Source organism: Thermobia domestica, chromosome 5 (genome assembly GCF_964235325.1).
Source record: "Thermobia domestica chromosome 5, izTheDome1.hap1.1, whole genome shotgun sequence".
NCBI classification, from domain to species: domain Eukaryota; kingdom Metazoa; phylum Arthropoda; class Insecta; order Zygentoma; family Lepismatidae; genus Thermobia; species Thermobia domestica.
The window spans coordinates 305,868,846-305,940,934 of NC_137458.1; the positions used below are offsets into that span (position 1 = coordinate 305,868,846).

Consider the following 72,089-nt stretch of genomic DNA (forward strand, 5'->3'; position numbering starts at 1 on the left):
GTGTGAATACATAGTCTCGAAATATTGTATCATTAAGTATTTCAATCAATGTTACTTTTTTCTACACTTAATACCATTTCAACATGTCTTATTATATTTAACAGAAGGAAAAACATATCTCTACATCTTTTCCAGATTACTAAGGTTGGCTTTGGAGGTTCGAACCAGCAGCTTGAGTTTAATGTTTTCCGAAGATACCCGAAGTTGGACTTCGAAAGTGTTCGTCTCAAAACAGCTATCATCATATCGCTCAATCTGTTTGGTATATGGTATATGTTTTTATACGTGTAAAGTCAGTATAACAATTCATTCTTTAAACAGCTTTTCGTATGTATTAATATTCCTTTATAAAAACTGTTTTTAATATTATTATTACGGCGCACCATTTTCAGATTTCCTTCGCGAGTCGTTGACCAAGTCGTTCGCCACCAGCGTTGCCAGACTCACAGCTCGGAATTATTCCAAAACCTGATCGAACTTATGCTAGATTCGGTCAAATTATGCTAGATCCTCATAATTACTAATTCAGGAGTTAAAAAAACGAAGTTGAGATACGATAACGTAACTTAAAATACACAGAGAGCAAGAATGCATGGATAGAACTCAATACTTCACGCACCAAAATTTTAACTCAACTAAATTACTGCAGTCGTTGCCAGACTCAATGGCGTATATATCGTATAAATGAATGCAAAGTTTTTGTTTACATATTTTGAAAGAAAATTACTTCGCAGCATAAGCGGAGTTGGGAATCGTCTGCTGGGGGGGGGGCAGATTTTTGGTCGGTCTCGGAGCTGTCATTTCAGGAATAAATATGATCATGAAGTCAGAAATAAAGATGGAGAAGTTGTCAAAAAGTTGAGGGGAGAATGGACCCCATAGCTCCGCCCATGCCTCGGAGTTAAAGGATTAGAAAACCCTGGGTGGAGCCACAAAAAAAAAAGCCCAAAGCCGTTCCGAACTTACTTCGGAAAATAAGACTGCCTGTATGGTTTACCGAGTGTATGAATCAATGGAAGAGGATACATCTCTGCCGTTCTTTTTCTTCCCATGACCAACTTCTTTCTCATCTCCAGGTTTTACGGCTTTTTGATAACTTGCTGAAATTGTGCTAGATTTGGGCAGGATGCTAAAAGCAAGATGCTAGATGCTAGAGACATGCAAATTATGCTAGATCTAGCATCATTATGCTAGATCTGGCAACGCTGTTCCCCACAATAGGCGTGTCGTGCAAGTAACCAATCACACGTCAGGTACTAGCTTTTACATATTGCTTCCTTCTCACAGCTCAGAACATTGGTAACTATGGATAGACGTACAGCAGTAATTACTTTATGGGAGTTGGAAGGTTATTCTGCAACTGCAGCTAGCAGGCGAGTAGGTGTCCCGGCCTCTACAGGAAGGCGATGGATTCGGAAATATGGTGCTACAGGTCAGACTGGTAATTTACAATCTCCTGGTCGTCCGCATGTGTCAACCGAAGCCCAAGATGCGAAATTAGTAAACAAAGCCCGGTTAGACCCACTAAGGACGTCTAGACAGCTAAGTGAAGCTTCTCTCTTTCCTGGTACTAAGCATACAGCTCTGCGAAGGCTTCGTCATGCTGGGTTACGTGGCCGTGTTGCTGCCGTGAAGGAAAAACTTTCAGACGACCACAAAATTTACCGTCTCGCGTTTGCACAGGCGAATGTGGGTCTCAATTGGGAAAACGTAGTTTTATCAGATGAATCCATATTCACAACATCAAAGGAGGGACGCCGTTTTGTGTTTCGTCCGAGAGGCACCCGATATGACCATGGATATGTGGCTGCTTGCAATCGCAGTGGCCATGTATCTATTTTATGTTGGGGTTGGATTTCCAGTCGCGGAGCAGGACAGCTTCATAGAATTGAAGGACATCTGGACAATGCTCAGTACTTAGACATTATCAGTAATATAATGGTGCCATCTGTACGAGTATTTCAGCCTGATGGTGTAATTCAGTTCCAGCAATACCAGTCGCCAATACATACTTCCCGTGTGGTTCAGGAATTGTTCGCAGAGCACCCTGAGATTGATTTAGTCGACTGGCCGCCTCGTGGAGCAGACCTCAATCTCATGGAAAATATGTGGGCAGAAGTGAAGCGTACTCTAAGGGAAAGTTGGCCTGAGGAAGATCCACCAAGAGCTCAGGATGACCTGTGGCATCTTGTTTCCGAAGCATGGCTGGAGGTAGGGGAAGGAGATAGATTTGTCACCCATGTAATAGATTCCATGCCCAGAAGAATGGAGCGTGTAATAAATACAGAAGGGTCTTGGACACAATATTAATGTCCCCGCCTTAACTCCCGAAAACAGCCCCTTTCAGGGCTACCTAAACGCTTCTGAAAATATTTCTAGAAGTAAACCACTCCTTGTATCCGATTTCTGTGCAATCCTACTAACAAAAGAATGATAATTAGCTGTAGGCTTTGAACTCAAGACCTCTTCAGTGGCAAGTCCGTACTCTACCAGTGAGATAACATGAACACGCAAACCCAACCTGAAGAAACACGACTTTCAATTTCTGGTATTCGATGACAATGATGCTCATATACTTTGCAAATGTTGTATTCAACTTGGGATATTCCGCAACACACACACACACATTAACAAAGCGAAAGAGAGAGAGAGAGAGAGAGAGAGAGAGAGATGAATACACAAAAGCATATTCAACGTATTCGAATGAGACTCTAAGTAACGACATTCCGTTCTAAAGAGAATTTGTATTTCTTCCCGTGACGTTAAGGGGATCGGGAAAAGTTATGTGTCTTGGAGCAGGATGCGACTTTGGATACTCTGTTTATACACTTTCTATATCCGTAAAAATATACTGTATTTCACGAATATAAATAACATACTGTAATGAGAATATTGAGAAGTTAAATCTGTATGATAAATAGCTGCAAATAAATACACTACATAACTTATTTATTGCTATTAAACGATTTTCCTAACTTGTATTTAACATTCTCATATATAATACCGACCTACTGTGAAAATTATCTCAGATGTTATATTTTAAACATAATAATTACTATGTTCTGCAATGATTATGTTATATATAAACAACTTATGTATTTTAATGTAATTATTTTATATAATTTTTCATGCATTGCGGAAAATAGAATTTTATAAAAAGGAAACATTGACCCAGCTGGGAACCGAACTCTCAACCTTATGATTTGAAATCCCACAGCTTACCAATAAGCTAACACAAGGACTTCTAGAACTAAGCTTCTAGCGATGTATAACAGATCTCAAGATAATTATGACATTCATATCCATTACAAACGCTGTTTCTGTTCTACTTTGACTTTTATTTTAGTACTCAGGCGATAATTATGTTCTATTTCTTAATTTTGAGCATTCTTTTACATATGGAAAGATTCTTTAACGTATTTAAATGTTCCATTACGTATAGAGAGCTAAATGACAAACAAGCATGTGCTCACATTAATAAAAGGTTTCGAAATATTATATCATTAAGTATTTCAATCAATGTTGCTTTTTTAAACACTTGGTAACAAGTCTTATTATATTTAAAAGAAGAAAAACACATCTGCAAACTTTTTCCCGATTGCAAAGGCTGGCTTGGAGGTTCGAACCTGGCTTACTTTTTCCCGAAGATACCCGAAGCTGGACTTAGAAAATTTTTGCCTCAAAACACCAATAAAGAATGCGCTCAACCTTTTTGAGACAAGGTGTACATACGTGAGGCCGTTACTTCACACGATAACTTTGGACGAATGCGAATTTTTTAATTCTGCTTTTCGCAATAAATAAGTAGAGTTAGTCCTCTCGAGGGAGTTCGTTAATGGAGGTGATTCGCCAACTGGAAGTGGTAGAAATGGGTCATTTCCGATTGTAACGTTGATCACTATAGAGCGGAAATGGTAATAAATAGTAAGAAGCAGTTTTCGGCAATCGATAAAGGGTATCAACGATAACTTTCAACTACATCCTTAACATCCTGGTAAAACCAGAAGAGATAGAAATTAACTCTGACTTCTGACTTCAAATTAATCTACAGAGTGAGATAGGAAGAAGGAGTTTTAGGAATGAATATAGCGTTGTGGGAATAAATATCGTCTTCTCTCTTAAACTTCTAATCAAGTCGGAAGTAGCAAAACTTAATAACTACTTCCCATTTTAGTGTTGATTACAACAGATTAAAACGATACTAAATAGCGAGAAGAGGTTTTCTCAAATCAATTAAGTGCCCCACGAATATGTTCTATCTCGTCTCTAATCTTTTTACTAAAACTTGAAGTAGTAGAAACCAATTGCTTCCGGTCCCTTTGGGGATCCCTTGGTACAATTTGTACCATACGGGTGTTTCATGGTACATTGCGTTATAACTCTCCTATTTGAGATTTTTCATCCGTTTTTTTTCAAGTCCAGAGGCATTGTAGAAGACATTAAGTATGGTTTCACACCTTTCTGCGTCGAGACGTAGGAAGTGATGACGTCATAATTCTAAAATATATATATTTTCATTTATTAAGCCTATGTTAATTATTTTTTGGCGGGCTTATTTTTGCACATAAAAGATTGAAATTTTGCACAAACATTCAGTCCACCGAGTAGTATTTACCAGATTTTTTTCAGATTTCTGCGTTAAAACAGGGGGGGGGGATCCAGAGGGGCAAATAGTTGAATGGTACCGCCTGAAAGGCAATTCTATTCTAAAGAGAATGATTTGCGGATTATAGTCCTAGGGTAAATAGAGATGTCTCAGGAATTTTTTTTACCTGAGATCATGGTGTTTTGCTGTAATTTTGGTCATTGTGGGAATTCTTGATAAAATTTCTCCCGCCCTTAATATTCAAGATAGAAACTTGAAATTTTGCACACACATTCAGTATACCAAGTACTATTTATCAGATTTTTTAGATCTCTACGTTCACACAGGGCCGTTCCAGAGGGGCCCAAAGTGGGGAAAAATTTCCCTCCAAAAGTTTCCCTTTGGCATCATTTTTCCCGCTTCTGGTATATGGTATGAGCACGCAAGTGGTACCATTTGAAAGTCAGCTCTATTCTAAAGAGAATGAGGTATGAACCATGATTCTAGGATAAATAGTGACGGTGCAGTAGCTGCTTGACTGAAAGTCTAAAAGATAGCCCAAAAACGCCGGATCCCGAAAGGGTTAAGTGTCCCAAGAATATGTTCTATCTCGTCTCTAATCTTTCCACTAAAACTTGAAGTAGTAGAAACCAATTGCTTCCGGTTATAACATTGAGTGTTATAGAATGGATAGCGAGAACGCTTTTTTAGGTAATTCATTAAGTGCTCCAAGAGTATATTCCATCTCGGCAGTAATCCCTCTACTCAAATTGGAAGTGAAATAAATATACTAGAACTTCTGGTTCCAAAACTACTACAGAAAATATAACATGGCCCTCTTTAAGATTTTATTATTATTAGGATCAGGTAGTGGAACTTGTGATATCGTAATGTTAGTACGTACGTACATACATACGTCCGTTACTTCGAACGATAACATTTGAAAGGATGCAAAGTTTCTATTTTTTTATTTATTTTATTTATTATTATTATTATTATTATTATTATTATTATTATTATTATTATTATTATTATTATTATTATTATTTTTGCAACAAGCAGATAGTATGATTTCCTCGAGAGAATTCATTAATAGAGATGATTCGACAAACAAAATGGTAGAAATGAGTTATTTCAGGTCTTAAAGTTGATCAATATTAAAAAAAAAAAAAAAAAAAAAAACGGTAATGGATAGCCAAAAGCGGTTCTCGGCAATCGACTATACGTTTCAAGGGAATCTCTAATCTTATTCTTAACATTCTAGTAGAACTGGAAATGGTAGAAATGAGCCATTTCCGGTTTTACCATTCATTACTATAGAGCAAAAACGATAATAGATAACGAGAAGATGTTTTCCGCAATCAATTAAACTTTTCAAGGATAACCTTCTTCACATTTAACAAGCTAGTAAATTCTGAAAGTAACAGAATACAGCCATTTCCGGTTTCAACGTTGATCACTACTCAGCATAAACGGTATTAGATAGTATGAAGCAGTTTCCAGGAATCTATATAGCGTTTCAAGGACAACCTTCATCTTCACCCTAACACTCTAGTCAAACCGGAAGTGGTAAAAAATGAACCACTACCGGTTTTAACGTTGATCGCTATAGAGCGAAAACGATAATAGATAGTAAGAAGTAGTTTTCGGCAATCGATAAAGCGTTCCAGGAGTAACTTTCATCTTCATGCGTAACACCCTAGTGAAAATGAACTTGTAGAAATCATCTATAATTTTCTGTTTCAATTTAGATTGTTGTAGATTAAAAACAGAGATAATATTCATTCTTAGGAAACTTAATCGATTTTCAGAAACAGTTTCCAGCTTTCTACTAACGTCTTTTGCTCTACAGTGATCAATCTTAAACCGAAAGTCGATGATTTCTGCGACTTCCAATTCAAGAGCCACCTCCATTAATTTTAAAACATTTTTTCTACATAATTATGTAACACTTGGTATAATTCCAACTAAACTTGATACATATATGTCTTACAATCTGGAAAGAAATACTCGGGAGGGTAAGGATCCCCTAGCATCCCAAGGAGTGGGGATGGGAGAGCTTACATTTTAAAAATAATTGGAATGATCGATATTCGTGTTGAATCCATAGCTTTTGTGTCAGTCCCAGATATGGATAATGACTGTTTCCATGCCGTTCAAGTTTATCCCTGAAGAATCGGAAAGAGTGACATTTTAAAAGTAATCGAAAATGACTGATAAGGCGAATCCATATTTCTCATTAGTGCTAAGACGAATAGTGGTACTTTTGATACAATTTAAAAAAGAAGTTAGAATGCAACTTTTGAATTTAATTAATATAAACTTATGCATTAAGAAAAACTAGACTGTTTGCCATCCAGCGTTGTAGGTGTGACTGTAGAGTTTTTCTTTATTATTATTAGTTTTAAAGTATACTTTATAAATAGCACCAGGACTTGGGAAGGAGAGAGTGTGAGAGATCTCTGCCTTTTCAACATATTCTTAAATGTTTATAAAGGATTTTGTTAAGATTTTCTTATAATTTTAATTTATGTTTGTTTCTTATATTGCAAGTACACACAACTTGTAAGATGTAAATACAACTTAATTCTGAAGAGACTCGAAAATGGTGACGCCCTTTCCGTTGTTCTAGTAGCTAGCACGCGCGCCTTTCGTGCACGTAGTCAAACGTTCGATTTCCAGTGGGAGTCCCTTACAAAATTTGGACGATTACTGTGTTTGAATTTCATCATAATCTTTGAGTCCAAGTCTCATATAACCTCGATGCAGAAAGGGAATCCTAAACTTAAATAATTAACTAACTCGAAACCGATTAGAGAACAAAACTCAAGGTTTCGGCAGAAAACTAGCACAAAAATTTGGAATAGAAAAGGTATCAAGTATCCAGTTGGAGTGGGAGGGAAAGGATGGGAACACTTACATAAGACCATAAAACACATTATTGAAATGGCAGTCAGTAATGATTATAGTGGTGGCTCTTGGGCCTAGAGTTTCGAAATTCCCTCTAAGGCATTTCCCGAGCGTGCTCAATCTGAGCCACCAGAATTTTCACAGTACTATATCCACCCATCGTTTATTCAATTCCCCCGTCCTGGAAAATCTAAAATGAACATTGCCTCCTATCATGCTCAATATGAATTACATGCATTTTTGCAGTACTGCTTTTCACCTCTAGTGTAATGAAATTCTTCCACAAGAAAATCTGTAATCAACATTGTCAGTAGCTACGTCCTCGACTAATATACATTTACAAGTACAGCTTTATTTTCGTATTGTTTTCAACAGTAACCAATTTAAAACTGTACTATAATTCAAAGTACTTATCATATTTCTATCGTAAAGAAGAATATGTAGTCAACTTCTTAAACATTTCGCTCCGCAGGAACCCGTTCAGCGCGTGCAACAAGCAAAACAACAGGTTTGGCGTCTCACAAATGACAAAGGAGAAAAAAGAAAAGCAAACGATGCACAGGAGTGCCTTGTCGCAGTCAGTGCAGACAACATAGTTTCGGTCGTCACTTACGCCAATAGACCTACAAGCGGTGTACGAGAGTTATACAGCTACAATATACGTTGTGCCACAGTAGCGCTACAGGCAGAAGTGCACGAACTACAAATGAATGTGTTTCTTACAAGCATCAGTCAGTGTTGCACCCTCTTTACATTCTACACATCCTTTTTTCTCCCACTTTTTGACTTTAACAAGTAGAAGTACCAGACTTTCCGAGTTCACAACCATAAACTGTTTGTGTACAGAGTACTATTCAGTTCTTTGATGATCGGGTGCAAGGGTGATGATCGGGCGATCGTATACAGCAGCCAGAAACACCCGGTTGCAATTTTAAATGTAAAGTATGAATATATAGCCTTGACAATGCCGTGAGGATATATATATATATCTATCTATATATATAAAAGAGAACGCACAAAATCCTTTGTCCGCTCATCACGCTAATACGGCTGAACCGATTTCTTTCATTTTTGGGGGGTTGTTAGGATTTGGACCCTAGATGGTTTTTATCATATCACTTTAATTTTCAATTACCAGTGTCTTGAGATAATTGACCAATCAGGTGTCAATACGTACAAAAAATCCTTTGTCCGCTCATCACGCTAATACGGCTGAACCGATTTCTTTCATTTTTGGGGGGTTGTTAGGATGTGGACCCTAGATGGTTTTTATCATATCACTTTAATTTTCAATTACCAGTGTCTTGAGATAATTGACCATTCAGGTGTCCATACGTACAAATCCTTTGTTATTAGTTCATCATAGGTATAAAAATAAACGTATTTATATGCAACCCGCATGACCCTGTGACTCGGCGGGTTAACATAACTGGCAGGCGCTATAAATCACTTGAAAGCGAAAAAGTAAAAATTATCTAAGTAACAAAGTTTATTGCGTTCCGGGGTGACCGCAGCGAAGCGGGGTGAACGCTGCTAGTATATATATATATATATATATATATATATATATATATATATATATATATATATATATATATATATATATATATATATATGTGTGTGTGTGTGTGTGTGTGTGTAAAAGAGAATAATCGTCGTGATTGGGAAAGGGAAAGTCATACCCTTGAACTTTGATTTGATAATTTAGTACAGAAGATAAAAACGAATTTCGGTATTTTGCTCCATACGTATGTTTGTTACTGGTTAATTAATATCGGACTTCCGAAGCTAAATTCAAATGGATTTATTAACCATGTTTATAGCAACAGCTCCCAGTCACGACCCTCTTCGGTTTTATTTTAAAGTAAGAAAGCGTGAAGAAGAGATATATGAAAGTCAACAGTGAAGATAGAATAAAAGAAGAAAAAGAAAGAAGAAACTAGAAATAAAAAATACTGGATAATTATTGAAATATAGTGAAAGCGCTCAAATGGATATTAATAGGGTGATTCATACCTGAATTTTATTACTTGAGAATCAATTCTGAATTTATCGTGAAGAGACACATGTTCTCTCACAGTACTCTGACCTGGATCCAGGTAACTCCACAAGTGAGAATTACCCTAGTCCAGCACAGATGATGAGAAGTACTCGTTTAATCGTTTGTCTGTTTTTTTCAAATGATAAATAACCTTTATCCAGTAGATGAATTTCCATAGTGGAGATCGAACACACAGTTGAGTAAGCCAAGGAATAAAATCAATGTCGTTTACATATTTTCCACAAATCAGCGTTCCTGAAACTCTTGAAGAGACTGTCGTTATCTCAGCTCATTCGGTTGTTTCGGCTTTCCTTTCAGAGCTGATTTTGAGTAAGTTAGAGTTAATTACTTTTCATGATCTCGGCCATGAACTAATACACTATATACACACATATAGTAAGTATTATTATCGTAAATCAAGATTGAAGATTACCACTTAAAGCTAAAATTGTCATCCATTAACGCACACACGCATACATACAGGACAAGGTATTGGTATAGGTAAATCTGCTTTAAAGTAAACTATAATCTAACTACAGTTGGTCAACATTTGTTAAATCTATTAAAAAAACAACACAAAGAAAACTTTTATGACATGAAATTGAGTAAACACATACCAGGTAGATATATCATTATACATAAAATCTTAAAAAAAAAAAACACCAGTATACAGCTAATGTTAAGAGGAGGATAACAGAAAAAAGTAAATAAAATATAGATTCAAAATTTAGTCGCATCTCATATGAGATTAAAAAAATATAATTATTAAATGAGTCCTTTCTCGTACTTTCAGATGACGTGTTACGTGTCCGTAATGCACCCTTTTGGCGTCCATTCACGTAATTTCACTTTATATAGATACACATGAAATAATATTTGTAAAATTGAGAATAATACGTATTCAGTTTGTAAACTTATTCGTCTAGAGATTTTTCCCAATTCCTATTAGTTACTACGTATATTAGTTACTACATATATAGTCCAAACACATCACTAATATTACTCCATTCTAAAATGGCTCTGATGTTATAAAGGACGGAAGGGAAATAATTCGGGCCAGATGGCCTTGATACTCAAATTAACCAATTCTTTTGGTTACAAATCTAGTATTTATAAGCCTAGACGGACATATCAAAACTAATAAAGGAAGGAAAGATCCCTTTCCTGAGGGGAAAAAGAACCTTTGTGAATTTAGTCAATCCATTATACGTTAGAAGCTTTGATCAATTTAGGAATAAATAGAGAGTTCCTGTGAGAACTTACGTTGACATAATGAAATTTAACCTAACTAGAAAAGAAATTATATACGCCGCCATGTTAAAAAAAATCACATATACTACATATAGAGAATTATGCTTGGACAGGCTATCGTACCCTAAATGAATTAGAAAGGTTAAGGAGGAATATCCTAAACGTTTTTGACACAACAAATCTTAAACTGCAGCTCACACAATATCCGAAAATCGATTGATTTTATGCCTGTCCTTGTAATCAAATACGGCGATCCTGATACTTAGCTTGGAAATCCATATTTTACTGCTTCTAGTCTGATTTCAAAACAGGATTTCAATACTTTGCGACTCTACATGCTTCCAACGGTTTTATTCAACTATTTAGCTTAGCATTACCTGGATTATACAGCTTTTTTCTTGTTAAAATCCACTTTATTGAGGAGCAAAATTTAAACACTCCTTCCTTGACTTCTGCACCCGAAGAACAAAGTGAAAACGCGCTAGAATACTTTGCCGGAAAATATAGTAAAAGCAGAGCAAAGAGTTTTCGCGGCGAAAATACAAAGCGAATGGAAAAACGGGATGAAACCTGATTTTAGCAGGATATGGGCATCTCAGAGGGACGAGGGGGTCTAAATTATTCTAACAAATATCAGTTTGGTGGACAATTTCGGAAAATTCTGACCAATTGCTGACCTATATTTCTATATTGTAATAAGATGTCCAGTAATCATCCATTTGAGGTGCCCATATACAGAAGTTTACGATGAAATAATATATAAATAAAGAAATTATTCCCCGAAATATAATTTCTCCTAGGTTATTCTGAAGCTCCTGCGTTAATTTTGGTTTAAATAAAGAACAAATGGATTTAATAGATAAACCAAAAGTTATGTGCAAAAATTTATAATACACAGTATGTTCGAAAAGTGTTGATCCCAAAAAATTCTATTACCTTGATTGTAATGGCACATTATATATATATAGGTATAGATATATATAGATATGTTAATGTAGTAAATACAGATATAGATATAGATACAGATATAGATATAGATATATATATTTTAATGTCGGGATGTGATACCTGTCCCTGACATAAAACGAAAAGTATAGATTACCCTGGGTGTAGAAATGCCTTCGACCTATGACCACCCGAAACTTTCCGAAGAAATGCAAAAACAGTCATAATAGAGAACACAATGTCGGTTCGCCATCGGGCAAAATGGAATGTACATTAATAGTAGATTCCATTAGTGTACAATCGGACGTAGTACAGTGGCGGTGCAAGGAGGATTTTCAAAGAAACTGGAATATTCTTTCGAGTGTATTATCAAACGTTGAATGAGGAAAATGAACAACAATCAAGTGCTAGATTTCAACTATCAAAAAAAATAGTACATCGTTCAAGTATGAAGAACACTTAGAATTCGAAAAAGAGAGAGAGACACATGTGTGATTGATCTATTTTGCCTCAGCACAGAATAAACTCTCGGAAGGAGAATTTAAATGAAAAGAAGTCTTTAATGCATCACATTTATATATTCTAATCAGTAGTAACGGATGGTAAATGAATGGCTTCCAGTCCAAGTTATGAATGTGTGAAAATGAAAATAATAACTGTTATCCAGATTAGGTTTATAACGACTGTGCTTAAGACAGTCAGGCGGCAAAGATCATGTATGATGAACGAGAGTACAAGGTATTCTTAATATGACAACAGTGATTTCCACAAATTATGTGAATACAATTAGCGCGAAAGTTGCTGCATTAAAAGATTTCCTCCTCATAATATGTAATTCCGTGCAAGATAATTTCGAAAGCAGAAGCAATGAAACTAGTCGAAAAACAAGATGTTGCTCGCGTTGCACAATGATACAAAGAAATACAGTTTCAAACTTCCGATTTATTGTTTCGTACAAAGTAGGATAACTGGATTACTGAAAGGTACCTTGTATAGCATTTGGCAATGCAGTACAGTATGTGTACACGAAACAGTTGTGAAGTATAACAGTTCACTTTCTGATATTGTCGACCGTTGACCGCATTATGACATCCGCGAAGTCAATTTTTCCGCGTGAAGTTAAACACACCTGAAATTTCGGAGATGACTGCCGCAGCTATTTTAACTCGAGCAACAAATGCTTTGCCTGTCATGGTTGGTGTTGCATACAAAAGGCGTTTCATCCCCCCCCCCCCAAAAAAAGAAAAATAAATCAGCTGCCGTGAGGTAGGGTGAACGCGGTGGTCGTATACAGGTCCTTCTCTCCAAATCCAACGATCTGGGAATGTTTCATTTAAGCAGGTCTGCATATTCCTGTCAAAATGTGCAGGTGCATTGTCATGCTGGGATCACATTTGCTGCCTTGTGTTCAAAAGCACATGTTCTAACAGTTTTGGTAGAGCATTACGTAAAAATAAGATACTTATCTCGAACAGGCGACCCGGTAATAAATAAAGTCCTATCCGAAAATTATCCGCTATACCGCACCGCACGCCCTCACTAAATATATGCTGCTGATCTAGAGTTGCACTAGAGTTGTATGTGGATTTTTACGCTTTACACATGGCTACTGCTAGTTTCAGGAGAGCCGGTGCACTTTCAAATTCAACTGTACACATGGTGCGATTTTCTCCGATTTCACGTAGGGTAAATTGAAGAGACCCTATCTCTCGAAGGTGAATATGGAGGTGTGGAAAATATACAGAGAAATTTACCCTCCTTTGAGGACGATGGTCACGATATAAACGCCCTACCTTTCGGCTATTTTCCCTTGCCTCTCCATAAATTATGTGCATATCTGCCAGCTCGTGGACAGGGTAATCTGCCATCACGCAGGCACGTACAGATTACCACTATCAATTTTACTTAAATACCAATGTTTACACTTTTACACGCCCGTGAATACCTGGATACAACCCTCTACCGTTGAATGCAACACTTTCTATCTTACATGTGAATCAACGCATGAAATTTCGAGAAATCGGTAGGAAGAAAGGTCGTGTGTGGCAATATTACGTACAAAATTATAAAGATAGGTCAGTGCCTTGCAAATATTGTGAACATAAATATGTATGCGCAAATGTTGATAAAATGGTGAGACATGTATCTTCTGGCAGCTACCTAACCTAATTTGTTTATAACATTTAAAAATTTAATGTTTATAATGTGGTGTCTGGTTCGGTGTTAATGATTTATAATCGTGGTTAATCATTTGATGCTAATATTACCGTAATTCGGTCGATCTGGGTTCGATGATAGCTCACCAGACAACCAGCTAAATAAATACACTTAACATATATCATCAAATAATTTATTCTTGATTCTCCTAACAATTAGATTAATAAACGGCTTAGGGCTTTGCATGGGCAGTGCCTACTATGACTACTATCTATCTTCCTATTTTATTCATAAAGTATTGGATTTACAGTTTGAACTCAAGTGAATTTAATTGACTTTAGTTGAAGCTAAAGATCGTTTGGTTTTGTTAACAATTGCTTAATTTAGACATCTCAAGAGAAACTACTAACCTGGTTGCTGTTGAAGTACTCCAGTCTTGGTATGGAAGTGTTGAGATTACAATCACTAAAAATATAGAGACTTAGATGTCGAATCGCGGGATCTTTCCGAAACGGGAGTTTAGTCGAGACTGCTCTCCTCGAGCTCTACCTGCAGGTCGAAAACTACCTTCCGTATTTCTTGCAATACTTTAAATTCCTATCGTTACAATTACCTCGTAGGTGACTCAATTGTCTTCCTTGTAGCAAGACTTCCTTATACCTGACTCTGGATTTTTACCAAGTGTTTTACATATTTCCTGATTGCGAAGTCTATAGAGTAATGTGCATATACAGAATTCTTTACACGGAAGTCTGGCTTTAAACAATGCAAGAGATTCTTAAGTCAATGTCTTTATACACTTATACCATCTGACCTGCCAATTATTAATGAATCCACCAAAATAATATCAGTAATAGAATCAAGTTTAAAAAATCCACTTACATATAAATTTAAACTGTTTAGCAGTGTAAAAGTATGTGGACTTACTATACCATTTTTTCCACATATTTACTTGCATAGAACATATTGTGAGTAAATATACATTTATATGTACTCTCTAAATATAATAAAATAATAGTAACATAATACCATTCAGAATATACATTTGAAAGAATCCTCTTTAGAAAACAGTAATAATATACTGTGATAAATAAACAAATTTAACTTTGAAATCATAATATAGTAATAGAATGCAATTTTCTTTGTGATTGTACATAAATTCCCGGAAAATTCCAACTTTGGGAATCTTCCCGGAAACATTCCCTGGGAATATTAGTCAAAAAGTTCTTGCCGGGAATTTGCCCAACACTAGTTTTGGGAGTACTTATTGACAAGCGCTTAAAGGAGAAGGTAGCGCAAATGGAATTTATAAATAGCAGAGATATGATGTTAGGATTAAAGAAAAAATCTAGTACTGTTACAGATATCCGCACTGACCACAACGTGTACATACTTTTACTTAAGACATAGAGGAAAATCATATGAAAATACAAAAAAAAAGAAAAATAGACAGAGAGAAGAAAGATACATGCGAAACTGTAATGGAAGATATTAACGCAGATGCGGAAGAAAGAGAGCAAAGTATTGTCGTAGACATGTACAGTATAGGTTATAGAAAAAGGATTTCTGTAAACAGTAGTCAATAAGACTTGGACGCTTTACGACTACAAAATGTGAAGTGGTAGTAATTGCACTTTTCTTCCCAGAGGCCGAATTTCCGAAAGCGGCGTAGCAAGAGTGACACATTTTAATAATATGCCAAGTTTGATCCAAGTTAATTTATATACCAAGTTTAATCTTCCTATGATGATTAATTGGTGAGATACTGTACTGTTAGGCGTAATTTTAAATCCTTCTTACTCACTTAGAATATACATTCTAATCTAGATAATATGATAAAAAAAAGTTGCTTGAGATAACGAAGAAGTGATTAGCTGACGCCCGCTGACAAACTTGGACACTATTTAACAAATAAGTAAATGTGCGTAAATACAAAATTTAAGGTTTACGTTTGCACGTAGTAAAATTATAGGTCTTGTCATGAAGTTTAGAATTGAATGTCAATAAGAAGCCAATATTGATGCAATTTTAATCGATCAGCAACAAATACAGTGCAAACGTGCAACTTAGACGTACGTAATACATAGACTGTGGCTTTTGGAAGCAATATCTGAGATGTTTATGTGTTGAAACCCGGTAAAAAGTTTTATTTTCGTGCACATCAAATTCTATTCCTCATCGACTTCCAATGATAAATTTCAAATTATCATTGCTTCTGTGTGTTCTGGAACTCATTTCCACCTAAAATGTCATATTTTGGCTCAGTTGACAGCTTCTAAATTGCGTCCAAGTTTAGTCAAATTTTCAAATATGATAGGTGACCATTTGCTAGTGAGTTGCAAACGTGTTCAAAACTTCATTTTGAATTGTTCTCCCGTTTTCCCGAGAACATTAGACATACGTAAACTGAAAATAAAATCAGGGCTAAGTTCTAAAAATGGTAAAGTTCCATTTAATGTAAAGATGTGGCCTATTGTGTCTAACACTATTCAGTGAGAAACGTTCTATCTAGTGTTCACTGCGGAAGTAGTTCAAATAATTGCCAGAAGAATGCACGTGGGTATATGTCCCACCAGTTCTGAAGTAAAATCTGGGCTTCTTACTCAACATTTTCACTTAAGCACTTACCACGGATTTTATAGCAATGTTACACATAACATTGATGTTATTTTTATATTGAACAAATATTTGAATGTTGCCATCTTTCAATCTTAAAAGCAGAATTTCTGCAGGCAATGGAGCTGTACTCACGTTTTCTTAAATACGGTGTATATATAACAAATTTCTCCTTTTTAAAACAATGTGGTCTGAAATATTTGCATACCATATAGTGGACATATACAAGGTGTTTATAAAATAACTCCGGGGTTTTAAAAATTCATATCTTATTAACGATAAAAGAGAGCAAAATTTAGTTAATTTCTCTGAAACGACTAGCTCAAAAAGTTTTAGTCATACTAATTGGAAATGTTTTTATCAACAGGTGGCAGCGCTGCGGAGCGTTGACCTTGAGCGTTGCCGTGTGGATTGTTGCGCTTCGCGCTATGGTGACACCACAACAAAAGGCTCAATGTGTTATTTGGCTCATAGAAACTAAGTCTGTTGTTACCGTACAAAGAAACTTTCGATGTAGCTATGGCGTTGACCCGCCTACGGACGAAACCATTCGTCAATGGTTAACTGCATTCAGGGAAACAGGAAGTGTTTTAAAGCAAAATCTGCGTGAGGCACTGGACGCTCGGCTCGGCAACAGATGGATTGGAAGGGAGGAACCTATTCCATGGCCTCCAAGGAGTCCTGATATGACTCTGTTGGACTTTTTCTTCTGGGGGCATATCAAGAATCTTGTGTATGCGGAGAAAATTCGTAATGTTCGCCATCTCACAGAACGAAGAGTCAATTGCGTGTCAACCGTCCCCCAAGACATGCTAGTCAGGACATGGCAAGAGATAGAGTACCGTTACGATGTGTGCCGTGCCACTCACGGGGCTCATATTGAACTTTATTAAATTGTTAAAAACAAAACTTGAAAATGTAAGCTTTCCAATCATGTATAACACATGTATGTACGTTTTTTTACTTAATTAAAATATTTTGCCTCAAAACCCCGGAATTCTTTTATAGAGACACTGTATTTTAAACCAGTCTACCGCTTTTGGTACTCATATTAATCAATATAACATGATAAGAAAAACAAACTGGAGCAAATTGTTTAACCTGTAAGTACTCATGCTCTCTTTTGTGACAGCAGTTCTTGGACGGGGGTACAATAGATCCCAAATTGATATTTTTTTTACTATAAAAGTATTTTTTTTTAAATTAATTAAGCCAATAATGTAGCACAACCCTAGAAATGTTTTTAAAAGTATTTGGTGCAATTAGATTTTTCTACTCGTTTTGAGACATTTTGTTATATTTTTCCATCAGGACTGTTTTTTTTACAGTAAAACACTCTGTATATATATATATATATATATTTAGGAAAATAGTAATTATATTTATGGGAAAATATTTGTTATTATTGTAAACCTTCAAGAGAAGTATTCACCCAACAAATATAAGTTTACTCCACAGGTTTTTTTTTTCAGTAATTATATTATTATGCTTACCATAAGTTACCGCAGATTCGTGAAACCAATAAACACTTTTTTCAGGTATACAAAATTGTCACTCGCAAAATTTGTTATAAAAACTCATTTATTGACTGAAAACATCATTAGTAACGAAGGTCAGTTCAAAAAGAAGTAACAATAAACATTGCATATTGAAATGTTTTGCAAAATTGACCAACATATAAACAATTTTTTCCGATTCGGATTGCTCAGGATACAAACATTTCTGAGATATACTTTCCATGTGCTTCAGACACATTGGTTTCTTACACTTCACACAGGAAGAGGTTGTTTTTATGTTCTTCTTCCTTGGGCATATCACACATCTAGTGTTCTTTTCTCTCACATTTCCATTAGCGTTCTGAATACACACTGTTACTTGTGCAATTTTCTTTGCAGATTGCCTTTTCGAATACAATCAAGGGCTGATCGATTGAAAGCTTGTGTTTGCACAAGTGCTAATCCAACTTCTTTTACAAATAGTCTTTTCGGTTGATTCATTTCTACATTGTTGAACAGAAATATTAGTTGTAAATTTATTCCTGCAATGTCCAAAAGTTTGTAGAATAACACCAAGGGCCATCTTCTACTTCTTCTAGAAGTTGAATAAGTGCCGCCCTTTTCGGCTATGACTTCAGCTCTAGATTTAGTTGCATTATAGAACGTTACGATTTCAGGTTTTAGCTGGTTTCCAGTGTCAGGGTCGATTGTATCATCAGGGTGCATACTTGAAATGAGTACAACACTCTTATTTATCTTGGGTGCATAAGATACTATGGTTGCACCCTCTTGAAAACCAAATATTCTGCTCTTGGGATCTCTCTTTTGCTACAAATTCAGCTGGGAGTTCGCTCTTATCCTTTTTCATTGTTCTCACTTTAAGAGTTTTTTTTTTTCCTATTCAACTGGAACACCAAAAGATAGCTGGAGAACCCATTGTCGGTCGTTATGTTTCGTCCTGTTCCTTCAATGGTTGTAGCCAAACGCAACACAACATCATACTGTTGCATCACCGTACATAGAGTCGGTATGCACTGAAGGCATCCTAATACAGTAAGAAAATCGTTGCCCAACAGATTGGGGATGTTATCTCCACCACCAGCTTTTATGAAAAGCTGGAAACATGAATAGTTAAATTGTATAATTCTTTCATGTAATGCAAAAGATACTAAATTTTGGATGTAGCTTTAACAGGGTTAATGTTGTAATAATAAATGAAATACACAAAATACATATTTCAAAAGATGCAGCAGAATTTGGGTAGGTAGACTAGAATGTTAGGTCTTGAAGAATTGCAGTGGTTTTAAATGTAAAGTTCCTTCAATATGTCAGCTGCTTACAATACCTTCAAGTATCGAAGTAGCTCCATGACGTGTCGTTTAACGATGTTTTCTCCGTCAAAATCTTACTCCCACTTCCTCGACAAACTCGGTGTTCCTGGTTTCATTCAAAGGCTGGTTTTACAAAACACAACCCCTTTTCTTCTTCTGTCCATAAAAGGTAGCAAAACTTCAAATGTTCGGGAACACCCACAATCACGTTGTCTTGACGTAAAATCGAAAGTTCCAGAAGGTTTAGGACAAAAACCTCCAAAGTTCAGTACCACAAACATTACTCTCAATCAACCTCACAGGAGGTGACATCGTCCAACGTGAACTCACCAATATAGCTGATAACGTAGAAAATAAGTATTTCCACAATAAAATAATGTTTATGTTTGCGGATATAAATCTCTTCACTCAGTAAAAAAAGCATTATCTGGCATGTTAGTCAATATCAGAATATTGACTCAACAAAGTGACAAAACAAAATATAGCTGACATATGACTCGAAGTGAAATGTGAAAAGTAGCAAGTAAGGGGAAAAAAAGGCAGGACAAGGAATAAGGTGTAGACATGTGCAGGGTAGACTTCTGCCATTGCAACTAGTTTAATGAACCAGAAAAGTATTACAAATTGCTTCAAAGAAGCTTGAGGCTACATTTCAAATATTCTTGAAGAAAGAAAAAAAATAAATGTAAGTGACATCCACCAGAATCGAACGACGGACTTCAGGGACCATATCTCTCATCATGTAACATGGCCGCCCCCAAAATAATGTTTTTAGTGCATGAATCGAGAAAATCGCAGAGTCTGGACGAAAAACATGGAATCTGAAAAAAACTAAACGAATTTTTAAATAACTAATATCAAAAATAAACACAAGATGAGGATAGAAAATTAGCGTAATACCAAAAATAACCTGTAGATGGCATCTAAGTACAGGTAATCACGATAAGTGTACAAACCCAGAAATAAACGACCCGCTCGGGAGAGTAATACTCCCGGAAGTACATTTTTCGCGCGCTACTCTAGCCAGCTGTTTTACGCGCTATCCTAGTCAGTTGTTTTAAGTTGGTCACAAAATCTATATCATTTAGTACAAGGGGAACAAAACGAGCCTTATATCATGGAGTACAAGGGGAACAAAACGAGCCCTGCGGGGCTTCTAACCCGTTCCTACTGCTACTACTACTTATCTGCACAAAAGTAAGTAAATCACATTTTTGAGTATTATTTTCGTATTATTTTAATTTAAAAAGTGTTATAAAAATGTAAAAAAATGTTAAAAAAAACTTTCCTCGGGCCGGGTTTGAACTCACGCCAAAAGAAATTTTCGTTACTAGCACATAGCGCTAGCCCACTCGGCCACGAGGACCGACAACAAGAATCGTCTGAATTCTGCTATTTGAATGCAACGTGGCAAGACATAGATAACGCCAACCAATCAGAACTGTGTTTTCCGTTCCTACTTCCGGGAGCATTACTCTCCTGAGCTAGTCCTAGAAATAATGGCGCTGGTATCTTGTAGGCCCGTTACACAGTCAAGCGGAGCTCCGCGCCCCGTCTTCTGCCCTCCGCACTACGCGTGTGTGCTTACACAGTCATCCGTAGCTACGCGTCACGTGATTATATACAGGATTCTTCTCAGTCAGTGTTGCGAGTCAACATGAAATGTTCGAAATGACAATAGTGGCATCTTAATATTTCTGTAAGAAGAGAAAACGAAGAACATAGAAAAATAAATGTCTCAAGATTCATCCCTTAGTTTCTCAAAGAAGTCTGAAGAGAGCTTTTGTGTCTGTATATATAGATTTGCGAGAAGACGAGAAGAAGTACTTCGATAATTTCCGTACGTCAATTCAGTCGTTCGATAACCTAATTGAAAAAAAATCCATCAAAATTATAAAAATGCAGTTTAAATAGGATCCATATGCACGCTCTTAAAATACAGCACTTTTCTTTAAAGAAAAGAAACTTGTTTTTTCAAAAAACAAACAAACAAAAAAAAACAGTGTTAAAAACTTAACAGATACTTTTAACAAATGAAAATAACGCATATTTGTACATTTGGTTAGAACTTCACATCCAATCACTTTTCATCCAATCAACTATTAATAATAGAGATAAATTATTTGCCTCAATTTATCCTTTTTCATTGTCCATATCTTCATTTTTACAAAAAAAAAAAAAAGAAAAAAAAGAAAAAGAAAGAAAAAGAAAAATCTTTTACATATCTCGTTCCATGCCTGTTCACGAATATTACGCTTTTTGTGTTCCTCACAAGAGGAATCCCATTAACATGGTGTTAATTTAACCTCCGTGATAATTGAAACTGAAACTGAAATTTGTTGAAAGAAAGTCGAAAAATTATAATAGTCACGTACTGTTAACAATGGTACATTAGAGGCACCACATGTACAGTACCAATTAAGCAAAGGCATTAATATTGGAAGTTCCAATTAAACGAAGACATTATAGCTAAATTAAAAATAACACTATAAAAATATGAAAATAGTATTATAGAACAGTATAAAATATTATTCAGCAACTCACTATCAAAAATAAGAAGAGAAATCTGGATCAATTTTCATTCTGCTTTTGCTACCATGCACGTTTCTTTATAAATTTTAAAGAGAAGTGGCTGCTCCGCGCGCGGAGTTCCGCTTGACTGTGTAAGCACCCATTTGCTCAATGGCCCTATCTGCCTCGCGGAGCGCGGATAGGGCCACGCGGATGCCTCCGCGTGACTATGTATGCACCCATAAGAATCAATAGAACAACCTTGCCACGCGGGACTCCGCGTGACTGTGTAACGGGTCGTAGAAGGAATCGATCGTTCGATAACGTAATCTTCCGACTCCAAAGGAACTGGTTAGTATGAATCAGTAACGAATCGAAGAATCGCAGAGTCAAGCGTGATGATTCACAACTCCCTGGCAGTAAACTTGGCATAAGCATGGCGGAAGAAAAGAAAGAAATAAAATAATAATAGTGAGTAAAATATTTAGTTATAAATTAAGATATGGTAAGTAAAAAAAACAGTAGTATATATATATATATTAATTTTTTATGGAAATGGTATCAAAAACATGTTTTAACTGAAACATAAAAAAAATAGTTTAAGTGCAAGGAGATGAGAAAGCACATTTTGATAAACAGTAAACACACTATATTATAAGTTGTAATTTAAAAAATATATTTATATTTAAATGCATTGACAAAAGAATAAAGGGAAATAAAGTAACAATCAGCAAAGTAAAACTGAAAACAACAGGGGAAAGGTAAATCTTAAAGTGTAAATAGTCCTAGCACTAAACAGTAGGTAGGGAGTGATGTTATATTATGCAAGGAAGTAAATAGTGCAAAGAGAATGTAAAATATATTAAGCATATTTTTTAAAAAACCTCTAATTGAAGAAAATCACTCTAATTTGGTGTACGGGCTAATTAGCTAACCAAAGAAGATAGAAGATGGGGGAGGGGAATAAAAAAAATTGTGAAAAGGTTTCAACTCTCAATCCTCGAAAAAGAAAAACTTGAGGTGTTTTAAGTCTCAAGTGACCGAAGAATACAGGTTTATAGCGACCTGGGCTCGCTTGTGAGGGTGGAGAGAGTAGAACGAAAGACCATCACCACTGCTATATCTAACTAAACACGGACTAATTCGAAGAACTGTAGCAATATGAGATAATAACTGTAGTTTATAAGCTTGTAGTCCAGGAAATACCAGCGTAGAATAATCAGCAAACTGTCCGTAAAATAAAAAAAATACATCCAATTTTCTACAATATGCTGGCAACAAATTCAAATTCTGCATCCATAATATCACTGTTAACAGAGGGTAGCGTAATGTTCATCAAATTCCACAAAATCGAAGAAAACATATCGTAGTAGTCCAAACACAATGTCCAGTATATCATATCCAAGTAGTAGAATTTATCTCGAGGATGGCGAAATCCAAATAGAAAGGTGATGTTGTATAACACAAATTTTATATTCACATATAAACAGTGCGTAAATAAATTAGTTATTTTGTTCCCCCGAAAAATATACACCAAAACCACCAAAACATATAAATATTTATATATTTCCGTAGATTCACTCAATTTGTAATCGTCCTGTAGAATCATTAATCGTTCACTTACTGTCTGTAGCAAATAGCATAGTCTTAACACGATTGTAAATATTGTCCATGTAAATAACACAACTAACTAACTTCTTCGTCGCAAAATAATATATTCACCCTAATAAGTTTCACATTAACTATAATAAAGGTATTAGTTCCGTAGAATTATTCTTAAGATATTTCTTCACTTTTCTGGTAACAAACTAGTATACACGGAACAAAATCCAAGTTGTCCGTCAACGAAACAATACAATGTCGTCATAGGCCATAAACATAAAACATTTTTGCGTCTTTCATAGTATAGATTTTTAGCCCATACTTGGCCGGCTTGCTTTTCATGTATTGTGTAAATAAACACATCCCTTTAAATGCGACCAGCTGGTTATCGACAGTAGCACAAGAAGCTAAAGAAAACTTCTACTCACAGTTGTGTACAAATACCTCGAAAACTTCCTTGAATGCCGAAAATTTATCAATTTCATGCCTCTGTCTCCTGTCATCAACGTTATTAAATCGAATGGCTTGCAGAAGGAGGGTAAATCTATTCAAACTCATTGTACCATGAAATATTTCAATACCAAAACCATCCTGCCTGAAAAAGTCTTTCAAGTTTTGATGGCCAGAACGAAAATATCCAGCTATTAATTAGCAGTCCTAAAAATGTCTTTATCTGTGTGTTGTCCGTTGGTTTGCAGTCTCTTTTTCGTTTATAGACATCACTTATTTTAGCTATGAAAACAGTTGTATTAGTCGTGATTATATCTACGATTGGATCACTTATAAAAAACTCAAAACACTCTATATTGGTTTCTGCTTGCTTTGCTGTGTTTCCCGGTCCTGGAAGTTGTCTTACAAGATTTACTCTTCTTGTACGAACATTATTTACAGGACGAGTTTCCTTCCACGGTGTAACTTTGTCTTTGCCTAGAAATTCGCTTCTATTTCTGCAACTTAATACTATGTCTCGTCCGCCAAGCAATTCAACAACAGCTCCAATTGTTGCATCTTGTCATAAGCAGTTGCAGGAATTACTGCCTCCGGACCAATATTCACTTCATTCACCATATTTTCAAGCACAATATCGCAAGCATTTAACTACTCCTCCACTTCCACTGGTAATGTCCCTTCATAGTTTGCAGTAGAATTATAATTCTCATTAGTATCTGAGATTTCACTGTTTGTAGTAGATTTATCGTTCTCATTATCTGAAGCTTCACTAGCACTTGGAACATAGTCCGGAACTTTATCCTCGCCATCTAACTCAAAATTAGTGTCATGATCGGAAGCACTTATGAGTACATGGTCCTCTTCACCATCTTCTGAATTAGGTACTTCAACTTCAAATTCTTCATCACACAACTCCTCAAAAAATGCTGCCCGATTCAAGCTGCCTTTTGCTCTTCTGGCTCCATTTTATATCACTTCATTAGATTAAATCACAGTTCTTAATTTCTCATGAAAATTAAACACATGTTAAAAATGTTAAGACATGGTCTGGAAATGACACGCTTGTACTCGCACGGGGGTATAGCCACATCCCAATGCACAACACTCAAAGAAGTCACAATGGAAACTGCCACAAAGTGACGTGACAGCTACCTCACGTGGGCATTTGAAGGTACTAACCCGCGCATCCCAACATTGTTATGGTTTACCCAACATTGTTAGGGTCGTCAAGTCTAGGAGGCTTAGATGGGCGGGTAGAATGGAAGAAAGTAGAGACGCTTTCAAAGTTTTGATTGGAAGACCAATCGGAAAACGACCATTAGGAAGACCTAGGCGCAGATGGGAGGACAATATTAAGATGGATCTCGCAGAGATTGGAATACAAAGTAGAAACTGGAAGCAGTTAGCTAAGGATAGAAGTCAGTGGAGAGCTTTTGTGAACGCGGCATTGAACCTCCGGGTTCCATAGGCCATAGAGTTAGTTAGTTTAGTTAGTTTAACCCGCGCATCAGTGTAGCCAACCTACTCTGACTAGTGGAGTATGAAGAAGAGCATAGACTGGTTTTAGAACTGTTTCAGTCGATAAGAGAAGATGAAGTAGAAGGTGAGAACATAGCTGAACCACCACAACCATCGTTTCCTGTATCAGATCGTGAAGGTGATGCGGATTTCGTGTGTAGTGATATGGATGAACCTACAAACATATAAGTTTTCCAAATTTGTTTACATTGAAATGTTTCATGTGTTTTCATTTAGTATAATCTACTTTTGCATACATAGTTTCAAGCAAGAATAAATTGGAAAACAGTACTAGAAGTTAAGAAAAGAATAAATTACTAAAGTGCGGGCAATCCCCGTCACCACGTGCTTACGTTTCAGAAATTTTAGCTTATTTGTTTGTAATTTCAACATATTTGCAAAAGGTTCTTTTGGCGCTTCCACAAAAACAATTACGAAACTTTTTTTATGGTTTTAAGAAATAGATACGAAAGTTTCTTTAAAAAATATCTTTAAAGTAGAACTCTATGGACAGTTATTTTCAGAGTGAGGGAATCCCCGTACGGCGTGTGGTTATACCTAAAAGTAGAATCCCCGTACCAATAAAGCTTTCAACTTCATTCTTTCCAATCATGGAGGCATTGTTGAACACTTTACGAATGGTTTCACGCCTTTCTGCTTCGAGACGTACGAGGTGATGACCTCATAACTTACAAAAAAAAAAATTAGATCTAATTTTATATATTTTTTAGCGGGATTTGTTTTGCACTTAGAAGATTGAAATTTTGCGCAGATATTCAGTGCACCCCGAAGTATTTCTTAAATTTGCTTCAGATCTCTGTGTTAATAGAGGGGGTACCGAGGGTGAAAAAGTTAGTAAATGGTATATTTTTAAACAAAATCCTTTTTTTGCGATTTGCCTGTATCAGATGCACGATGGAGACATGCGAATGATACCATTTAAATGACTGTTCTATTTTGAAGCGAACGATGTATGAATCATGATTCCAGGAAAGCAGGGATATCTCAGGAAATTTTTACCTGAGATCCTGTTTTATACTGGAGTTTAGGATATTGTTGGGGATATTATATTTTGTGGGCTTATTTTTACACTTAAATGAATGAAATTTTGCAAAAATATTCAGTCTTCTCCTTAGTATTTTAAAGATATTTTTCAGATCTCTGCGTTGAAACAAGAGAGTCCAGAAGAGCAAGAAAATGAGATGTCTTAATAAAAATTATTGTTTCGCGGTTTTCCAGCCTCAAATACATGACAGAGTAGGGTCGTCGCGTGGGCGGGGCGATCGCCAAAGGTGCCGCGACTAAAGGGGCACCGGGACAACAAATAAACAAAATTCAAGGAATTCAGATTATGTTGGTAAATGAATTTAAAAAAATAATGTTAAATCAGATATTTTAATAATGATCAGGCCACGGCTAAATATTTATTTATTCATAATGACAACACAACAGAATTAATGTCCAGTTATAGTGTCGTGTAGATAATTATCATACACTATTATACAAACACTAAATACGTCGTTTAATTATGCAGAATATCAGACATACTAAATACATCTGCCATATGATATCTAATTATTTCGTTAGGAACATATATGAGGCACACATTCTCCACAGAGGAGAATTATGCAATATATTAGTTCTTGCTTTTCTATAATAGAATATCCCAGAGTTTGCTGTTTTAGTCTTACTTATTGGTGCACGTAATAATACTTCTGAAACTAATTTTGGACAGTCAATTTTACCGCTTAATAATTTATGTAAGAAGAACAGATCAAACACCCATCTTCTTTTTTACTAATGTATGAAAACTAAAATTCGTTACTATGTCTTCGTAGGGGACATACTTTGGGTAGAAACCGGTTTTCTTGTATGCAAACATTTTTAAAAAAATTAACTGTATATTTTCTATTGCATCGAGTATTTGGTGACATTTGGTGTCCAAACAATACAATAGTATTCTAATTTTGACCTCACATATTAAAGACAGAGCATTATAAACGTTGATTCTTTGTAGAAATCTTGTCCTATCCTATAAATTAAATCTAGGTTTTTATATGCACTACTCGTTATTTCGTCAACGTGTTGAGCAAAGGTTAATTCGCTATCAAATATAAATCCTAGATCTTTGACAGTATTTGGGGTTTGACAAGAAAGTGCTACTTATTGTATAGGTAAAATTAATTAGATTTTCGTTCTTCGTGAAAGATGCAGATTTACATTTCGACACATTAAGGACTAATTTGTTCTTATTACACCATATTTGAACTCTTTGTAGATCCTATTGAACTTTTGCGCAGTCATCAATTGAATTTACTTGGGAGTATAATTTGAGACTGTCGGCAAAATAACTTAATGCACAGTTTTATAGCTTAATACAAGAAGCTTTAATACACTGAGAAATATCATTAACAACAAGAATAAACAAAAGAGGACCTAGATTAGATCCTTGAGGGACTCCCGATAGAGTATTGAACTTGAAAATTACCGATAATGTAAAACATCGTCTAGGATTATTCAACTGGAACTCTCTCCAGCCCTCTGTGAGAAGATATTTTTTGTCATGGAATTTAATATTTGTATCGATATTTGTATCTATATTTTATGCTGTGACTATGCTGATATCACTCCAAAATAAACAAGAATAGCACTCGATTTCAACAATTCAAAATCATTTTTTCATTAACATTTATGTTTTCACTACAAAAGCTATTCACTTTAAAAAATCGATATAATACTAACTTCTTTTATTTTACATTCCGTATTTAAATCTATGAGACAGAATAAACTCTGGTTATTTTCATAACACACTGGAGAGGAACGCCTTGGAATTCTCGACCCGGGCGCTTACAACCCACGCGACGGCCCTGTGACGGAGACACGTAAAAGGTCATTTCTGAAAGTCTGTTCTATTGTAAAGAGATTGATGCACGAACCATGCCCTAGGATAAATAGGGATGGATGTCTCAGGATATTTTTATATTACATCCGGGTCTTTTGGAGAAATCTAGGGCATTGTGGGCCTCATTCGCAAATAACTTTTCCCGTCCTTACTATTCAAGGTAGAAGCTTGAAATTTTGTACATACATTTAGCACACCCCTTTCAGTTGATTTTGAGATCTCTGCGTTAACACAGGGGGGATTCAGAGGGGTTCAAAATTTGAAAAGAAAAAACCCAGGGAAAATATCGATGTCTTTTAAAATTTTCTGCTTCAGAACCATGATATAGAAATGTGTGTGTACTGTTTGAAAAGTTGGTCTATTTTAAAGAGAATCAGATTTGAACCATAAATAAGTCCTAGGTAAATAGGGATGATGCTGTAGCTGCTTGACCGAAAGTATAATTTACCATAAAATGCCAAAATTGAAAAGGGTTAAGAGCCAAGCTTTAAAAAAAGAAAGAAAAGTAACTCCACTTATGCGCAGTTATATACTATTTAGTAAGGTTTGGTGTATGTTGTTCTAATTTTGTAATACTGATCATTGGAAGTATATGTAATTTTATTTTGTTTCTTGTAATATTCTCTTAGGCAACAGAAAGATAGGATTAGCCTCATGTTATAGCAGAGAACAGCAGAACGTTTTCAAAAGTTTTCGATTTTAACCTAGTGACTTTTATTAGGTTTTTCATAAATCACTCTTTAGTTTTGGATCCAACGAAGATAACTGGACAAACTGTGTATTAGAAGACACTCTAATTGGCAGTGAAACAATTATCAAGTCGCATCGAGTATAGGAGTCATAATCATTGTAGTCTGTTTCTTGTTATGATATATTCTCTACTTCCATAGCTTATTTAATCGTTCAAGATTAAAAATATAAATAATGTATCACATTTGCAACTTAAAATTACAGTAGTTTTCTTTATTGTAGCTGTTTTATTTGTCTTTATCTTATTTATTGTAAGGATCCCCACATCACAACATGAGTACATGTTTATGAACGACACGTGCTAACGTTTACAGACAAGCAGACGATACACAGAACAAGAAGACACGGAGGGGATCGAAGGAAGACTAGCCACCCGAAGAAGACCAACAAAAGAGAAACCACAGAGGAAGGAGGCTTCAGTTGGCCACTGATCGCCAAACGACTTCGGCTCTGGAGGTCGCTTTGGACTAAGGGGCTATACCTATCCTTGCATCCCTGGAGAATGCTATGAAACTAAGGCGATTCCTCAATACAACTACAACTTGCAACGCTACAATAAGCTGAGGTTTCCTAGGACCGTAACCTGGAGCCACCATAAGGGGTCGTCCACATATTAAGTAACGCAGCAAAAGGGGGAAGGTGGTTCGGCGTTGCGTTACGAAGTGTGCCAAGGGGGAGTGGGTTGCATCTTCGTTACGTAACACGCGTTTTTTTGCTGTAATTTTAATTTTTCTTCACAAATTTATATGCAATTTCAAACAAAATAATATTATTCGGTTATTTTCTATTTTTATTTTTATAAATGAATTAGGAAATACCCGTTCTTCCATTAGGAGAATGTGTTTCAGTTTGGACATAAAGGGCTTCAAAACTGTCACCAATCATGTTAGGGACCCCCAAAACTATGAATTCGATACTAATGTCTGTAATTTTCAATTAGTTTTACATGTCACCATCCCCTCTTAGGAGTACTAATGGGGACAATTTGGATTTAAACGATATCGGAAGTGTCACTGTACACCTCAGCGACTTCTCAATCTATGGATTCGACATTAATATCAGTGATTTTTTATCACTTTTATATATCTTCCTCTCCCTTCAAAGTGAAATGATAAGAAACATCCCAGACCCAAACCTCATTTGTGTTGAAAATTTGATCGAGATCGGTCGAGTGGTTCAAGAGTTAAAAATGTAGCCACTTTCATTTTTCTTTAAAAAAATATAGATAAATAAATATTTCTATTGTTTTGGAAAATTGCGAGTTATAGCCTACATAAATTGAATCATACACAAAGGATTCGAAGACGCACTAGACACTAGCATGACTGGTGAGGAACCCTGCGTGTATTACAATACAATAAATCTCCGTTTTGTGGCTATCTCAGAATTGGATTTTCGGCACATGCTTTCCTAGAGTTAGCTTTTAGTGATCGTAACCACTGCTTGAAAATGCCCTTCTGTTCCCACTCGTATCGCTATTTCTGAGAGTATATTTTTAAAATTTTGATCTGAATCATCACCCACTGTTTTCTTCTAAGAGGTTTCACATGTGAAACAGAAGAAACACTTTTTCGTGAAATAATATTTTTCGCGACCGAACGTTCCACGAATTGCAAACCAAAATAAGATATTAAAAACCTAATTCGTCAGATATTATTCTCGTACTATTTTTCTTTCTTAAATTTTTGGATTTGAATATGTCTGAACGAATCGAGTTTATTCGCATTCTCGCACTGATTTAGAACAATAATAATTTCAAAAGTGGTAAACTGAAGTTCAAAGGTCAAAGAAGATGCTCGAAAGCTTGTTCACAAACGAGATGTCCTTTCTCCTTCACGCGTGCAGACACTTCGAATCTGTGGTCGACGGGGAAAAGAAATTTGAATCGTTGTCACTGACGAACTTGAAATGTACGAAATATCCTGGATCCTGGAAGAAAAGGTCGATGTTAGTTCTTTAGATCCTGTTTTAACTGCATCTTCCGGCAGTACTTCCTCCTTGCCAATCACCAGTAGCCTAAAATTATGGGTGTGATCTTCTTGGGGAGAACGACAGTAGTTTTGAACAATTAGGACTGGTTAATTAAACAACCTTATTTGGCTAAAGTATTATTACGGTTCTACCATTTTCTAATACTTTGATTTGTTGGCGAGAAAACATTACAAATATTTTCAGAATACAAGCATTTTGTAATAAAAAGTTCTACCAAGGGTCTAAAGGCCTGGATAGAATAATACCTATAACGGCCAACTGGAAGAAGCACGTTGATGTTTACCAAACTGTTTTCCCACATACGAAGCAAGTAGTATTTCACGCTATTACCGTTTGGCGGCGGTATAAAGCGAAAGCACATATGCTGGAAGTCAGCTTTAGAACAGGAATCCGCTTCTGGTAAAGTTATTCCTCGAAATTATGATTTAAATTCGGTATCTTTAATTGATCCTCAAATAAGAGTAGTCGGGAAAACAAGTTTAAAGGAAACTACACACCTTGCGAGCTCACGTATTAAGTAATCTAAAAAGTTTACAAATTTGTCGTACCGATTGGTTAGAATATAGGCCTAAGTTAAACCCGTATGTTCCTATGACTTTCAGTTTTCATTCTGAATAATTGTTCCACGAAAATAGCCAAAATATCAAATGGTGATTTTGCCAGACCGAAATAAAACGAACTAATTGCAGAAATACATAAAAAAAATGTGACTGTAAGGAATCTAGAAACTACAAGGCAAAAACATATTGCAAGGAATACATTAATTCATTTAATATATATATTGTATCGAATAACTTCGCTTGGTACTTGTGAATATGTCTGAAAATTGATTGCTACTCTGCATTGCAGAAAGAATGGCTATTCTATGTTTAAATTATAATAAATATCCGGAAATCACAGCCTTTTAACTGGGATCACGGCTGGGATCTGCAGCGTGAAAGAAAACCACCATTTTATTTTTCCGTAATTCCTAATACAAGATTAAGAAGGTATGTATAAAAGTCTTTCCCAGATGAAAAAAATACAGAGTTACAATGTAACCCAATTTGCAACTGCAAGAACGAAATGTCTTGGGGAGCACTGTTGGAAGAGAAAGTAACAATGTGGGAAAGATCAACACAGAAAGGAAAACGCACATGAGCAATAAGTTTAGAATAGGTACACTCCACATCAAAAAATTGCGACCGCCAACGACGTGCAGCTACGCCACACAATATACACCTTCTAATCCCATAATCGTGTCTGGTAGAGAGACTCCCTCCCTCTTCTCCTTTCTTCTCTCCCATACTAAAATTAGCTAACAAAATGAACTCAATTCTAATTTCAAACTACACATGTATTAGTATCGATAAAATGAAATAACCAAACCGAGACGAAACAAGATTCATAAGTTAATTTAGGTAGAAACTGAAACACACACAATGAAAAATTGAAACCAATGGATGTTTATTACACAGAGGTTCAGAAATGAGGCAGAGAGAGAGAGAGAGAGAGACAAGGCGAGAGAAGAAGAAAAAGAAAAGGGAAAACAGATAAAAATGTGGAATTTTAAACTTAGCTAGAAAAGAACCTAACATTATAAAATTCCGTTACCAGAAATCCAACAGTAATATAGAAATAACGTTTGTTTTATATATTTTTTCAGGACTATTCGAATATATAGGGGATGCTTGAAACATTCATTAAGTCTTTTCTATAAAGGATAGCATACTCAATTTCCAGTAGAATTGTAGATCTCACAAACACATCTCAGATAATGTCAACATCTTAACACATGCTTTGTTTTCGCGTGGTTCGATTGTAAATTCGGTAGTGTTCATTGGACGTACTGATGCAAACTACATTCTAATAAACCCAGTAGGTAGCGTAGGTCATATCTTCCATTTCAGACTACTAATGCAAAGTGAACAAAGAAAGAAGAAAGAAAGAAAGATAAAATTGAATAAGTGCTATTTTACTGGTAAATTATTATCAGAATAATCCTATATTAAAAGTCCAAACAGAATCATAATGAAAAGTTACGAATATTCAAATGGAAAGTTGGATGTTCCTTATAGATGTAGCAGACCTTGCATGTTTCAAATTTCAACGTGAATAAATCACATTGAATTATAAGATGGAAACAAATTTGTGTCGAACTAGTAGAAATAAAATTTTGTTTTCAAATAACCAAAGAGGTTGCCATTTCCTATTCTTTTCCGAAGATTAATCTGTACCGAAAATCCAGCATCACTTTCATCTCTTGCGAATATAATGTCATTTGCACAGAAAGAATGAAGACGCTAGAGCGCAAACGGATCATGGTGTCAGTTGGGTGATGTTGGTTAGCTTATGGACCACCACTGGATCGAGGATTCAAACCCGTAGTGACCCGGTAATTCGTCTGAGACTCGGTAACCCAAATGATAAAAAAGATATTTTGCTTATTCCCTTGCGTTTAAACAGTATTTCTTTCAGAAAAGGCAAGGACTGGAGATTTTCTGTCCAGAACACGAAAAACTCGACGCTGAAGTTACCAGTTAATTACATTCTCCAACCAGGTCTATTGGTCTGTTGCTCCGTTTTAACTTTGGAACACGCACACGCATATGAAGTGCGTGTGTACGTGATAGAGAGGGGGTAGAAGTGAAAGATGTAACGAAGGGATAGGGAAACGTCAAGGAAGAGAAAGAGAGAGGGGGGGGGACGAATATAATATGAATCATACTTATCATTTCAGTGTATGATGAAGAACGCACACACTGTTTATTCATATTCTCGCCAGTGATGCTTTTTAACCTCTGCAACAGAAGATAAGTCTCTGTTTGCAGCCATTATTTTACGCGAAAAAGTTAAAATACCTGTTGGGGAATCGAACCCTGAATTTCTGCTTGGAAGTCTGGTACTTTACCACTACACGACCGATTGTTTTACCCAAGCTTTGTTCAACAAATGCTGTAATATTTCTTTCTGAGAACGATTACACGAAAAGTGTTTACTGCAGATCAATGAAGTGTTTCGAATATCCTGGTAAATCCTTTGCCCTTTCCCAACCAACATTCGTAAATTTTCTCTATCATGATAAAGGTGTTTGCTTCCACATTCTTAAGCATTGCATGTCGAATATGAAAAATCGATTCTTCACTATCACTTTAAAAAGATGCAAGTTTCGCATGAACAGGATTTGAACCTATGCTGGATAGCTTTATTAATCGTAACTATATTACGGTAGCGCTACACTATCATGCCACCTGAAACTGGAAGCGAAATATTACTTACCTTAGCCTTGATCTTTGGAACGATCAAGCATCTTCCTGTAAGTTTATTTGCACCTAAGTGCACAACGAAATTAATTTATTCGACGACCCAGAGAGAAATTAGTGCCCACTAATAAAGGAAACAACATACAATCCAGGAAAAATTACAGAAATAAAAACATTATGAATTAGTTTCGCCCTTGCACGTTCAAACACGCCTATATTATTATTATTATTATTATTATTATTATTATTATTATTATTATTAATAATAATAATAATAATAATAATAATAATAATAATAATAATAATAATAGTAATAGTAATAACCTATATTGTAAAATTGAAAGGGACTTTGACTTATAGTCTGTTGAGCCACCCGACCGATCTCGATCAAATATTCAACATTGATAATGTTTGTAACTGGGAGTATTTTAATCTATTCTTTTCGACGGTGTTACTTAGGGCAGGGATAGGATGGAAAAATATAAAAAATGAAGGAAACTTAATAAGTCTTGAATCAAACGACCGATCTGGATGAAATTTTCAACATAGATTACGTTCGTGCAGTGGAATCCTTTTAATCATTTCACTTTGATGCTGGAATGTAGGGAAGGGGAGGACGGGGATATATACAAAAATCAATTTGAATTAAAATAAAAGTGACTATGTTAATGATTTAATAAGTCTTGAACCACCGAACAGATCTGCATCAAATTTTCAACATGGATGATGTTCGAGATTGGAGTGGTTTTCATCATATCATTTTGACGGTAAAACGTAGGGGAGTGGAGGGTAGGGGAAAGATATATAAAATAAATAAAACTTAATAAGTCTTGAACCACGCGACCTATCTCGATCAATTTTTTAACATAGGTGAGATTCGGGCCTGGTATGGTTTTTATTATTTCACTTCGAGGCTAGAAATTAGAGAAGGGGAATGCGAAAGGGGGATATACACATAAATAAAATTTAATAACTCTTGAACCACCGTACCAATCTCGATAAAATTTTCAACCTAGATGAAGTATAAACCAGAGATGGTTTTCCTCATATCATTTTGATGATGTAACTAATTCAAGGGGGAAGGATAGCAACATTTGAAAGAGAACGAAAATTTACTGATATTGGTATCGAATCCATAATTTTTGGAGTGACTGAGATGAACAGTGACACATCTGATGCCGTTTAAATCCAAATTCAGCCCGCAACATGGAGGAGGGGAAGACATATGATATGATCAAAATAACCAATATCATTGTGGAATTCATAGTTTTCCGGGTGGCTGAGATGAACAATGGTGCTGAAGATGACGTGCTCCGCAACATGAGAAGGGGACGGGTTATATGAAACTCATCGAAAATGACCGATATCAAAGAGCGCTTTAGCAATAGTAAAAAGTGACTGAATAAAAAGTATTATTATTATTTCTCAATTTAGCCCAGCAAAGCGGCCAATTGATGCTAGTAATATTATTATTATTACTGTTATTATTGACGCATTTGAACTTGCAGGACGAAATTAATTCATAATATGTTTTTATTTCTGCAATTTTTCCTGGATTGTATGTTGTTTCCTTTATTAGTGGGCACTAATTTCTCTCTAGGTCGTCGAATAAATTAATTTCGTTGTGCACTTAGGTGCAAATAAACTTAAAGGAAGAAGCTCGATCGTTCCAAAGATCAAGGCTAAGGTAAGTAATATTTCGCTTCCAGTTTCAGGTGGCATGATAGTGTAGCGCTACCGTAATATAGTTACGATTAATAAAGCTATCCAGCATAGGTTCAAATCCTGTTCATGCGAAACTTGCATTTTTTACAAAGTGATAGTGAAGAATCTATTTTTCATATTCGACATGCAATGCTTATGAATGTGGAAGCAAACACCTTTATCATGATGGAGAAAATTTACGAATGTTGGTTGGGAAAGGGCAAAGGATTTACCAGGATATTCGAAACACTTCATTGATCTGCAGTAATCACTTTTCGTGTTATCGTTCTCCGAAAGAAATTGTAGAGATTTTTATAGTGAGTTTGTATCATTGCCATTATATTTGCATAACGTTTCTCTTTTGTTTAAAAAACAGTTTTGTGTGTGTATGAGTGTCAGCATGTTGAGCATCAAGAGATCCATATAAGACGGTCCTCCGGAATTCGTAAAAAACACAATATAACAGTAAGTTGTAAGTGTTTCACTTGTTGTGTAGTTAGTGCAAATAAACATTTATTCATTTATCAAAATTAAGCTGTTTTGTGAACATTTATTCAGCAAAAGACAGAAACATTGGTCAACTCCGACCGGATTACAGTGAACTAGCGTTTGATATAAACTGTGAATGTGTATGTGAACAATTGTTACATTGCTCTTTGTTTAGTTTTGTTCATGTATGCAGTGACATTTATTAATTCTTCTGGAAACTATGTGTATAGATATAAGTGAGAACACGTTCATCAGTGTGGACTTGTGTGTGGACTTGTGTTTATTAGTTAGTGTGGACTTACAATATTTTTCAAGCTGGAGGACTCAGACAGAAGCAAGTTAGTGAAACAACGTGGTGTGTGCAAAAGTCAACTGACAAGAATTCAAAACTACGTACGTAATATTAATTCAACAACTACAATTAGTCAGGTGAAAGTACGTAAGACCGCAATGATTGAGTTGTATAAAAAATTCGATGAAGTACAATCAGTTAGAAATTAATTACGAACAAGTAGAGGACGATGCATATAGAGAGGAGTTTGAAACCAGTTACTATGATGTATTAGCGCAACTAGAAGATTTTATTATTCAGCGTAGCCAGGAATCTCATTCAAACAATTCCTCAAAAAATGAGAATCAGGTGTCAAATGATCAATTAAAATTGCCTCGTGTAGAATTGCCATCATTTGGAGGACGATACGAAAATTGGTTTTCATTTTCAGACAATTTTAAAGTTATGGTTCATAATAACTATAACGTGTCAGTGTTGCAAAAGTTCCATTACCTTGGGAGTGCACTGAGAGGGGAGGCGTATGATTTAATAGTGAATCTGCAAGTTACAGAAGCTAATTATAAAATTGCATGGCAATTATTGAAAGACAGGTATGAAAATAAGCGTTTGATTGCAGCTACTCATGTCCGTAATTTGTTACATATTAAATGTATCACAAAGGAAACTACATCAGAATTAAGAGAATTTATTAATATAGCTACTAGTAACTTGAATGCATTACGAGCTTTAGATTTGCAGACACCACTAGAAGAGGTTTTGTTAGTTCAACATTTTGTTTCACAATTAGACAGTAACACTAGGCGTGCGTGGGAGTTACAAATCACAGATCATTCTTTCCCTCCCTTATCAGAGTTCTTTGCTTTCTTGGAACGTAGGTGTCAAGCATTTGAAACTATAAAAAATACACCATCGCATTAAGTAGTGTCAAGGTCAAGGGTCGATAAAAATAGACAGAGTGGTGAACCAAAACAAAAGAAAAAAACAACCAAATCATACATGACAACAACTCAGTCTTTCTGTAACTTTTGTAAACAAAACCTAATACATCAGTTGTTTAAATATCCTGCATTTTTAAACGCTGAATCGAAAGAAAGGCAAGAGTATGTTCGAGATAATTTATTGTGTTTCAACTGTCTCAAAAAAGAAATCAGGTGGCTGTAAACGTTGTTTCAAAAGGCATAATACCTTGCTGCATTATGATATAATGTCAAAAGCAGATGAGAAACCCAGTGTTGCTAATTCACAATCAAGAAATTTTTCGAGTCATTCTAATACGAATAGGGAAAATATGACAAGGTTCTTACTGCATTTTCAAGGTAAAACCAAATGTTACTGTTATGTTATCTACTGCTATAGAAAATGTACGAGATGCAAATGGTAAATTACATCCATGTAGAGTATTATTAGATTCTGCCAGTCAAAGTAATTTTGTAACTGAAGATTTGGTTCAAAGGTTGCGTCTACCTAGAAATAAACACCGAGTTCCAATTCAAGGTATTAATAGTGTGATTAGTGAAACAAAGCATTGTGTAGATGTACATATAGAATCAAGAATTCGTGAATTTGCAATTGACGTAAACTGTTTAATTTTGCTCAAAATAACAGATAATATTCCAAGTAGGCCAATAGATCATGCTGATTGGAACTTGCCGACAGACATAGTGTATGCAAATCCTAACTTTCACCAACCAGACACTATTGACATTTTGTTAGGCCTGGAAGTGTTTTTGGACATTTTGCGATCGCATAAACTGACTAGACCAGGGAATTATCCAGTAGTACAAGAGACTGAATTTGGGTACATTTTGGCGGGTAAAGTTCCTACAACAAGAGATTCTAGTATACCACAAGTGTCATTTTTTGTGCAAGAAAGTAACCTTGATAGACAGTTACAAACATTTTGGAAGCTCGAAACTGTACATTCAACAGTCATGACTCAAGAAGAAAAGCAATGTGAGCGACACATTGACGAAAACACTACCAGAGATAGCAGTGGTCGATTCGTTGTACGTTTGCCAATTAAGCCAAGTCATAAATCATTAGGAGAATCATATAATTTAGCTCTTCGTAGATTTTACCAGCTAGAAAGACGGTTGCAGCAGTGTCAAGAAATTAACGAGCAGTACTATAACTTTATGAGGGAATATGAAGAATTAGATCATATGAAACCAGTGAAAGAAGAACATGAAGATAGCGGTATGAAATATTATCTGCCACATCATGCAGTATTGAAACCATCCAGTACCACAACAAAACTAAGAGTGGTTTTCGACGCTTCTGCAAAGACTTCAACGGGGGTTTCATTAAACGACATACTTATGACAGGACCAACAATCCAGCAAGATTTACATTCAATTGTCACGAGATTTCGAACCTTTCCTATTGCCTTTACGGCGGATATTCAGTCAATGTATCGAATGATTAAAGTTCATGAAGATGACATTGGACTTCAAAGAATTCTGTGGAGATATTCATCAGTGGAACCAGTCAAGATTTATGAGATGCAGCGGGTCACATATGGTGCAGCATCATCACCATATTTGGCGACGGCGTGTCTTCGAAAGTTAGCGGAAGAAGCAAGAAGTAAATATCCTCAAGCAGCGACAGTATTGGAACGTGATTTTTATATGGATGATGTAAGCTCAGGATGCCATAACGTTGAACAGGCGTTAAAGCTTTAGAAAGAACTTATTCAATTATTGCAAAGCTGTGGATTTACTTTAAGAAAATGGTTATCGAACGAGCCAGCATTGTTGGAAGCAGTGCCAGAAGAACATAGGGAAATACACTTACCGTTTGAATTTGAATCCGAGTCAGGTGTTTCAACATCGGGTTTATCGTGGAATCCTGCATCAGATAAGCTTCTCATCACCAACAAGTCAGTTAAAGAATGTCTCACGACCAACATACCAACCACACGTCAAGTGATTTCGACCATAGCAAAAATATTTGATCCTTTAGGACTTATAAGCCCTGTAGTTACTCCGTTCAAGATTTTCTTACAACAAATGTGGATCCAAAAGATCAATTGGGATGACCAAATACCATCAGAGCTCTATCAGCAATGGTTAGACATGTGTCATCATCTTCCAAGTGTTAACAAAATACAAATTGATAGATGAGTAGTATTGAAGAATTATGTTCATGTCGAGATACATGGGTTTGCTGACAGCAGTCAACTTGCTTACGGCTGTTGCATATATGTTAAAACTGTGGACATTTCAGGCAAAACTACTGTTAAACTTTTGGGTTCTAAATCGAGAATAGCTCCTATTAAAAAGGTAACTTTACCAAGACTTGTACTTTGTGCGGCAGTACTTTTGAGCAGGTTGTATCACAAAATAATTCCGATATTAAACATTTCAGTGGATAGTACTTACTTCTGGACCGATTCAAAAATAGTGCTTGCATGGATTTCATCTCCAGCTGCCAGATGGAAAGAGTTCGTGGCAAACAGGGTTGCAGAGATACAGGAGAACACATCAGTCAACCAGTGGCATCATGTGTCCTCTATGGACAATCCAGCCGACATTATTACACGGGGAATGGATCCGAAACAGTTGAAGGAAGCAGATATTTGGTGGCATGGACCTGCATGGTTTGAATCATCTGCATGGCCCGAACAATCAGAAGTGGTAAACGAAGATGTTCCAGAAGAAAGGAAAGTAACGACCATATCTTTAGCCAGTTATGAAGGTGACATAAGCTGTTTGGAGAAATTTTCATCATTGTGGAAACTATTGCGAGTTATTTGTTTGTGTCGTCGTTTTATTTACAATTGTAAAAATCACACCGAGAAGAAAGTAGGAACTATTTCCACTACTGAAATTAGTGATACTTTACAACAATGCATTAAGGTAATCCAACAGGTCAGTTATTCGCAAGAATTCAAAGATTTATCTTCGTCAGGCCAAGTTTCATCCCAAAGTGAACTTAAATCTTTGTGTCCATTTATAGATAATGAACAGTTGCTACGAGTGGGAGGACGGCTAAAAACTCTGACTTACCGTATGATAGCAGACATCAGATCATCTTACCATCTAAAGAGCATCTCACCAAATTGATAATTGAAGCGGAACATAGAAGATTGTTACATGCTGGACCGCAGTTATTGATTTCATCATTGAGGCAAAAATATTGGATCCCACGAGCTAAACAAGTCGTTCGATCTATCATTCATCAGTGTCTAGTTTGTTTTAAATTGAAAGCGTCATCCTCAGAACAACTCATGGGTCAATTACCATCAGCACGAGTACAGCCAGCTCGAGCTTTTATTCACGTAGGGGTGGATTTCGCCGGTCCCCTAATGACTAAGCAAGGAAGTAGATCTCGTAAAGTGACAAAGGCGTATGTTGCAATATTCGTGTGCTTAGCAACCAAAGCGATTCATATGGAGTTAGTGAGTGATTTGAGTAGCCAAGCATTTTTAGCAGCTCTTCGAAGATTTGTATCAATAAGAGGCAAATTTTCGAACATCTATAGTGACAACGGAACCAATTTCATTGGAGCTCAGCGAGAACTTAAGGAGGTTGAACAACTACTCAGTTCACAACAATTTCAAAACTCTATTCAAGATGTTGCAGTGGAAGAAGGATTTGCATGGCATTTCATTCCACCCAGAGCAAGTCATTTTTCAGGCATTTGGGAAAGTGCAGTAAAGTCATTTAAGTTTCATTTAAGAAGAATAGTAGGCTGCACGATTTTGACATTTGAAGAACTGAACACAGTCATAACACAAATAGAAGCCTGTTTGAATTCAAGACCAATCCCTGTTCTATCCAATGATCTCGATGATCCTTCATTTTTGTCGCCAAGGACATTTCCTTATTGGTGAACCTTTGATGAGCATCCCTGAACCAAATCTAGTGGACATTCCGACCAACCGATTATCAAGATGGAATCACCTTCAGAAGATGAAGCAGCATTTTTGGAAAAGGTGGTCTCAGGATTATTTACATGAACTCCAGCAGAGAAGAAAATGGACAACAAAACAACCTAATATTTCTATTGGAGATGTGGTTCTAATCAAAGAAGACAATGCTCCTCCATTGTCATGGAAATTAGGTGTCACTCAACAAGTGTTTCCGGCAAAAAGATGGACTAGTGAGAGTAGTGAGTGTAAAGTGTAAGACAGGGACTGTTAAGAGACCAATTACTAAAATTGTACCTTTACCTAAAAGTGATAATGTGGATTGTGTGTAAGTTGATTGATTTGGTTCAATCAAGAGAGGGGAGAATGTAGAGACTTTTATAGTGAGTTTGTATCATTGCCATTATATTTGCATAACGTTTCTCTTTTGTTTAAAAAACAGTTTTGTGTGTGTGTGTGAGTGTCAGCATGTTGGGCATCAAAAGATCCATACAAGACGGTCCTCCGGAATTCGTAAAAAAGACAATATAACAGTAAGTTGTAAGTGTTTCAGTTGTTGTGTAGTTAGTGCAAATAAACATTTATTCATTTATCACAATTAAGCTGTTTTTTATGAACATTTATTCATCAACAGACGGAAACAGAAATATTACAGCATTTGTTTGGGTAAAGCAAATGGTGGTGTAGTCTTAACGTACCAAACTTCCAAGCAGAAAATCTAGGTTCGATTCTCCACCAGGTAGTATAACTATTTCGCATAAAATAATGGCTACAAACAGAGATTTATTTTCTGTTGGAGAGCTTACAAAGCATCACTGGCGAGAATTCGAATAAACAGTGTGTGTGTTCTTCATCATACGCTGTAATGATAAGTATGTTTCATAATTATATTCGTCCCTCTCTCTCTCTCTCTCTTCCTTGACGTTTCCCTATCCTATCGTTCTTCCCCTATCTCTCACGTACACACGCACTTCATGTGCGTTTGCGTGTTCCAAAGTTAAAACGGAGGAAGACACCGATAGACCTGGTTGGAGAATGTAATTAACTGGCAACTTGAGCGTCGAGGTTTTCGTGCTCTGGACATAACATCTCCAGTCCTGGTCATCTCTGAAAGAAATACTGTTTGAACGCAAGGGAATAAGCAAAATATCTTTTTTTATCATCTGGGTTACCGAGTCTCAGTCGAATGACTGGGTCACTACGCGTTTGAATCCTCGATCCAGTGGTGGTCCATAAGCTAACCAACATCATCCGACTGACACTATGATCCGTTTGAGCTCTAGCGTCTTCTTTCTCTCTGTGCAAATTACAACGTCATATGCGCAAGACATGAAAGTGATGCTGGATGTTCGGTACAGATAAATGTTCGGAAAAGACCTGAAAATGGCAACCTCTTTGGTTATTTGAAAACAAAATTTTATTTATACTAGTTCGACACAAATTTGTTTCCATCTTGTACTTCAATGTGATTTATTCCCGTTGAAATCTGAAACATGCAAGGTCTGCTACATTTATAAGGAACATCCAATTTTCCATTTGAACATTCGTAACTTTTCATTATCATTCTGTTGGGACATTTAATATAGGATATTTCTGATAATAATTTACTAGTAAAATAGCACTTATTCAATTTTATCTTTCTTTCTTTCTTTCTTTCTTTCTTTTTCTTTTCGTTTTTCTTTTTTTGTTCACTTTGCATTATTAGTCTGAAATGGAAGATGTGACCTATGCTACCTACTGGGTTTATTAGAATGTAGTTTGCATCAGTACGTCCAATGAACACTACCGAATTTACAATCGAACCACGCGAAAACAAAGCATGTGTTAAGCTGTTGACATTATCTGAGATGTGTTTGTGAGATCTACAATTCTACTGGAAATTGAGTATGCTATCCTTTATAGAAAAGACTTAATGAATGTTTCAAGCATCCTCTATATATTCGAATAGTCCTGAAAAAATGCAAAAGCAAACGTTATTTCTATGTAACTGTTGAATTTTTTGTAACGGAACTTTATAATCTTAGGTTCTTTTCTAGCTAAGTTTAAAATTCCACATTTTTATCTCCTCTCCGTTTCATTTTTCTTCTTCTCTTGCCTTCTCTCTCTCTCTCTCTCTCTGCCTCGTTTCTGAACCTTTGTGTATTAGACATCCATTGGTTTCAATTTTTCATTATGTGTGTTTCAGTTTCTTCCTAAACCAACTTATGAATCTTGTTTCGTCTCGGTTTTGTTATTTCATTTTATCGATAGTACTAATACATGTGTAGTTTGAAATTAGAACTGCGTCCATGTTGTTAGCTAATTTTAGTATGGGAGAGATGAAAGGAGAAGAGGGAGGGAGTCTCTCTACCAGACACGATTATGGGATAAGAAGGTGTATATTGGGTGGCCTAGCTGCACGGCGTTAGCTCTAGAAAGTTTTGTGATACGGAGTGTACAAAACGTAAGTACCATTTACAGGAAAGAAAGCTAAAAAGAATTTTAAGTAAGAAATGAAGCAAAGTAACTTTTACTTTGTTTAAATTTCTGAAGTTAGATGAGAAAATAAAGAGGAGTTCAGAAGCGAAGGAAATAGCAAAGGACAGTCTTAATGGTACGGGATCACTTATTGATAAGCGCTAAAAGAGCAGCTATTGAAAATGGAATTAGTTGATAATAGAGTTATAACGTTAACTCTTAAAGAAAAGAAACGAGAGTAAGGTAGTTCTTACAGACATTCACACTGACCACCTCGCATAGAATTAGAAAGATAAAGGAAAATTATGAGAAAATAATAAATTATAGAGAAGAGTAGAGTATGATTAGTTGATTTGTAACTGGTTTTCGGTTTGCTGGTATCCTGGGTTTCTTCGGTATTTGCAGTGATTATCAATTTTCTGTTCTTTTTATCTTTGATGGGATTTGTAGTCTATACTTCATTTGAATGTTAATTCTTAGCTGTAGTTTTGTTTCATTTTTGAGTTTGTTAGTTAGAAAGGTGCATGTAACAACAATTGCATTGTTACAGCAGTCGGTATGGTTGCAATACTTCCCTCTTGGATATATAATTACCAGAAACCCATTGTGTCAGGGTTGCCAATTCGGGGGAAAAGTGGCTAAATCTAGGGGATTCAAATTTCGGTATAGTGAAAAAATATTTTTTTTTTTCCGATTAGCGACTTTTTCGGTGATTTTTAAATGACAATTTGGCGACTTACTTTTACAAATCTAGCGAGTTTTGTGCTGGAGTAACTTGTTTTTCTGTAATCAAACATTATTAACTCGAACCATGCTGAAAAGAAATGTGCCTCACCTCAATCTGCTGAGGTTTGACAGCCGAAAAGACAGAGAGATAACTATTAACTCGAACCAGTTTAGATATATGTTTGTTTCCTTTTGTTTATTTAAATCAGCACAAGCGTCGACGAGCTGAAAAAAGTATACAGCGTATTCGTTTTTGATTGCTGTCACCTATAGCCCTCTAACGGAACCAACTCCAACCTTTAATGTTTTGTACATATATAGACCCTATATATATAGTTTGCAGAGTTTCCGTTTAGAGGGCAAATAATACATTACCGGTAGCAAACTGATCATTTATATAGAAGCGTGAATACAAGTGAACTGGATTTATTAATTTTTTGTACACTTTTACTTTCGTTCGTTTTTCTAAACGCGATTTTTTATTTCGGTGAAGTGAAATTGATTATAAACTTAAAATATATATGTTGTACTATTGATAAAAGCGAAATTATTGTTAGTTAGATATTTTTCTTTAAATTACTTTTTTATGTATACGTTTTTACTTTCTTGTAGCTTATAGGATTAGGATTAATCACAGGTCTAATATATACACTTTGTTCCTAAAAATCATGTCTTTCGATGGAGAGTGTTGAATTTTACCTGTAAATTATATATTACACCACCTGTAAATTATATATTAAATTATAAACACCAAAGAAATACAAAAATAACCATGCCTCTCCAACGAATAAAAAATCAGGTAGAATACGCCTCTTAGTATCTACAGAGCGATTGATATCATCAGAAACTCACAAGCAAATTTTCTCTAACAGATATACCAAGGAAATATCAATGTTGGTCAAACATTCATTTTATTTTGCAGATTAGAGTATTTTGTAAAATCTCTAAATCTTTTACAATATTCGCTCAACGTTACCTTTAAATTTGTTACTTATCAGTTTTAATATCTCTAGTAAAATTTTTGAAAAAAAATTCGGGTCGAGATGATTTGACTCCCATCTTTGTTTTATGACAATATTTTTTATCACCTCCTATTGTAGTTTTTATTTTTAAAATGTATTATTATTATTATTATTTTTCATTGACATTAAAGCTAACAAGAATATTTTTTGAAGTTATGCAGTGAACTTATTATACTAGTTTCCAGTGTGTTCGCAAAATGAAACAAAAAAATGAAAAAGAAAAAAAGAAAGGCAATCTAAGAAAGTGAAAACAAGATATGCAGTGTGTGTCAGTTCAATTTTAGTTATTAATGTAAACTTTGCGAAATATTATTTGACATAATAAAAGAAATACGAAAGACTTTTTGAAACGAAGAAAAATAACGTATACCTTTGTAACTGGAGGGAAAGAAACCTAACGTAAACACACTAAAAAGGAACCACTCATCTCGTAGTGATCATGGTTTATTGGTCAAGGCGTTCGCGCAGTAATCTGAAAGTATTCGGGTCGGATCCCGCGCTGATAAGTTTTCTTTTAGTTTGGACATTTTTCTGTCAATTCATGGGCGATGACACACATTATATTATCTTCAGACACACGTTATATTGAATACTTGGATGTTTCAATACTTGATCTATCAAATCTTCAGGAATAATAATAATTAGATCGTAGAAGATTAAAGGTTAGGAGCTTATTATCGTTCAGGTCATACAATTACAAGCAGGAACGTGACAATTCCCAAGAATATTGAGGGTTTGTTTAGTGTTACCCACGAAAAGAGGAATTTGTCTTCTCGTCACAAAAACAAAACAAACAAAATCGAGACGAGAATTAACATTTTACATTCGAGACGGCACAAATCTAACTCTATCGTGTAGCTTTCGAGATGAGAAACGAGACGAGGCGAAAAGTATCGTAAATATTTCTTGTTTTATCGGCATAGTGTATGTCCATATGTCCATTCTTGAAGTAAGAATTGCTCTGTAGACTGAATCTTGTATGCTATTTTGTAACTTTGTATTTCGGAGCTAATCGAATTATGATTTGTGTAGGATTTTTGTAGTAAAGCTTTTATAATTACTTCTGCATATCCTAAAACTTAGTTTATTATATGCCTTACTGTTCACTGATATTCAGTTACTTTTATTACAGTTATCTTCCTCAAAACGTACAGTAGAATACTTTATACATAAAACTTAATGGAACGCTTTCGTTTAATATTTAGGTAGTTGCAGAAATGTGTTCTGGATATCCGGACCCCATCCTCGAAATCCCGATTTTCCTGTAAGTTTTCCCTAATTTTACGGCAACTTAAAAAATTTTAGTACCTATTATTATTATTATTATTATTATTATTATTATTATTATTATTATTATTATTATTTAAGATTTGAGATCTTAATATTACGTCCTATTCCAACAAGATTGAGGACATTTTCGGGCTATTTCAGTGGTACACTCCTGTTCACACAAACTTAGAAAGTTGTTCACACACTAAGTCCAAAAAAAGTAAATCTAGATCTGTGACAATTCCCGCAGATTTATACAGAGGTAATTGCGATTTTCTTCTTTTCTTTATATAGGCACCAGCTGCAAGCCATACATTGCCGCCAGTAGACAAGCATCTTGACCCGCTCTGTTTTTTTCGTAAAAAAACTTGTGAAAATTGAAGATCGAGAGTTCGAAACTCGGTCTGAGGAGTTTTATTTATTTTTTAACATGAAGATATGATGAAATAATTAAAAGTGTAATACTTTCTACATATGTAAATTGCAAATGTAAGGATTTGATATTAAAATCGGTGTTTCGTGCCTATATTGTATGTTTGTTTACATTTAGTTTATAACACTTCTCGGCTTAAAATCTCTAGAAGAATCAGTTACACTTGGATAGGTGAAATTAGACTGAGATAGATACAAATAAGCATACAGAAAATTATAGGAAGAAGGAAAATAAATTGTTTTTTACAGGGTCTAAGGGTGAATTGCCTTATAAGAGATACTTTCGAAGAATTAGTGTCTCAGCCCTAAGAATGAGCCTTATGTGTTCATGAATTGTTTGCTAAACACGTTACGTTCTCACTGACAGACAGTACGAATCAAGGTTGTAGACATGTGTCGTCATGTTGTTAATATTCCTCTGTAAAGAAGGCCGTTTCAAATCTAAAACCGAGAGAAATGGAATATTTTTCATGTTATTATACATCAGAAGTATCAATATTGTAAATGATAAGAAATTCCCTAATTAAATACGCGAAATCGAGCCCAGGACCCTATCATTACGAAACACATGCTCACGACACTACTCTAAGACGGCTCTATTAAGTGAGAGGGAAAAACTTTCGTATATGTGGCAAATTGCACACGTTTGCGATAGAAAAGTTTTAATAAGGACGAAATAATGTGATTTCAAGACGAAAACACACTGATTTCACTCTGATTCTCTGATGATAAAATACTATAGTGCAGAGAATTCTAATATAAGTTTGAAATCAAAAGGATATATACAAACACGCAAGGACATGAAGGAAATGTGGTTTTGAGAATCATTCGAAACCTTACCTTGAACTTTTTGCTTTAGACCACATTTTTTGTTTTTTGATTCTCCAAAAATATCTCCGTAATGTTCTCTATTTTCTACTAGGTTAGACTCGTCTTACAGTTCCGTTAACCTTGAACGACAGGGACACGAACACAGGCATCGAGAAAATTTAAAATTTCAAACGCTGTCCTACCGGGGATCGGGTACCCGGCCAGTGAACTATCTGATGGCTGGAGTATCTAGTTCGTTCCCAAGGCAAGTAAGCTTTAGGTGGACAACATCATGCACGTGGGTTTCCTCGGGACACTCCCATACTTCCGCTTCCTCGCACTTTCTCATTCCACCAATTTGTCCTTCATAATTCACTTGTTCTAATAATGGTCTCTCTTAACTTAACAGGCATAATCGTGGGACACTAAACACAAAAAAATATTTCATTTCATTTTTAAAGAGTTAACCGAAACCAAACTGAACCATATTACAGTTCGGTTTCTGAAATAAACCGACACAGGGGTGTCATTTCAGACTTCGCTTGGGGGAGGGGGGCAAGAGCACCATCGACATAAGACTTTCACGTTTTGTACTAGTATATTAGTAGGCAATCTATTAAAGTATATGTATTCCTCAAACTCTTGGGGGGGCAATTGCCCCCTCCTGCCCCCCTAAATGACGCCCCTGAACCGACACATTCTGTTTGAACCTTAAACGGAACCGAAACCAGTTAACCGGGTTTTGGAACGCGTCTAGTAGCTAGACTGTAGTTGATGTTTCTATTATCTCGTGAAATCAACTGCCATTGTGTAGTGTAACTTTGGAGATAAAGCCCTTATAATCTCCTATTTCCGCCCATATATATATATATATATATATGGTTTGCAAAAGTGTGAAAATCATACATGTCAGAAGTATCATACATGTAGAACGTCTTTGTCCATCCGTTCGCCTGTTGATACGTATCAGAGCGAAAGCAATAAGCCATACTGAGAAGGGCTTCCTTTCTTTTTTTAGTCGATTTAGCGACCCAAGAATAGGTTCTGAGGCAGGGATGCAAATAAGCAACAAAATTTTACTCTAACAAGAAAAAAGCTACTAGCCCGGGCGAGTGATTATTTGTATTCCTGTACTAAGGTGTTGTCCACATATTACGTAACGCGGCAAACGCGGAAGTGTTTCGGCCTTGCGTTACAAAGTGTGACAAGGGAGAAGCGGGTTTACGTCTTCGTTGCGTAACGCATGCTTTTATTGCTGTAACTTTTATTTTTATTCTCAGATTTATATGCAATCTTTCAAACTTACAATTTAATTATGTTCTTTTCTTTTTTTTTATATAAAGAGATAAGTATTTGTATTGTTTTGCAAAAATTGGGAAAATTGCTAACATGTTTTTGTTTTTGTAACACTCAGTATCTCATCCAAAATCATCATAACAGTCATTTTCCCAGTCACTGTATGCTTTCAGCAACAACGAACGTTCTGTGTCATTGTCCAATATGTAAGATGTCATTATTAGTTCGCAGACTAGTAAAATACATACAGCAATTATCAGTAGCGAAGAGCAAGAGTTTTATTGAGCTGAGCGAAGCGAAGCTCTTATACTCGGGTTAGCCGTTTGGTTGTCCGCGAACTCCTCCTAGACCGTTTGGGCGATCTCAACCAAACTTAGCACGCTGATAGAGTATGTCGTGCTGAGTGACAACATAGGTCGAAATCAAAAATCCGATGTACCATCGAGGAATAATCACCGAAAACGCTTCCTCCTAGACCGTTTGGCCGATCTCAACCAAACTTAGCACGCTGATAGAGTATGTCGTACTGAGTGACAACATAGGTCGAAATCAAAAATCCGACGTACCATCGAGGAATAATCACCGAAAAACGCTTCCTGATTACGTAGTTTAAGCTCGCTCAGCTCGTTTCATTGCAATCGGGTATATACATTGCATTCCTAGTATTATTATACATAATAAAAAATTTAATAACATGCTGATGGGATCCATATATCGCAAGTTTGTTGGTTCTTAAGCAAATATATGCTATAATTCTTACATTTTTACTGCTTAATAGAAACCAGACATATGAAAAGTATGAGAAGAATCATCTACTCAGCAGCCTGGTCTGTACCGGCAAAAATATACTATTTGTAATCCGTTGCACCCTACCAGCTTCGGCAGAAGCACACAAGAAGTAATACCTGTAATTCTGTTTAATATTCTGTTTAAGAGAATGCAGATGTTAACCAAACGATTGAGCATAACTGTATTAAGAGGGGCGATATTGAGATGCCATACTGGGAAAATATTTTCTTAACAAGTACATAACTACTATATAACTCTGTCATAAGGAAGACGGGTATTAAAGTTCTAGGATCGATGCCACACACCGCCAAGTAAAAGGTGGTTTATGTATCATGTATAATATTAGAGTCAACAAAGACAGTTTAGAAACACAATCTACCCCTACGTATTTTTCTAAGAAGAAAGGCCAGCAATACTGTGAATGTGAAATAGGTTTCCCAAGCTGGCAAGCAAATTCTCAAACACAAAACGAAGCCAATTGTATGGTAGTAGTAAAGCACGGCTTTTAATTCCAGAGATAGATGACAAGTAAATAGCAATCCTTCCTACAAGGAAGCGTAGCAATCACTTCTCAGACATACAAATGCTACTGTGTAACGAAGTATTCAATATCACAAACAATTAAATCCTCCCAGTATGCTTTTCCTTTGCAGTTCATTGATCCATTAAAGAATTTTTTGTTGTGTAATTTTGTTTCATGCGACTAGCAAACTAAATTGGATATCGTTACTGTATCTCTATAAATGAAAAGTTTGCACTAGTAGGTACTTACGGTCATGTACCACTGGAAACCAATTGTATATATAACACTGGATACTACGAATCTCTTGAATTTTTTTTCTATTATATTACTTGAGGTCGCAAGGTGAATAGTTTCGTTAAAACTTGTTTTACCCAATTTTCTTATTTGAGGATCATTTGACGGGAGTTCATTTAAAAACACGATTTTGTAGGAAAAAATCTACCGAAAGCGGATTCCTATCCAGAAGCGAACTACCAGTAGAAGTGATTCTGCTGTATATTGCCACGCAACGGTAATAAATTGAAATATCAGTCCTGTTTGGAATGTGGAAAAACTGTAAGGTAAACAAGCATGAAGTTTCTCCTCGCAATCGACCGTTATACGTATAAATGTGTAATACCTTTACCTGATGTATGTGAAAGGTTTTGTTTGTAAGGTATACGTATAATTCCGGTTACCAAAAGGGACTGCCTTCCAGAGACTTCAAAAAAAACTGATCCTAGATTCTTACAAATTCCCAATATGTCTGGCTCTTTTTCGCTGTAATATTACTACAGTTAGACCTGGAAACTGAATGATAAAATTGCAGCATGTGTATAATAGTTTCCTTATATAGGCACACAAAATAGCTACAATACACAAAATTGCGGTAACTTTAAGTTGCAAATATGATACACTATTTATATTGTTAATTTAGTAAGATTAAATAAGCGATGGAAGTGGGGAAACTATTATAACAACAGACTATAATGATAATCTTTTCGATCAGAGGACTTGCTAATTGTTCCACTGCCAATTTAAGTGTCCCGAAAACACACTGCCCAGTTTTCTTTCTTGGAACGGAAACTACAGAATAATTTATATATATATATATATATATATATATATATATATATATATATATATATATATATAAACAATAATCCTTTCGATAGCGGGTGCCCAAAGTCACTATCACGGGTGAATCACTCATTTCATCCTCTGCTGTGTGAACACTAACTAAGATATCGGAAGGCCTTTTTCTATGCCATGTATGCTTGGATCGAAGTTTATCCTGATGATTGTTTTCCTGAGTGTTCAATTTCAATTTCAAATTTGAGCCCAAAGTCAAATAATCGGAAAGGTTTGATTTTTCATGTTTTTTTCTAGCTTATTATTAGAACTTCCTTGGTTTTAGAGAGAACACCGTCCATACCAATTGTCAGGTTTATACCTCATATTCTACCTAAGTTTTTAGACCGTTTCGAACAAGTTACAATCGAGGTTGCCAACTATAGAAATTATTATTTCCGTATGTTTTGGTCGAAGTATTCAAAATTCCGTGTCTATATGCACGAACGCAAGTCAACTAATGACAGCTGAACATCAGTCCTTACTAAATAAAAGCAAATACAGGTCATTACAATTGGATAATTAGTGGGGTCTCGAAAAATTAAAATTTAGGTTCCAATCCTTGATTTTGTTTACTTTTATGTTTACCACAATATTTACTACATGCTTTGTTTCTTAGATATCGACATAATACTTCTAGGATACAGTAGTAGTCTATCAAAGTTTATTTTAAAATAGTCTGCATGTAATAGTCGTGTTTTTAGCCGTAAAAAAAATTCATTCCCTGACATTGCCGGATATCTTCCCCTCGTGGATAGGGAGCACGACGTTGCATAGCGTAACGTCAGCGAGTAGACAAGACAGACAAAGTAACATAAAATATCACATAACCTATGAAAATCAATGTAATTCCTTAAGCACATTCCAGAGATCTCCGGTACCTCCATAGGAAGCACGACGGGGAATGAAACGTCAGCAATTGTACGAGATAGATAAATGACATAAAATATTATGTAATTGATAGAAATCAACAGAAGCCCGGAAGCACGTTACCAGAGATCTTCTACATGTGGATAGTAAGCACGACATTGCAAGCATAACGTTAGCAATTGAACGATACAAATAAACAACATAAAGTATTAGGTAATCGATGGAAATCAATGGAAGCCCGGAAGCACGTTGCCAGAGATCTTGCACGTGTGCATAGGGAGCATGACGTTGAATATCGTAACGTTAGCGTGACCATAGGTCTGAATGTGTCTGCTCCCAACACAAAGAAATTTAGTGAAATTAACGAGGTATTTATGTGCCTGTCAGAGAGATACGAAGGTGCATTGTGCTCTTGTTACTCGCAAACCCAGGAACCGAAAACAATATTAGTGACTTCACATCGAGAAACTGAAACAGAGACGAAGTGACATGAGTATAGCCTGGGATTTTGGTATTGCGCACAGCACTGTTTCACCTGCATGAGAAGCATTCCCAAATTCATATACGTATAACTGTAAGAAGAAATGGTCAACCGGTGAACTACATTAGATGATGACCACTATATTGTGAACTAGGCAATAAGGAACTGACATTAAAAAATTGTTCAAATGCGAATATATCTAAGAGAGCTGCCAGCCCAATCTCTTGTTCCATATGGATTACACGGAGATTAATTTTTCACGGGAACTTCAGTCCTCGAGAGCACACATTCCCAACCAAGTAACTTTATAGTAAACATCATGTATGTAGGTAGGTTTTCTCAAAGTACTCTCGTTTTTCCTGCATTCTCATTTCACCAATTGCTCCATAATCATCTGTTTCTGTTAATTTAAAGGGCATAATTGTGGAATTTTAAACTGACATATTTCACTTGATATTAGAAAGGATCCCATGTGAGAGACTACCGAAGTAAGGGAAAGAGACTAACCATGCATCTGTTGCAGAATCAAAATAGAGAGACAATTCGATCTAAATATTTGTGGGAATTAATTTTCTAAACTTCAAGAAAGATTAGTTTCAAATAAAAAGCAAAATTATCCATTACATTATACTTTTCCCATTGATATTAATTTGTTGTAACTGTATGTGCAATAATAAGTAACATTCTACGAAGAAAACTGGTTCATAGAACTCCGTCAGTTCTATAATTTTGAAATAACTCAATTGAAAAACAAAATACATTTTCATGAGCCAAGATTTTCATTGTACTAAAACACTACTAACACTTTCCTGCGAAATTTAGTGAAAACACTCAGTACAAAGCTAATCACACTTAAAATTGTCTCTGAACACGCGTAATACTCTTTACTTATTTGATTATAACCACACGTAATGTCAGAAAGACGTGAATGTTGCTCACCAAAAAGGGCTATGATTTGCAGATATATATTATAATTCAAACATAGAATAGCCATTCTTTTTGCAATAGAGCGTAACAATCACTTCTCAGATATACACTATGTGATCAAAAGTATCCGGACACCTGGCTGAAAATGACTTACAAGTTCGTGGCGCCCTCCATCGGTACTGCTGGAATTCAATATAGTGTTGGCCCACCCTTAGACTTCATGACAGCTACCACTCTTGAAGGCATACTTTCAATCAGATGCTGGAAGGTTTCTTGGGGAATGGCAGCCAATTCTTCACGGATTCCTGAACTGAGGAGAGGTATCGATGTAGGTCGATGAGGCCTGGCACGAAGTCGGCGTTCCATAACATACAGAAAGTGTTCTATATGATTCAAGTCAGAACTCTGTGCAGGCTAGTCCATTACAGGGATGTTATGGTCGTGTAACCACTCCGCCGTAGGCCGTGCAGTATGAACAGGTGCTCGATCGTGTTGAAACATGCAATCGCCATCCAAGAATTGCTCTTCAACAGTAATAAGGTGCTTAAAACATCAATGTAGGCCTGTGCTGTGAGAGTGCTACGCAAAACAACAAGGGGTGCAAGCCCCCTCCAAGAAAAACACGACCACATCATAACACCATCACCTCCGAATTTTACTGTTGGCAATATACGCGCTGACAGATGACGTTCACTGGGCATTCGCCATACCCTCACTCTGCCATCGAATCACCACATTGTGTACCATGATTCATCACTCCACACAACGTTTTTCCACTGTTCAAGCGTCCAATGTTTGTGCTCCTTATACCAAGCGAGGCGTCGTTTGGCATTTACCTGCGTGATGTGTGGGTTATGAGCAGCCGCTCGACCATGAAATCCAAGTTTTCTCACCTCACGCCTAACTATCATAGTACTTGGAGTGGATCCTGATGCAGTTTGGAATTCCTGTATGATGGTCTGGACAGATATCTGCCTATTAAACTTTACGACTCTCTTCAACTGTCGGCGGTTTCTGTCAGTGAAAATACGAGGTCGGCCTGTACGCTTTTGGGCTGTACATGTCCTTTCACGTTTCCACTTCACTATCACATCATACACAGTGGACCTAGGGATGTTTATGAGTGTGGAAATCGCTCGTACAGACTTCTGATATAAGTGGCACCCAATCACCTGACAATTTTCGAAGTCCGTTCGCGCCCCATTTTGCTTTCTCACGATGTCTAATGACTACTGAGGTCCCTGATAAATGAGTTCCTGGCAGTAGGTGGCAACACAATGCACGTAATATGAAAAACGTATATTTTGGTGGTGTCCGGATACTTTTGATCACATAGTGTATTTACAAGCGATACCATCTAGCGAAGGTATTCAATAACAAAAACATTAAAATAATTATTGTAGTAATTGCAATATGATTTTTCCCTCGCAGTTCATTGATTCATTAGTGTCACATTTTATTAACGTGTATAATTTATTCGTTTTGTTTCAGAATTCTGATAAAATGCTAATTGTGATTTCGGTTATTCTACACGAATCAGTACAAATTAACAGTAATTGATACATACGGCTACATGTCAATAGAGGCATATATATACACACACAGTATGGTCATATTCACTAAAATTTGTATAGGTTTTCTAAATGAGAGTTTTTATTCGTGAATTTGCAAAGTGATAGTTTCGTTTAAACTCTTCTTACCCCACTATTCTCACCTGTAGATCATTGTTGAATCGTGCATTTAAATTACAATTTCATGTAAGAATTTTAGCAAAAGAGAATTTCTGTCCTTGAAAAACCTCTAGCATAAGTGCTTCTGCTGTAAACCGCCGCACAACGGTAATAGTATGAAATACCTACTCTGAATGAGGGAAAAAAAAACTGTATGGTAAACAGATATGAATTTGCTCGCTGCAGTATACCGTTACACATGTGATTGTGTTGATACCTTTACCTGAAGTGTGTGAGGGGCTTTCTTTGCAAGATGTTGGTACAATTCTGGTAACAAAAAGTGGGACGTTCTTCCAGATACTAAGTCCGAGAAAATAACCCTACATGCTTAAGAATTACCTTTAGGTCTGGCTGTTTTTGTCCAGCGATTTTGGCACAATCAGTGGTGGAAATTGAAGGATAATGTTGCAGTATGTATATGATATAAACAGTAGTGTATTTACAATTTTGTTTTGGGGGGTGCCGGATTGGCTAACTTTGTTCCTGGAAATGTGAAAATTCTGCAAGATATTTCATTTACTTTAATATAGTAAGTACTATTTCGGGGGGCTTAAGCCCGGAAGCACTCCTTAAATAAGCCACTGGATATAGCCAATAAAACAGATAAATTACCACAATAACGATAATTTTAAGTTGCACATGTGATACATTATTAAACGAGTAAATAAACGAAGGAAGTAGGAAAAATATTATAACAACAAACAGATTACAATGATTATTTAATCTTCTATTTCACGTGACTTCCTAGTTGTTACAATGCCGATTAGAATACATTTTTTTTTTCAAAATCCGTGTTCATCGTGTACAAATTACTTTCTATTCCATATAGAGCTCAGTAAACTCTCCTCAATAGTATTTATTGTGTTCTAGAATTCCACCCCTCAATTCCATTCCCTTGTAAGAAATATGATTATCCGATAGCAGTAGCAAAAGGATTTAAAAAAATTAGTAATCTAAACGATAGTGTTTGTATTCAGTTTAATTTTCCATTTTATCAAAGTATCTTTTAAGTTAAGTGGTAATGCTAAACAATTTTTGTGCTGAAAAGGTGCTAAGGAAAACACTCAACAAAATCTGAAACAGTTGTGAGTGCCTGTTACAAGGCAAAATATTGTAGCAAGTCTAAATCCAATAGAAAGCTTTTGACAACATAATGCCTAGAGAGGAAAGAATCTCTTTAGAAATCAAACTGAACAATATTTCAGCATTAAGGTTAAATTCTTACTAGTGTCATAAGTTACATTCCACGTAAGATAAATCTTACATAGTACTGTAAATCCGCAACTTGACTGTTGATAAGATTGGAAATGTTGTTCTGTATTGTTCACTACATTAAATATAACAATTCATTTTTATATCAATAAATAACCTATGCATACGGGGCAGCTCCAATACTAATAATTTATACTGTATGTATATTATACGAATGAAAAAGACTTGTCTATCATAAGGAGAAATAGCACAATCCTTTGAAAGGATTTTTTGAATACAATTAATATTCGTATATACTTCGAACTGGGTTCTCACGTCATTTGTTTTATAATGTGTATCTTAAGGGAAAGATGGATTGCAAAATTTGCGTCAAAAATAAAGTTTCTCATGTAAGGAAGACGTATTTTCTTATTAAAAATGACTGTGCATGTATCCAAGCATTTTTAGAAATTCCACTTTGAAAGAGAAAATATCTCAGTTTCACAATACTTAAACATGGCATCGATGTCGTATGTCTCATCATCAGAGTAGAATGGATAAAAGGCTTGAAATTATGTGCTTTAACATAGCGTATTTAACAATTGGCTCCAGTCTGTTACTTTATCGTGTTATATTTATTAAGAAGGGGTTAAAGAGATATGCCAATTATAAGGTATGAGAGTACCTCACGAGGACATTATGATAGAAAGGAGAAATTAGAATAATAAACATCTTATTTTAAAAAATATTTATTTAAAAATGTTATTTAAAAAAATAGCCGAAAATTTCTTACAACCCAGCACTAAATACTATTGAAATGATATTTTGCTGTAACGTTAATGGGTATTGATACTTTTCATAGGAGAAATGCTAAACCATGGCACTTTGCGAAAATTGTTCTGTGAGCGCTTGAATTTTGGGCCACAGTTTTCGACAAATTTTGTCGTTTGAATTTATGTAACATTTAATATAACCATAATTATTGTTTATGTGTATATTTTACATTTTTATTTTATCTCTCTAATAATGTTTTAAATTATTAAATTGAAAATAACAATTTTATTGCGATATTTTCCTTATACAGGGCGATTCGAAAGTCAGGCAACCTAGGACAAATAGGTAAAATCTATACATAGCTAAAATTATTTTGTACGTTTATTTTATATATTTATTTTATTTCTGTATAAAATATTTGCTTCTGTGCCATTCATGCTACCTCTATTTGCTGCGACAGAGCACAATGTGTATGCTAAGTGTGGACGGATATACCTTCAGATGATGTAGCAGTTACAATTTAACCATCCGTGTCTATATGATCAGTTTCAAAACCATGGAAATCATGTCATCCGTCGAACATCAGTTAACTGGAAAGAAATTCCTCGGAACTTGCAATTGAACAGAGTACGATGTGTGTTATCAAGAGTAGAGGAGGTTTAACCAAGCGCCGTGGAATGACACAAAATACATGGGACACATGGATTCAATCTATACATATATTTGGAGAGATGTATTCTGCTATGACATATTTAACTGGAATTGAACGCCAACAGAGTGTACAACATTGTAAGTTGTTACCATCACATATGAAGAGGGACCGGACTCATAATAATACAATGGCTTATACTACAATGGCTGAATAATCATCAACCTTTTTCAGTGTACGACACATTGTTGTGCAATGCAGTCACTGGCGTTATAGCAGGAGTTGATAAAGTGAACTGTTGAGTTCATTTTGATTCAACAGCAAAACTATATGAGACGTGGACCTACTGATTAAAATGGAATCCGAACCACATGAGCTCCCGTCGGTAATCGAACTCGGGTCTCTCACACCAAAGGCGCGTACGCTAACCGCTTAGTCACGAAACAAAGTGAACTCTGACCATGTAGACGTTGTTGGTAATGGAATACATCAGAAGTTGAATGGCAAACCTTGGAATGCCATTAGATTGAAGAAGACTGACCAAGCAAAAACATCACAGCATGTAGGAAAAGTAGTTCACATTGGTAATAAGTATTCACTACTTCGACAATTCAATTGTCTTCTGGCGACTTGCTACGCTCGTTGATCTCGAGCGCACACCACCCTAGTACTTAGCACGTGAACTCACTCCCACACCACCAAAAGCTGCACCTAATTCATTCACTTATGGAAGGATTTGAGAGCGTTATACCGCAAGCATCTGAGGAACCTGAGCTATCAGAATCATTCGTTATTGATGGTAGATGTTGCTTTGGTACGTAGTATGGTCAAAACTCCATACTACAACTTCTTCGTCATTTTGTGTGGCGGTACACAAACTGACGATGTCCCACTAGTTGGTTACACAACCTACATGCTTATGACAGCAGGAGCGTCGAGACGTTCCCGAGTAGGTCCCAGCCCGAGCCGTGGGCTGGGTCTTAACGAACTTACATGTAAGTACAGCAATGGAAACCTTTATCAACGACAGAAATAGATCCTCTTGAATGGAGTTGGGTACTCAAAGGTCAGTATCTTTATCCGGAAACTACTGATGACCCTCCAGCACCTGATTCCATCTTAAAAGTTGTACGTTGTCAGCGCAAAGCACTGAGAAGAAAATTATATAGTAGCACGAGCTGCTCCTGCAGAAAATGTAGATTAAAGTGTGTGTTGCATATCGATACTGCTATAGTGTGGCTGCACTAATTGTCATGAAAGCATACGAGTTTCCGTAGAGAATTCATCATGCGAGGAAAGTTTCTAATTAGTGAAGAAACGTGAAAAATGCCCTTAAATTCACAATCAAACATTGTGCTAATATGCGTCGGTATACCAGAGCACTAAAGTGTACGTACCGTAAACTCTGAATTCGGGAACGAGTCCGCAATGAACGCAGGGGAACGTGTGTGAATGCGTATGAGTACTGTATATAATGCAGAAAAGTGTGTGATGTAACAATAAGAATTCATAAAAAGTAGTGATTAAGTAAATACACAATTAAACTTAGAAGTCTCTAGGAAGAAAAGTGATCAAAATTTGTTTTATTAGTGAACAGAACACAAAAAGTGTCTTTATGAGTCGCATCTACAGAGGTTAAAGAGGAATAAATATGGGCAAGGAATGCAATCAGCACAGCATATAGAAAATAACATCACAAACAAAGTAAATAATAACTGATCATTGGGTTGCAGTTACTTGCATACAAGGCTCTGAAACAAGGAATGAAACAATGAAATCAACGAAACATAAAGTTATAAGAGAATTTAAAGAAGTATTTTATGTTTAAATAAACTAATAAAGAATTCATACATGGTAGAAACAGGTTATGGAATATAAATTGCACTGAAATGGGAATTCAAACAGATACATTTTAATTATTTTTACATTAATGAATCAGAAAGCAACAATTCGAATTTTTTTAAGTTGACTCAAGGGCAATATGGTGAAAGCGCTGGGAGACTTTCTTTTTACAAAATTGCAAACTATGTTTGAAAATAATGAATTTTTATTCACATCTATGTTTACCTCATGAGTCAGATGCATATTTTACCCATTTGTCTCACCGTGCCGGACTTTTTAGTCACCCTGTGTATATAACCATCTATACCAATATTGAAATTTCAACACATTTTGACTATAAATTGCCACTGTCTTATTACGGACGAAATATATATTGCACTGCATGCATAAAACAAGTTTGTGTGTACTAACTGGTATTACTTCATAGCAGCATTTGATTCAAAACGCAACTTTGAGTTACACCTTCAACCTGGAATATCTCGAATTTCTCAAACCTTCAGATTTTAGCATTCTCTCGTTAATTCACTCATAGCTACCTGACCTCATACCCCAAATATTACTTCAATAGTATTTAGTTCCGTGTCAACCTCTAATTTTATCCTACTATGAATGTTGCTCTAAGAAGGGTTGTGATTTGGAGATACCGTATACATTATAAATCAAACATATAATAACAATCCTTCCTGCAATGGAGCGTAGCAATCACTTCTCAAGACGTATTCAGATGCAGTACTATCTAGCAAAGTTATTCGATACCACATACATTAAATGAATTAATGTAGCCCTCACAATATGATTTCCCTGGCAATTTGATTTCATTACAGTCATATTTCATTTATTTGTGTAATTTTTTTATTTTGTTTCAGGAGGCAGCTAAACTTAAAACAAGTGACTGAAAATTCTTGTGGTATCAGCATAAATTATAAGTTAAGCTATAATTCGAATATATGTTCATACTTAATATACACACTTATGGATTTTATTTTATTTATTTATTTATTTATTTATTTATTGATTTAGTATGGAAATCCCAGAGCGCGGAAGGTAAATAATTTTCTTTAAATTCGTTTCATCCCACTACTCTAATTTTAGGATCATTTGAGACTAGCGCATGTAAAGTACGATTTCGTAAAATAATTTTAATAGTACTGGGTTTATATCCTAAATCAGACTCACAATATCTGCCTCTCCTGTATACTGCTATGCAACGGTACAAATATAGAAAACCTGCTTTGAATGTGGAAAAACTGTTTCGTATTACGTATTTGGTCTCTGTAGTCGACATCGTATCTGAGATTGTGTTGATACATTTATCTGAATGGTGTGAGGGTTTTTGTTTGCGAGACATAGGTACGTTCTGGTCATAAAAGATGGGGCTGCCTTCCAGAGATGAAGTTCGAAAAAATGATCCTAGATCATCACGAATTCCCTTTATGTCCGGCTGCGTTGACCTGCCTTTTTGGCACAGTGAGTGGTGGAAATTCAAGGATAGTACTGTAGTATATATATATGACATACACAAACAAAACAGTTAGAGTGCAAAATTTACCGTAATTTTAAGTTACAATTGTGATATGTTATATTTTTGCTCTACAACAATTAAATAAGCGATGGAAATAGGGAAAATATTATAACAAACCAGGCACGTAGCCAAGGGAGGGATCCGGGGGGTCCGGACCCCCCTTCGAGACCAGAAATGAAAAAATAGGGAAGGATAAAACAAAATGAAATGAGAAAAAGAAGGATCAGCGTTAAAAATAAACTACAGGAAACTTTTGGTTATTCTCTCTTATGAGGAGATTTGTATTACTTGCAATACATGGTGGCGAGGTGAGCGATATATCCTGGAAGAGTCAGGGAATTTGAAATTCTAGAAAAGTTACAGAATTCTTAGAATTTCTGCTACTAGTCAGGGAGATTTCAAGCTTCCGAAAGCATAGTATCGTTGTGTAATAGTGAATATGTACATTTTATAATAGTTGAGGTCATAATGAAAGGAAAATTGTTATATTTGAATAAACAGAGAAAGGATGTAAATATTGTATAATCTTTTTCAATACTTTTTTTTTTTTAATTTTACTCGAGATTTCTTCACAGTTTATTAAAATACTTACCAACATATCCTCACAAACCAATATATGTTGATAGTAAATAGTTTATATTGATCGAGCTCCTAGGCCTTCAGAATTTCATGTCACGCCCCCTCTCCTTTACGAAATCCTGGCTAAACGAACCAATATATGTTCCAGTAAAATAGTTTAGAATGATCGAGACCCAGGTGTGATGACCATAGTATTTCATGTCACAGACCCCTCCCCCTTCACGCCTGAACAAACATACTACAATGATTATTAATATTCTGCTCACGTCACTTACTAATTGTCTTACAGCCAATTAGAGTTTCCTCAAAACAAACCTTTATTCAGTTATCTTCCTAGAAGCCATAACTAAGGAGTAGTTTATGAGAACCTTATGATAATCAGGATATTTCTTGACCATTTCTGGAATTATATTTTGAAGTGGAAAAAAACCTTAGCATATAATTATGTTCTCTATCTTGTGTCAGGAACTAGGAAAAATAAAATGGTGGTTTCCCTTAGCATTCACCTCGCAGATACCAGGTAAGAAGATGTGATTTCGAGATATTTTTATAATTCAGACATAAAATAGCCGTCCTTCCTGCAATGGAACTTTTCAGACATGTTTACAGGCAGCACCATCTAGCGAAGTTATTCGACACCAGAAACATTAAATGTAAAATTGAAGTCTTCGCCATACGTTTTTTCCTTTAATATATTTTAGTAATTTATTTGTTTTACTTCGTATTGTAGTAAAATTCGTGATTTCGGCTATTCTGGTGGAATAATTATACCGAAGAAAAGCTAAAAGTGATTGGTATGAATTGATATAGGTTACATTAAAACTAATCGATATGACAAATTTGTAAGCATTTTCTCATCTTATTATTCAATGCATGAGCTCGCAAGTTTGCACTTTTGTTTAAACTCGTTACTCCACTATTCTTATTTGAGGACACTGGCGTATCCACGGGAAGGGCGGAGTGGGTGACTCCCCCCGAATGTCTTTTTTTTACTTCCAGCATTTATCGTTGGGAAATACAAATATGGTCTTTTCCCGACCAATCCAATCTGTGTGACAAGCCTAGTATAGTCTAATCAAAATGCGTGGTACTTAATAGTCCTTAATACAGACATATTTGAATTGTGAATACTTCTGTCTCTAGTTCCTTGAGGCGATCACCATAAGCTCCTAAGGATCTAGAATATTATTCATTCGTTGAACGAACACCTGTGGGAAAAAGGGTTAGACTGCTCACTCTTTGAACTATAAATATATATTTTAAAATTGTGTCCTAGAAAAAGGATATGGAAATAGAATATTGTCCCGAAACTTCCATTACCTTTACCCAAGGGTAAAAGTGGATCTGAAAAAGTAAGTGGACGGTAGGTAGTGACATGACATCAGGCCGTTCGCCCTACCTATCTTTGCTCATTGTAATTTTTTTAGGAATTGAAGGACGTTGTATAATATTTTTTCGAGGTAGAGGGACGACTTGCCCCCGCGTTCCAACTCAACGTTACTCCTGATTTTATCTTGAATAAACAAAAATTCAGAATCTTCAGCGCTCCTTACCGAAAAGCTCTCTGAATCGAGACTTTTCGTTTGGTTGATTGATTGATATGTATTTACGTCGTTTGTCAGAAGCGATGCTTTGCAGAACGAGAACTAGAGTTTAAAATTGGATCTGAAGCACTGTAGTGCGTTCAATGCTCACTCAACGGGGATTCAAACCACAGAACTTCACGCATCAAAGGTACGTTCGCTAGCTACTAGACCAACAGAGACGTGAGTTTTGGGGTTCAACACGGAAACATTAGGAAGGGACCAGGGATTCATTGTGACTTTTTATGGCATTTCATGTTTCCATCGGAAATAACACAAACTATTGTAACTCATATATAAAAGACGAAATCCTGAGTGAATAACTGGTCTTCGCAGAACGGACAGTAGATAACATTTGTGACGTGGGTTATCACTAAGGGATGTTTTTTTTTTTTAATTCGAAGAAAGAAAGGGGGAATAGGGTGGAAATTAAGGTTAGAGATTTGAAATTTGGTATTTGGATTTCTCATTTAAAATAATTTGACACGTGTTTCAACGTTTTTGATACTTTAATAAAATGATAAAAAAGAGGTGGAAAGAGAAAGGGGCGGGAATTGCAATTATTATAATAAGATATCAATATCTAAGAATCTTTATACAAACATGGAATTTGGTATATGAACTTCTCACTTAAAATAATTCAATACGGATTCAGTGTTTTTGAAATTTTACCAGGAAGGGAAGAAAAGTGTGGGAATTTTATTATTATTATTATTATTATTATTATTATTATTATTATTATTATTATTATTATTATTATTATTATTATTGTTAAAAGACGCCCATATCTTGGGATCCCTTACGGTTAGAGACATAAAAGTTGGTAGTTTGATTTTTCATTTATAATAATTAAATATGTATTTGAGCGTTTTTTTTCTGGTTGGTTTTTGCCACTTAACGTAGAAGGGAAGGAAAAGATGAAGGGGTGGTTCATTATAATGCCTAACGAGGTGTTTGAATTTCGTGACAGAATTATAGCTGAATCCAATTCTATATGAAAAAACAGAAGGAAGAACGCGAAATATTGAGAAACTGTTGGAATGTAGAAGCATTTGCTATACTGTGTGAGGTCGTATGCCGAGCAAATTAGAGGTCATGGGGGCGAAGGCTTATAATTTTATTATTGTAAGCAAAACTATAATTGTACTATGCTTCTAAAAGCTGCATTTAAGAAAATAACTAATAGAGCCAATTTCCAACTCCCCGTTCCTATTCTGGTCTAATGTTTTTTTTCGTTACATACTCAATTATATCACTGCAAAAGCGATGTATTCGGACAAGAAACGCAATACGGTGCTCATGGTCTCAAGTTCGATTCCCGGTGGGGATACATTTGAACGAAAAAAACTTGTTCGGATTTCCACTGTAATCAGTAAGTGCACATCTCCTTCAGCCGCCAATTTATTACCGTGGAACGTAAGCTCAAGTAACAAACCAAAAAAATCTATGCATATACTTTTGTAACAGTGTCCTATATTTGTCTTCTCGCTCTCTCCTGTTTAAGTGAAAAATTTCTGAATGTACCAGCTTCTTGATATATTCATTTTTAAATGCATCAATTGAGTAGAGTTGGTACTTTTCTTGCGAAATGAACAATTCCATGGACACATAACGTCAAGGTTTATCAGAGACTCCCAACGACTCGTTAATCATGGTTTCTATACCAATCAAAGAAATATTTTCTTCATCTTTGATACATAAGAATATTTGGGCACAATTTATCGAGCCGCAATCAGAACGCACATTTAAGAAAATGTCAACAATATTGACAAACTGAAGCCAAAGTGAAATATTGAGTTTCGCAAAACGAAACGTAACAGAAATCCAACAACATTTTGTCCTCAGGAAATGTTATTCGCATAGCGCCATAGATGAAAGATTATGTCTATCTGAGAGAGGGCACTGAAAACATGTCATGGATAAGTGTCGACGACCGTAACCTACAATCGCATTCTATTGGATAGTGAAATCGATAGATTTAGGTCAATTCTATGTTTTCTTGCGATCACTTTAGGTTAGGTTAGGATTAAGATTTCTGGGCTTTCGGCATCTATGGCCATTTAGACCGTCACGCTATCCGGGGAAAGGGAAGGAAGGAAGGAAGCGACTTGGGACCTATAAGTTAGACACCACCCCGGCATTTGCCTGGTATGAATGAGGAAAACCCAGGAAAACCTCATTTAGGGTGGCTGACCTCAAAAGCGTTTGACACTTTTTTCGACCGAGTGCTCCCACCGTGCGATTACTTTAGTGCAACAAAGAGAAGCTATATTTATCTACACAGAAGAGAAATGGGATAGGCTTAGAGGCTCTGTTACATTGAGAGTGATAAAATATTTTTTGGGTGGACAGCAATTTTGGCATATTTAAAATTCAGCCCGTTATATAATAATTTTAATTTATGGTAGTTCTGTTAGTGTGTGTGTTGAAAATGAGCAAAAGAACTGAAGAACGCGACTCAGTTGTCATGCGACAAAGACGGCAAGAGGCAGTACAAACAAGTAAAAATCCAGTGATGAGAAATCCATACAATTCGGAGAATATTGGCACATCAAAAACAGAAGGTATGCCATTCAACTCTTTGTATATACATGTTTTCGCTTTAAAGATGAACTCTAATCAAATTGAAAGAAGTGAGCTCTTTATAGACTTGTATCACTGATCCACCATGATACCCCCCGAAATATCACTATGAACTAAATATGAAAAAAGTTTGTCCCTTTTAGCACCGATTCTATATGAGACGTAGGAGGGGTGCTGATTGCCACGGGTGCTGACTGCCACAGCCAATTATTGGCGCTGATTGCCACGACTGGCGCTGATTGCCAATATCAAGGTGTTGATTGCCACGATGGCGTGCTGACTGCCACGAGCCTGAGATAAAGTTGCTAGATGTAACATTACCGGACGCCAAGAAGCATGAAAGAAATGTGATGGACCTTAGGATCGTGTTGTTCCAACCAACTTCTAACAAACGTAAACAGGTCTCTGTATGTACTTTCAGTTTTGTCAGAGAGCGGTGCGTACAACGTTGGTACGATTTATGTGTTATCACTTGAACTCCCTATATCAGCATGAACTGTATACATCTGCACAAGTTGTTTCGAGCAGTTCTTGAAAGTTCCATAAAAAAAAACACTGCTGGCATTCCGTACAGGAATTTAAGCTATATGAAATACTGAAGCTAGATGTCTTAGTCGCTGAATGGATGAAGTCATGGTTTGTAGTTAAAAGGTTCGTGGTTCGAAACTCACCTCGGAAACTCAAGATTTTTTTAAATTCTTAATTCCACAGATATTAAGATCTTTCTCTCCCTTCACAATTACCTGATGCTCTAAAAAGATTTCTCCAACTTAATTCGACAACTGCCTAATGTGATCCTCCCAGTTCGAAACCTTTCTTTAATCTGTTTCACAAAATCACAATTTTCGTCATAATATGGATGCTGGCCGATAATTTTTTCTCCAATTCTAAACTTTCACATGTAATTCATCCCTCTCTGTCTCCATATTTGAATCTCTCTCTCTCTCTCTCAATGTCGTCCGGTATGAGCTCATATGACTTGAGATCAAACTTTCGACTTTTCAAAATAAATGTAAGCTCTCTAGCAATGTGCTATAGTAATTCTATAGGTTTGTTGCTGAAAGCAGTGTCATTTTAGATTTTATTCGGAAAGGGGGATTCTCCGCCGACATAAGATTTTCACTTTTTTTATTACTGTATTACTATACATTTGATCAAATAATATGTATTTATGAAGGTTAAGGAAGGGGGAATTACACCCTCCTGTCCTGCCCAAATTACGCCCCTGAAACATTTGCTTGCAATTACAGAAAAGAAATGAAGTTAAGCATTGAATAACACTCATGTCTGTCAGTAGATATCTTGGAGCACTGTGCGTGAATGACAAACTTTAGGAAGCACAAAACCTACTACCGTTATTGGCAATTTCCATGGATTTCTTAGGGAGCATCTTACTAGCTTGAACTCTTTGAAGAAGGGAAAAAATGAAAATAAAGATGTTTATGAAGCTATGGGATATTATGTGACTGCTTATTTAGGCTCCTAAAATATTTCAGAACAAACGAATGAAAAGGAATGTTTTAGAGCTCTAACGTTGTAAACTTGATTCCTGTTGGTTTTTTTATCTGAATAGAAAACGTGTGCTACGTCTTACACACTGCTTTAGATAAGGAGAGGTGGAGGTAGGCGATGTGTGAGCGGATTGAATACAAAAAATAACTAATCGATCGAGACATATATTTTTGGATTGCATAAGAAAACGGGGCAAGAGTTTGTTTTTTAATTTGGACTTAGAATCTTTGTAACAATTTCTAAGCCGCGGACTGTACCACCAGGAGTTGAACCCGGAATCCCGTGAATGAAGTATAGTAAGTTATACACGTTATTATATTTTCTTATACCTCGTGACAGGTACGTACGTAAAGACTGTATTTCGGGTGGGGATCCAAATTTAAAATGAAAATAAATTGTATTAAAATTTGTAAACTCACCACCAAAATGAGACTAAATTTACAGAAACATCGAGATTAGGGGAAGGAGTCCGGACCTCCTGGATCCATTCCCCTGAGTATTTCCCTGCCTTGTGATTTGATACTTCAACATTTCTCTCTGTCATTTTTGTAAAAGAATATTTAAGATGAGCAAGAGAAAGGGATAGGTTTCACAGAGTTTCGGATGGACCTTTAAGTAAACTGAGGAGAAGAATATAAAGAGTGATCTTATGCAAGTAAATTATGAAAGTCGTTACTTAAATGGTACAACGCAAGGTAGGATGCACTTGCGTTCTTTTGTCACTGCGGTAATGAAGCTTCGGATTCATTAAGCCGTAAGAAAAAATATGCTTTCATTTTTTCAAGTTCCAAATTCTGGTCCCAAAATGGAATCATGGAAATCAGGTTTACACTGCCCTCTCCAGCCCCGGATTGATATGCATCCCATTATTGTAAGTTAAAATTCTGGTCCCCCCGAGGCTACGCTTATCTTCTAGGAAGCGAACCGCCCCTCCCAAACGATCCTTCTGGATCCACTAGTGTTTGAGGATCATTTGAAGGTAATGTATTTAAACCATAATTTTGTAGAACAGTTTTACCGAAACGCGATTCCTATCCTAAAGCAGACTTCCAGTATAATATAGGCTGGAATGCACAGCATATAAAGAATATATTATATGCTTTTCTTGTATACAGTCGCCAAACGGTAATAGCATGAAATATTTGCTAGGAATATGGAAAAACTGTATAGTAAACGAACATGAACTAGCTCCTTGACATCCTCAAGCAGAAAAGGAAGAGTATTTGTTTGGTAGCACTTTGACGCAGCATTCCCTTTCAAGAATAGAAGACAGAATTTAGACATTCAGGGGAATATTCGAAGGAGATTCGACGTGTGATTAGCATCGTACTAAGGGTTGACTAAAGCAAGATTATGATTTCCGCATTAAGAAGTCCATTTCAGATATTGAATGAAATATGAAAATCAAATCTCTAAGTTTTACAAGCCACGTATATGCCGGTTAGGCTGAAGTTGACAGACGGTGATGATGAAACGATTGAAATGGTGGAAAGAAGAAAGTGGGAAATACCAGGAGAACCTCGAGAATACCCACCCTCGTGTTTGTCCACCTGAATTTTTACTTGACGCGAGCTGGCATTGTGATATTATCCACGAGATATATCGAAACTCTTTTGCAAGTAACAGAATGTTGTTTTACATTCTTCAGGTATGGTTGTGAAACTCCGCGAGTAAGTCATTGATAAATTAGTCAAAATGTTATTCAGTACAGAAATATTTTTTTTCCTCTGTCTTTCATTCCCATCATGAGATGGGCGGGCCGCAGAAGGTTATGCCCTCTTTATGGCCAGTGATATAAGAAAAGGTTTGGTGAAGTAATATGAGATGGTTCTCAGGATGTTATGCAATGTGAAGAAATAAACAGGTCATCTAATAAAGAGTTGCAGAAGCAAAGTCATTTAGAGATGAGCAGGGAGTGGTGCATAGAATGGGAAGGTCGTTGAGTTCAGACGGTGGAAGCTAAACTGGAGAGGAATCCATGTGTGGGATCATGGACAGTGGATGTGGATATATTAGTGATAGATACGGCGAAGTGGGTTGTGCGTCTCAGGGGAGTTGTCCTGTTCGTAGATGGCCAGGAGATAATCTATAGGTGGGTATGCGTATCTGGGTTGCGTAGGTGTTTGTTCCAAGAGTTCGTTAAGTAGAGGATGGGCATTTGAAATGCGCTGAAAGATGTAGCGGCTGCGAAGGCGTCGGAGATGACGAAGAAGTGTAGGGATAGTGGTGCGTCGGTAGACTTCTGCAGTAGGTGTTTGCTGCGGTAGAGAATGTGCTATGCGGAGTGCACGGCGTTCAAGGATTTGGAGGCGTGCATAAATGTTGGTAGTCGCTGATAACAGAAATATTATCACACTTCTTTCAAAATATTCAGCATAAAATTAATCACACATAACATTGTTCCTCTTTACCTATTTTATTATAAAAATAACAAATGTTAGAAAGACTTGAATTTTGCATTTAAAGAGGTTGTAATTTGCAGACATATATAATAAATCAAATAGAACAGCCATCCTTCTTGCAAAGCTGCGTAGCAAACACTTGCCAGACATATTCGCAAGCGGTACTATCTAGCGAAGTTATTCGATACTACAAACATTAAGTGAATTAATATATTCTTCGCAATATGATTTTGCTTTGCACTTCGTTGGTTCATTACAGTCACATTTAACTTGTCATATGTTCGTTTTGTTTGAGAACTCTCGGAAAATTACAATATGCGACTTTGGCTATTCGAGTCCTACCAGTTAACGCTTACATAGGCTACGGTTATATATGCATCAATAGATAGGATAAACCTGTAGGTGCCTTTTCTCTTGTAAAATGGGTAGTTTTGTTTCAATCTGTTTTATCTTTCTTTTTTCATTTCAGTAAAGCGCAATTTAAACTACAATTTCAAGGAAGAATTTTATCAAAACCTGATTCCTGTCCTAAAGAAGACTACCAGTATATATGTTTCTGCTGTAAACCGCCGACAGACGGTGATGGTATGAAATACCTGCTTGAAATATGGGAATAGGTAAGGAAGCATGATCTCAGTCAATCGTTCTATGTGTGATCAGTGTGACCACTTCCAGTTCTTTTGTACTAGATCAAGTATAATATTTTAGTGTTATAGTACATTCACCAACAAATCTAGAACTTTTCTCCTCCTCTTCTTTTCTCATAAACACATTTGGTAGAGATAAAGAAATCTCTTGAAAATTTGACGATGTACGAAAATGTCACTGTTCCTGGAAACCTTATTTCGTTCCTTTTTTAACAGTGGTATTTACAAGAGCAGAAGTGGAACACAGGTGCCGTCCCTCCAACAGAAGGAATTCTGGCAGTGGTTAGTTGTCCCTAGGGCTCGGGACACGGGATGATAGTGCATCTTTATGAATCGCGGCAAATGCTTTTGGGCCAAGTGTTAGTGTGGATGGAAAAAAAGGAAAAATGAACTATGCAGCACTATTTATAATCTTGAAAGAAAAGATGTTGCAGCACGGCAGATACCAGGTTTCCGGGCCTGTAGATGGTTCCCAGGCCTGGAAAAGAAGGAAGAGTACCATAGGGTTATAAAACTCTACGGAGAGTACAAAAATTTCTGAAGTTAAGACGCCTTATTTGTTTTTCTCCCTGTCATCAATATACATGCCAACAACTTTGAAGTTAGAAAAAAAAATAGTCGTGCAAAGACATATTCGTGAACTCTGAATGTCGTCGTATAATTTCCGAAATGATGGGATATTTGTAGATTACTGGTTATTATACAATAG

At 36.0% G+C, this 72,089-nt stretch overlaps 3 protein-coding genes across 3 annotated transcripts; all 3 read left to right on the forward strand.

Annotated features, from left to right (window-relative positions):
- The first annotated feature begins 36,967 nt into the window (after window positions 1-36,967).
- LOC145685620 (uncharacterized) lies at window positions 36,968-37,702 on the forward strand. Its single transcript, XM_081758011.1, has one exon. The coding sequence runs from the start codon at window positions 36,968-36,970 to the stop codon at window positions 37,700-37,702; it is 735 nt and encodes a 244-aa protein (XP_081614137.1).
- A 419-nt stretch (window positions 37,703-38,121) lies between these two features.
- LOC145685621 (uncharacterized) lies at window positions 38,122-39,465 on the forward strand. The gene has a single exon (XM_081758012.1). The coding sequence runs from the start codon at window positions 38,122-38,124 to the stop codon at window positions 39,463-39,465; it is 1,344 nt and encodes a 447-aa protein (XP_081614138.1).
- Window positions 39,466-41,012: 1,547 nt separating this feature from the next.
- LOC145685622 (uncharacterized) lies at window positions 41,013-41,618 on the forward strand. Its single transcript, XM_081758013.1, has one exon. It carries the CDS (start codon window positions 41,013-41,015, stop codon window positions 41,616-41,618), a length of 606 nt encoding a protein of 201 aa, XP_081614139.1.
- The last annotated feature ends 30,471 nt before the right edge of the window (window positions 41,619-72,089 follow it).

Bases quoted from the DNA above. Each gene is read 5' to 3' on its own strand.
- LOC145685622 (XM_081758013.1), top strand. From the start codon at position 41,013: ATGGGTCAATTACCATCAGCACGAGTACAGCCAGCTCGAGCTTTTATT.
- LOC145685620 (XM_081758011.1), top strand. From the start codon at position 36,968: ATGAAGTACAATCAGTTAGAAATTAATTACGAACAAGTAGAGGACGAT.
- LOC145685621 (XM_081758012.1), top strand. From the start codon at position 38,122: ATGTTATCTACTGCTATAGAAAATGTACGAGATGCAAATGGTAAATTA.